Source organism: Artibeus jamaicensis, unplaced genomic scaffold (genome assembly GCF_021234435.1).
Source record: "Artibeus jamaicensis isolate MK-2021 breed Jamaican fruit bat unplaced genomic scaffold, CSHL_Jam_final scaffold_916, whole genome shotgun sequence".
Lineage (NCBI taxonomy): Eukaryota > Metazoa > Chordata > Mammalia > Chiroptera > Phyllostomidae > Artibeus > Artibeus jamaicensis.
This window is the reverse complement of record NW_026522059.1, coordinates 39,506,645-39,578,733: the sequence shown is the minus strand read 5'-3', so window position 1 is coordinate 39,578,733 and position 72,089 is coordinate 39,506,645. Positions and strand designations below refer to the sequence as shown.

At 38.5% G+C, this 72,089-nt stretch overlaps 1 pseudogene; it reads left to right on the top strand.

The window, feature by feature from the left end:
• The first annotated feature begins 44,106 nt into the window (after positions 1-44,106).
• Positions 44,107-44,542, top strand: LOC119051936 (NADH dehydrogenase [ubiquinone] 1 alpha subcomplex subunit 12-like; annotated as a pseudogene).
• Positions 44,543-72,089: the final 27,547 nt, after the last annotated feature.

Genomic DNA, 72,089 nt, shown 5'->3' with positions numbered 1-72,089 from the left:
GAGCTCCTAGTACATTGTACAACCAGCCCCATAAAAGTTCTGGGAGCATCTGAGTCCTCCCAGCCTCATGACCAAGTCCACAACTTAAATTTATCTGTTTTCTTACCCAGCATCCATCTGTACACTTGAACAATGTAAAAGCTATAGAGCAAAGAGGGGAGAGGAACTCCCATCTTTAATTACGCCTTTGTCACAAGAGAGGCTATCAGAATTCCCCAAGTCTAAAGGAAATGTGAAATGCCCCATATGAGTTTTTCCTTTTATGAAGAAGTAGAGGATATCAGAGAAAAGCCACCAGTAGTCACTTACTAGTTGTGGCCCCAGGCAAATTCTGAAGTGCTCCCAGTCTCAAGTTCCTCATCTTAAACCCGTGATGATGACAGCATGCACATCATAGAGTTTTTGTGAGCATAAAACGAGGTCTATATTTTAAAACACTTAGAACGAGGCCTTCAATAAGCCCTATTAAGTACATGTTTTATGGAAATGTTGGAGAACGGGGACACAGAGAACAGACTGATGGTTGCCAGAGAGGAGCAGGGTGGGAGAGGGGGCTGGTTGAAAGAGGTGAAGGGGTTAAGAAGCACAAAATGGTAGTGATGAAACAGTCACAGGATGTAAAGTACAGCATAGGGGATGGAGTCAATAATATTGTAATGACTATTCATGGTGCCAGGTGGGCACTGAAAATAACAGGAGGAACATTTTGTAAAGTATATGATTGTCTAGCCACTGCACCATACACCTGAAACTAATCTAAAATAATATTGAATGTGAACGGTAATTGAAAAATAAAAAATGTTAAAGTATTAGAGAAGACTTATAATTAACGAGAAAGTGTTTTTTAAATAAATACATAAATAAATAAATAGGCCTTGCATTTGCCTCTTAAGCCACAAAGTCTGCAACTTCACATGAACAATGCTCACAAAAATAAACAAATATCAGACAAAGTCACTCTGTAGATGCAAGGGAACAAAGTAGAGACAAGGTCTGTTCAAGGCCGTGTGTGAGATGAGATAGTAAGCACCCCTCCCCTGCCACCCAGTGAGTAATTTCTGCTACTTTACTAATGACAGCTCTGTCTCACTTTAATCTTCCTGCCTGCTAAATAAACCACTATCAAGATATCCAGTCATTAACCTGACCCTACCTCCTGACAGCACCCCATCCAAAACCGGCCCTTTCTTCTTTAAACACTCCTTGGAATTATCCAGCAATAGCCCTAATCCTGCAATAAGGCCCTGTGAGCCCCTCATAGCAAGTTGCCTTAGAGTTCCCTGGTGTGCCTCCCAACAGCTTCAGCAGGCAAGTACACCTGACTTCGGTTTGACTCCAGGTGTGATCCTGGTGTTCCTTGCCTGGCGGGCCACAGCACAAGGCCTCTGACAACAACACCAACGGCTATCACGTAGAGTGTTCACTCTGTGCAAGGGACCTTCTAAAGTGCTGTACATGTATTAACTTAATCCCCACCACAGTCCATGTCCTGGACTTAGAGAAGAAAAGTAACTTCAGTAAGCAGAGAAGTGTGACTTCAAACCGGGTCTGTCTGACACAGAGCCGATGTTCTCAATCCCCGCCTTACGCTGCTTCCCTGAATAGAGGCAGTTGTCCCGCAGGCTTAATATCCTGTCTCTTAAATTGGAATTGAGTACAGTTCATCCCAAGTCTGGTTGATTATTTCCCAGCTCATGTTTATTGCCAAAGGGACAAGAACAAAAAAGGAGAGGTACAGACTGTCCCCCAAATGGAGTACAGTTTTGTTTTGTGTTCTTGTCCACCAAAACTTGAAACTGGTTCTATTAGTCTTAAATATGGGCTTTAGAACAGCTTCTCAGTGAGGAGGCAGGATAGCACCGAAGAAGGAGAAAAGAGACCGTTGTGAGCTGTGAAATTCAGGAGACCTGGGTTCAGTCCTGGCTGCAACCCTTCTAACAATGTGGACTTTAGGCAACCTAACCTCTCTGAAGCTTGCCTTTCTGTCCGTGAAATGGGTGCAACAATGCCTACCGCAACAGCACGCAATGGAGTGCCTCATACAGAAAAGCACTCGATATCCGAAAGCGGTAACTGGCCCCATCATGGACAGCAGCGAGTCTCAGTGCCTGCAAAGAGGGCTGGCAATGGCTCACTCATCCTGAGAAATCATAACAGGCCCAGGTGGGTCCTTTGCATGGTCACAGAGAGTCACAGAGGCCATCAGAACCAGGAATGAGGACGGGGAAGGGAGGGCCAGGGAAAGGAGCCACTGAAAAGGAGGGAAGCTCTTGTTTGAGATCCAGTGCCTGCTCATCCTATAAGCCAACAACACAAAGAAATGGATTAATAATGTTCTAGTTTCAGGATATTCTAATTTTTAGAAACCGTAGAATTCAAATCCACTGGGAATTCAATTTATACTTACAATACAACCAATTTTCATCTTTGTGGTAATCTTGGAGCTTTCATAGACAGGCCTTTGAAAGAGAATGGAAATATATATAGATATGTATGTATATGAATATCAGAAAGCTATAATTACTACCCATAAATGAACAATTCCATGCATTTGCCACAAATCTCTCTTTAATCAGCTGCCACCTATTCATTAAATGGGAGGAAAAAAATATGAGGACAGGAAATGGGAAGGGGCGGAGTATGGGGGCAGGAGAGAGGGGAGAAGAAATCACTCTATTTCCAACATGATGCAGTAAGATACAAATACAATCAAAAGGGTTAATCTAATCCCTTTGTGAAGCATTGAGTCAGAGAACAAGACAAAAACAAACCTGTGATCTGGAACTTCCTGAGCCCCCACTCTGGGGGGATTAATGAGGAGTACACGGCTGTGAAATTACGTGCCCTCTGAGTCAGGAAAATTGTCCTACTGGTGCATGACCTTGAAATGAGGGGACGCAAACTTCACCTGATCCACAATTATGAAGCCCTGAAAGGAGGGGCTGAGGAGAAGAGGCAGAGTGCTTAAAAGGGGCCGTGTGAGTGCTCAGAATATGAAAACTCCCACATCTCCACCAACCTGAGGCTTGAAGGGGGGATCGAAACACAACATAAAATATTCAGGGGACCTGAAAAGGACGCTGGCATTTATGCAGAAGCATTAGGAGGCAAGCCTGTCCTCTTTATTTACATGAAGTAGATATTTTGTGGCTGTTGTTATGGACTTAGTGATGTTTGTCTCTGTTCAATTTTCCCTTTGCGATGAAAAATTGTTGGGAGATGATTTCTAGTCTTAGCTGCTTTACATGACAGTATTATCAAGGATTCATCAAGAGGCCATCTGTCGAATTTATGAAAAAAATATGCAAAAACAAAACAGATGAAAAGGAAAGAGCAAGACAGACTGGTCCAGGGGAAGATAGATGTGGCAGCATGTGCCTCCGTGTGAAAATTACAACATTTAAATACTGCGGAATAAATTACTGTGCCGAAAATTTAGTGATGCTCTCCCACTTTAGACGCTACCCTTACCATAAGAACATAATGAAATATATCACATATCAAATCACCCTTCCCTCGGACTATTATTATAGTCTAATGAAAAATTAGGAGAGGAGAGACACATAAACCTCCAATGGGAGGGATGAAAATGAGCCAGAGTGGATTTGCTCTAGTACTGAACCATGAGAAGCTTCTCTAAAATACCCAGTCCATATGGAAATAAGAGGTTCCCCCCCCCATTTATTAGGAAGTCAATAAAATATATTACAGATTGTGTGAACAACTGAAATAATATATATTAAAATGACAATGAGGCTGGCCAAGCTTACACCCAAATTAGATGGGCTGTAAAAACAATGTATTTCAGAAAGGGAATGGAAAGGAGAAAAGCATGAGGATACAAATGACCAGAGTGGTGGTGTTGCCCCCTGTAGGCGAGACTCAGAACTACATGCACATACTGTCTGCTTGCTCCTGGAGAAGGAAAAATCCAGTGAGCAGTTTTGCCACAGCTGAGCACCCTGAGGACAGACTTGTGATAAAGGGTTGCATGGGGATACCTTCCATTGGGGATAACTCCTTATAAAGTCTATTTCCTGTTCCCAGCTCTCAATGCAGCTTCCTCCTCCCTTTGGGGGCCTTCTTTCTCCCCTGTTCCCTCCATTTCTGCCTCCCCTCCTAGAGTCCAATTTGTAGAACTTTTATTCCAGTGCCTGAAGTATATCTTTCACAATGCAGCAGAATAATGTATTAAAGTATCATACTCCATAAGCACAATAAAGATAGTAGTTGGTACCAGTTCCTAGATTTTAAAGCACAGGAGGAAAAGAGTGACGTCCTATCCCACCGAGAGCCAATGAGATAATAAGACCACAATAGAAAATTGTAAACAACCATAGTATTAGCTAACACTATTCTAAACACTGTGCATTGATTAACGACTTTAACCTGTGCACTGTCCCTGTGAGATCATTACTATTCATCATTGTTCCCCATTTTACAGATAGAGAAACTGAAGCACACAGAACGGTAAGTAGCCCATCCAAAAACCACGTAGCCGTGGTGCAGGGGGTCCAACCCAGGCTGTCGGGTTCAGAGCACATCCTCCAATCCACCAAGCTTCAGTGTCTCCCAGGAGGAAGGCAGCTGAGGTACCTCACATACTTTAATTGTTAGAAATTCTTCAATCAGAAAATATAAGAAGGAAAACTAACCCTGTGAAAAACAAGGTGGGACCGTATCATCTCAGACTGTTGCAAACCGTTGCAAACCACAATCCTAAACAGCCCTGGTGCTCTCTCCAAGTTTGCCTTCTTTCTGATAAGTGGAGGACACATATTTAGAAATAAATATGAGAAAATGGGGTGGTGGCCTGGCTGGTGTATCTCAGCCTCATCCCATTCACGGAAGGGTCATGGGTTCAACCCCTAGTCTGGTCGCACGCCTGTGGGTTCAGTCCGTGGTCGGGGCGAGTGCCAGGGGAAAATGAACAACGTTTCTCTCACATTAGTTTCTGTCTCTCTCTCTCTCAAATCAATAAATATATAGTTTTAAAATGTGGTTATAACTAAGGGGGGTGGAAATGGGAAGGAGGTAGGGAGCATTGGGATGGGAGTAAAAGACAGACAACTGTACTTGAACAATTAAATAAATAAATTTTTTTAAGATTTTTAAAATGTGGTTATAATAATACCAAGACTAGTATGTCAACACAAGGTGGAAGGTGAGAATTGAAACCCAAAGGTCTGGCGTGAGAGAAGTACTTGAAACTGAATTAGGCCTTCCCCAAATGCTCTCCACTTTCACTTTCTATTCTAGAAAATCCTGAAACATACAGGGTCAGGCACAAATAATGCCCTTTTCTATTACAAAATGTTTTATCACAAAATCATGAGCATGTAATTCTGTAACAGAACAATATCACACTCAAGCACACCATATGACATTTTAGGTGAAATCTTCAAATTATAATTATAAATTATTACACCCATATTATTATTACCTGACCAACCACACTCAAGCAGGCATTACTCCTGCCAAAACCTGTGGATCTATGATATATAAGAGTTTGCAGAAATTTAATCAACCAACCAAAAAGTCTCTGACCTCCATTAAAGATTTCATATCAGAACTAAGCACTGTGTGTGTTTACTAAACCAAAGGTTTACAAGAGAATAGATAACATTATTTCAGAAATAAAAAATAATTCCAGTATTCAAAATATGCAGGTAACATTATAAACCCTACATAAGGGTATATTATCTGTGCTGGTCCTTGTAAGACATTGAAGTTGAAATTTCTTCTACTTATATGTTTAATATAAACAGTCCACCAACTTTAATTCAGTACTTTACTTTATTCCTTATTTTCTTTTCAACTTTACTTTCACTTTTTATGGAGTTATGGTTATCTGTGAATAAACCTGAATATATCAATTCAGGAAGCGTGCTGGTCTCAACACACCTGGTACAGATGATAATGAAAGACCCAGTACTGCCCTTCGCCATGGAAGCATCTCAGCCCTAGCGAGACTGAGGTGACAATGTCAGCCACCTGTTCCTCTCTGCTTTCATTCTCTTTTACATGTAAACACAGGAAACATTGACAACACTTCCTAAACATACTAAAATTGCATTTTATGTATTATTTTTCAAGTTAAAAATACAGTAAAATCATAATTATTGGACATTTCATGTAAGCCCAGCCCTTAATCCTACAATGGGAAGATTCGAAATGTGTTTTTATCTTATTTCTATCTAAAATGATGCTAACACTGAGAGCGAGATTCTAAATCAACCCTGTCACACTTGATGCTAGCAAAGTCCTCTGGCTCAGTAACTCAAAATATCTTTATGAATATGAGTAGTTTAGACTGAGTCCCATGTTCCCAGTATGTGAATTAGCTCAGGACATAGCAAAACTACTTCCGGTTACCACAGTGGCCTCAGACAAACTTAAAATTGAATGGGCACAGAATAGTTTATTGATAAGCAGTGTTTATTCCAATACTTTTACTCTCAGTTCTCCTGTTCCTCCTGTGCTACCAGGCAAGAAGGCACCTGGTGGCCCTACAGAGATCTTGCACAGACACATTCACACGCAGGCATGGGAGTTGGGCCTTGGCTCTCCGAGACCCCAGTACCTGGTGTTACTATCCATCCCATAATCCTTCGCTCACTCACTTGTATTAGTTTGTATATGTGTGTAGGAGTGTGTTAGCTCATTGAGTTGCAACCTCACTTAACTTGATTCACAGTCCTTGACAGACCTTGAAAAAGTACCTTGTGCACATGAATTCATGCAGGCATGACACTATATGTACATAGCTACACACAGCTCTTTTTGCTCTTCTAGTATCTCAACTTTGCTTTACTTCTGTCTCTACTTACCATGTAATTACACTCATTAAATATGAAATTCATAGTTGAATAGGCCTTCACTCAGACACACATTTGAAGCAGTTACTAATGGTGATTTTCCCTCAGGAATGCCCTTCTTTTTCCCATCCATTAACCCATTTACTATGGTCTCTTTCTAAATTAACCTCCTCCGGGAAGCATTCTTTGATTACCCTAATCCACAGTGATCACTACTCTCTACCATTATATATTATATTTTTCTCACATGCAGGACCCAGTGAGATATTTATATCTTCTTTATACATGGTGCCTTATACATTTACTTTTTTATTTTTTTAATTTATTTATTTTAATTGTTGTTCAGGTACAGGTTTCTGTCTTTTACTTCCATCCCAACTCACCTCCCCCCAGGGCTCCCCACCTCCCTCCCATTTCCACCCCCCTTAGTTTTTGTCCATGTGTCCTTTATACTAGTTCCTGTAAATCCTTCCCCTTTTCCCCTGAAATTTGCCTTATACATTTAAGTGTTCATTATGATTGGTGAATTTAAGCAAATTCTCGGTTCATTCTTTGTAATTTATCTGTTTAACTAAAATTCATTGATAACATCTCTAAGCTAGTTAATATATAACATTTCTTCTGCATGAATATAAAAGTAAGTCATTCAAGAACACTATCCTTAAACTTGTGGCAGGGAAAATACAGTACAATCAGCATTTTAAGCTTAATATGTCCTAAACAGAACTCTTAATTTTTATACTCAGAAACTGTCCCTCCCATGAGAGAGGAACAGTGAAATGTCACCATCATTCACCAAGTTTCTTAAGTTAAAAATCCTGGATCATCCTTGCCTCCACTCTTTCATTGCTCACTCACTATTGGCTTTTAGGGATGTCCTTGTTACCCAGCCATCTGCAACAGAAAATGAGAAGAGTGATATTCACTCCCTTCAGTTCTGAAGAAGGCTGCAACGCCTCTCTGCTCATAGAGCTTTTACCAAAACAAATTTATAGAAGGAAAAAAAGGTGATTACTGTAACAGTGAGAACTAAACAGAGACTAAAGATAACTTTCTAAAATGTTTAAAGGTGCCATGTTTCATTTGAGGTATTTTTATAAAACATACTTCAAATATTGAAGAATCTTAGCATAGGCTCCTCTAAGAATATCCAATAAATGTAGATAAAATTAGACCTTACATTTGCATGGGCTAAAACATTTGCCAGTCCTATTCTTATCATTAATGACAGTATTTTATGTTCACACTATAGTCTATAATGCCTCTCATGCCCCTTAGATCACCCCCCCTACAAAGCACCGTGACAACTATTGTTTTACAAATGGAGACACTGGTTAACTTGCCCAAGGTCACTTAGTGTGTCATTGCTGAAATCCATCCCAGAACCTGTTTCCAAATGCCTGGGACAATGCACATCACACTAGAAGTTTCTCTGGGCAATTCTTACCTTATGAAATCAGTAGCAGATTCCCAAATATGTGTGTATATGCACACATACACATATTTTCACTGCACGCATATGCACACACACAAAACACCGAGTTTCTGTATGTTCACCAAAAAATCAGGCTGTTCGAGGAATCCACAACCACCCCCAAACTCAGAGATTTGTCTGCTTTATTCCCTTAGAGGAGGGTATTTCATGAAAAGCCTGAATGGAATCACCTGAGACCCTATTAATGCACATTAAATTAGTCATTCGGTGCATGACACTGCCCCACAATGGAGTTGCTGACACCAGTAATAGAGGCCACCCCTCCTTGCCCCCTTGCTGGTCTCAGGGAGGAAAGCACTTGGGCCCAGGTGCAGCAGGGCATGAAGCCAGAGCTACCAGGCGCACATCCTGAGTGCTAGTCCAGGGCACATCCTGAGTGCTAGTCCAGGCCTCGGGTTGTATGTGGGTCCATTTCGTTCACTTTAAAGCCACTGCCTGTAACAGAACAAATCTCTTTTGATCGGTGCCTGTTCAGCACTTGGAGAGAAGGCCGAGAGAGTTTGTGTTATCTTAAATAACTGTTATGCCAGATATACACTATGCACACCTCTCAGCCTTTTAGAAACAGAAAATAAATTATCACCAAAAAGCTTATTTTACAAACCCACAAATCATCAGAAATATAAATGCTTTCCTTTCCACTTCTATGTTTTAATAGAGACTGCCCCCTCCTTTTTTTTTTCAGACTCACTCAATTACAATATCACTATCAGTTCACATTACAGGTCAGAGATATGGTGCTTAATGTATGTAGAGCCAGTTCTGCTCTCCTAATAACCTGTCATTCTGGGGATTTGAATGTCAGAATACAGCCTGCCGCGGTAATGCTTGTCGGCAGCCCGATGATGAAAACTTTGGACAGATCATGAAGAACACTCCAGATCCACATCCTCAGAAGGTTACCGGGAAGAGCCTTTCATTCTGCTTTGACCCCTTGATCTGACAAGTGACACCTACAAAATGAACAGCTCTCCAACTTAAATTGTTTAACTGTAGCCTGATCAGTTTTATTATCTTGCTAATCCGGATATCAGCCATTTCATCAGAATGGAAGATATGCATATCATGAATTATTTTGACACGAGGACCTTTTAATTTTTGCCAGCAATATTTCACTGCCCCAATCAGGGCTTGCAGTCACTGATGCCGTTTGCCTCCTGGGATGTCAGAGGACAGCGCACTCCTGACAGCCCCAAATCATCCGGGAGCTGTAACGAGCCATTGCTGCAATTATTATTATCTCCTGTAGTCATGCATTTCATTACAGCACAGGCAGCCAGGGCCTTCGGGTTCAGGGCAGTCTTCTTCGGGAATCTCTGCCATTTTATGGGCTCTCAGAGATCTGAGCGATAATGTCCCTTTTCTTTCCCCTCAGTAGACAAGGCGAGGTGAATTTCTAATCAAAACAAAACACTAGGTAGGCACTGCAGGAACAGCCAGCTCAGTACAGGACATTAAGCAGCTTGAATGGCCCACTTGAAGTTAAGGAGGGCAGTGGTTAATCAGGAATGTGGTTTGCTACAGAGAGAAATAAAGAACAGTTTATCCGGGGGAAAAATGCTCCCAAATAGCAAAGCACTAAGAACGCTTTCTGAAGGAAAGCTCCCTTCTGTCCGAGATGTGTTTCTTAATTTCTCTTGCCCCTGCTAACCGTTTTTTTCTTCTCTTGAATCCATCCCCTCTGCGAGTCTGGACAATGCGGCCTGGGCTTTGGTTGCGCCTTCAGCCACACTGAAGAGCCCCAGAAACCCACCACTGTCTTCACTCTAAGGCTGCTGTCGATCAAGTCACTCTTCACATTTCAGAAAACCTTTCCTATGAGCACCAGTGGGAGAAAGTTTTTCAGTCTCACAAACAGCTGATCTGTGTTTACATTGGGGGCACTGGGAATCATATGATTTATCATGTTTCCTTTCTTGAAATGGTTCCTAGAAACCTCAAAATTAAAATCTGCTATTTCTCAAAATATTAAACATGGAACTACCATATGTTCCAGCAATTCCACTTCTCGGTATATGTCCAAAAGAATTGAAAGCAGGGACTTAAACAGGGTATTTGTTCATTCATGGTTATAACATATCATTTATAATAGCATATCATTTATAATAGCTTGGTGGAAGCACCCCAAGTGTCCATCAATGAATAAATGGATAAACCAAGTGTGGTAATACATACAATGGAATATTATTTAGCTTTAAAAAGGAAAGAAATTCAGACACACATTACAACAGGGATAAACCCAGAAGACATTATGCTGAGGGAAATAAGTCTGTCACAAAAGGACACAAATATGCATGATCTCATTTCTACGAGGTATCTAATGTAGTCATATTCACAGAAACAAAGTAAAATGGTGGTTACCTAGGGCTGCGGGGAGGGAGAAACGAGGAATCACTGTGTAAGGGGTACAGAGCTTCACTCTGGGACAATGACGAAGTTCTGAACATGGATCGCGGGGAGGGCTGCATGACAGTATGAATGTCCATAGTGCCACCAAACCATACGTTTAAAAATAGTTAAAATGGTAAATTTGGGGCGATGTATATTTGACCACAATAAAAAAACTGAACTTGCAGCCAACCTCTAGAAAATATACAAGATCTAATAGCATTTATACTTGTCTCATTACTGCCTTCATCTATTTCTCCTACCCTTACATTGTCTTTGCTTTATTTCCCTCACTGACTCTTTTACAATATCACTTTATTGCGTGCGTTTCTGTCACACAATGACTTAAATCTTTTATCTTTTGGCAGAACAAGGAAGGATTTGGATATTAAAATAATATTCAGTCTGGCAAGACAAAGCTGTTGGTTCTTGTGTCCCAGGGAGAGAGTAAGTGAGAAACGCATTTTTCTAAAGTCTGTTAGTGACACTGAGATGAAACAGAAAAGCTCTGAGAGGAAAGGCTGCCTTCTCGCTCCTCCCTGAACTGGGGAAACGCTCTCTCCTCCGTGCCCCCGGGGACCGGTACGGCTCTGCTGGGCCCTTCCCCAGCCTTGAATTGATTTGTATGCACAGTCTCTCCTACACTCTCTGCCAGCCTCGCAGGCATTAGACCTGTGCCATCTCACAGAGCCCCGTGCTCAAAAGGACACGGGTTCGTGCTCCATTGCCAAGGGGTGAATTTCTTAATAACAACTTTTAAACAGGAGCCCTAAATTTTTATTTGCACCTCACAAATTGTGCAAATTCACAAATTATGTGATGAGTCTTACCTTCACCAGACAGGGAGCACCTCAAAAGAAAGGAATCTGTCTTATTTTTCTTGGCCAATCACAACCCATGCCTAATAGGCAATTTCAAAGGAGATATTCAACAGATATTGTTTGTTCAAATGATGACAACCATAAGATGCCCTTTATTTCTTTGTTCATTATTACTGTAACAACCCTACTTTAAAATACCGGAAGGGCAAACCTCATGGAGCCTTCGAGAAGGCTCATGAACATGACCAAGAATGAGGAAGACACTGTCCCCTGGTCTTTCCAGCTGGAATCCACATGTGGAGATCACTGTGGATGTATGGAATGTGATGTGTGTTGCACCCACAACACCCCCAGTCTCGACCACCTGAGAGAGCACCACACATGGATCCAGCCTAGGCAAATCATTATTGACACTATTTTTAAAACTCTCCAGAGATGTGATTTTTCACAGCTTTCCTAGATTACCCAGCCTGGCTACCTCCTTACTGTTTGCCATTTCTCTGGGAGTTAAGGCTTTAAGCTCTCCATTTATCGAGATAGAAATACCAAGGAAGAGAACAGAGCTGGAAAAACATTAGGAGAAGAGAAAGGAAAAAGCTAAAGAAGGAAGACGAATGCAGTCAGAAAGAAAAAAAATGACCATAATGGATCACAACCCACTTCAAATCCAAGGCCTTTAAACTTCCGAAGAAGGTTGTACAGAAACTGCAGGGATTCCAGAACTTATTTTTTTCCCCCATTTCCCTAAACCTAATGAAATTTAGAGAAATTTTAAGCAAAGAAAGGCCTTTGGGATCTTTGAAATGTATCACTTAATTTTTATTTACCTGACAATCAGGGGTCAGAGTAAATCAAAGACATTAATTTGAGGCAGAAAGGGGGGATTTTTTTAAAATTAGGTGTGGAGAGTGAGTAGGGGATTGAGAGGAAATGGCTCCCGGGACAGCATTTTCTAATTTGCAGACTTTCCCTAAGCCACCCCCACCCACATGCTCACTCTGTTCCTAACAGCATCTTCATCAATTAAGATTCTATGAGACTGGCAGGCTCCAAGATCAACAGTACCATCCACATATTCACTATTCCACTGGCAAGACAAACAATTCCGAATATTAAAAGTAAAGTGACACATTCTGCCATGTCTTTTGTATACAGACAGCTGAAGCTGTGTGAAAGTTTGGCACCAAAAGGCCAAGTACCATATTTTCAGCCACCCACGTGCCAAACCCTATAATAACTACAGACTCTAGATGTGAAATTTTCAGACATTCGCAGCAAAAGAAACCTAATAGTCATGCTTTTCATGAGTTTCCTTTCCTAACGGGGCACTTTCTCTACTCCAAAACCTCCTCGATGTAAGCTAAGAGAACAAAGGGTGCTGCAGAAATTATTTTCACCAGATGTCAAATGGCGCTTATTTATTTAAACAGAAAGCCCCACTTTGTACATTTGTATCATTGAGTGGTATGTGTTCTGCAACAAATATTTTTATGACTAAAAAGCTGCTACCAGTGCGCCTAAGTTACAATAGGGCTTTGGGAAAGTCTGTTGGCTGAAACTAAATATTGCTCTTTTTGCTTTTAGTTGAAATGTAAATTCTATACCCATTCTCCTCCTATGGTAGGTAGGAGAAACACTGTCGCTTTGGCCATATCAGGACTAATGCTTTGTTAGTCCTTCTGCGGTCAAATCTAGAATCATCGATATCGATGTTCAGTTCACTGCAAAGGTAGGTCTATAGCTACAGAGCATTGAGTTTCTCAAAAATAACAGAAAACGTATTCATTTCTTCCTGCATAAATATCTGCACTCACGTGGCCTTAATGGGCCATATGAACCTAAAGGTCGACAATTTATAATGCTCACTCAGTGAGGATAATAAAATGGTTAACCGGACACTCCTCTGTTTTTCCGTAATAGGAAAAGGTTAAGCTGTTCTGGGCAAGAAAGGCCTGGAATTCCCTCATTCTGCCCAACAGAAACGTAATTTGAGATCATCGCTTTGTCGAGGGGTATCTCCAGCTATTAAAGACAAGGCATTTGAGATACACACGCCTGGAGGTGACAGAGGCAGGACCCGAACCCTGCAGTCAGGATGGAGACATTTCGGTCATTCTAATAGGTATGTAGTGATATTTTATTGTTGTGTCGATTTGAATTTTCCTAATGACTCATTGTGTGGAGTACCTTTTTATATGCCGATTGGTATATTTTCTTTGGTAAAGTGTTTGTTAAGATCTTTGGCAAATTTTTTAATTGGGTTGTTTATTTTCTTATTGTTGAGGTCTAAGAGTTCTTTGCATAGTTTCATAACAGTCTCTATCAAATGTGTCTTTTGCAAATATTTTCTTTTGTCTGTGATTTGTCTTATCATTCTCTTAACATTGTCTTTTGCAGAGCAGAAAGTGTTCATTTTAATGAAGTCCAGATTATAATTCTTTCTTTCATGGATTATGCCTTTGGTATCTATTTAAAAAGTCCTCACCATACCACAGGTCACCTAGGTTTTTGCCTGTGTCATCTTCTTGTAGTTATAGCTTTGTGTTTTTACATTTAGGCCTGTGATTCATTTGGAGTTAATTTTTGTGAAGGGTCAAGTTATGTGTCTAGATTCATTGTTTTGTCATGTTGCTGTCCAGTTGTTCCACTACTATTTGTCGAAAAGACTCTGTCCTCCATGTTATTGCCTTTACTACTTTGTTAAAAACCAGTTATTATATTTATGTGGATCAACTTCTGGGCTCCCTATTTTGTTCCACTGATTTGTTTATTCTTTAATCAATACCACACCGTCTTAATTACTGCAGATTTAGAATAAGTCCTGATGTCTAGTAATGTTGGTCCTCCAATTTGGTTCATCTTCAATATTCCATATTGACTACTCTCAGTCTTTTGCATCTCCATATAAACTAGAGAATAAGCTTGTTGTTGTAGCCACAAAATAACTTGTTGGTATTTTGACTGGAATTACATTGAATCTATACATCAAGTTTAGAAGAACTGATATCTTGATAATATTGAGTGTTTCAGTTCAGGAACATGGAATATTTATTTCTTCTCTGACATTTTTTTATCACAGTTTTGTCATTTTTCTCATATAGGTCTAGTATATATTTCATTAGATTTATACCTATATATTTTGGGGGGTGCTAATGTAAATAGTATTTATTTTTTAGATTTTATTTATTTTAGAGAGAGGGGAAGGGAGGGGAAAAGAGAGGAAGAGAAAACACTGATGTGTGACAGAATTGTCTATCAATTGCCTCTCACATGTTTTCCAGCTAGAGACCAGCCTGCAACCCCAGCATGTGCCCTGATCTGGAATTGAACCAGTGACTTTTTGCTTTGCAGTACAACACGCAACCAACTGAGCCACATGGGTCAGGACTAAATGGTACTTTTTTACTTCAAATTCCACTCTTTCATTTCTGGTCTATGGGAAGGTAATTGGCTTTTGTATATTAACCTTGTATCCAACAGTCTTGTTATAATCACGTATAAGTTCCAGGTGGCTTTTGCTGATTCATTTAGATTTTTTACATAAACAGTCATATCATCTGCAAACAAAGACAGTTTCATTTCTTTCTTCCTAGTCTGTATACCTTTTATTTCCTGCCCTTGTCTTTTTTATGCATATTTTCTTTTTTTTAAAGATTTTATTTATTTATTTTTAGAGAGAGGGGAGGGGAGGGAGAGAGAGAGAAAAAAAAAACATCAATGTGTGATTTGCTTCTCAAGAGTCCCCTACTGGAGACCTGGACTGCAACCCAGGCATGTGCCCTGACTGGGATTTCAACCAGTGACCTTTTGGTTCACAGGCCAGCACTCAATCCACTGAGCCACACCAGTCAGGGATCCTATGCTTGTCTTGTAGTCTTACTTATTGGGATAATTAGAGCTTCTTATCATTATAAATGATGTTAGTTATAGGGTTTTATTTTTTTTATTTGTTTTTAGATATTCTTTATCAAGTAGAGAAAGTTTTCTTCTATTTCTAGTTTACTAAGAGTTTTGATGAAAAATAGGTGTTGAAATTTGTAAATGTTTTTATCTGTATTATCTCGTGATCTTCCTTCTTTAGCCTATTGATGTGATGATTATATTAATTGACTTTTTAAAAAATGTTTTAAGAAATACATGTGTGTATACACAGTACCAATAGAAGAATCCTGAACAGAATACTACCCTACTTAAAACTGCATTCCCTGAAGCTTCCAGTTCCCATTATTTTCTGTACTCATTTCCCCCCCTCCATAGGATTCTTAACATTAAAACATACCCTTCAATTTACTACTGTTTTTAGTTTATGATTTATTGACTGTCTTTCACCCACACTAGAAAGAAATTTCATAAAGGCAAAGAATTTTGTGAGTTTTATTCATGGATATGTCACAGTAAAGGAAACCAATCAGACAATGTTGGACACATGGTAGATACTGAATAAATATTTGTTGTGTATCAATGGACTATGTCCTCCAAATGTAATGCACAAGAAAAAAATTATAATAATTATTTATCATTTTAAAAACAACTTTACCACAATTATCTGAATGTTTAATAAGATTAATATTAACAACTCCTATGATTTATAGAGAAACTATACTATAGAAAATATACCACACATTATTTTTTATTTTTCTGTGGTTTTTTATTGAATTTATTGCAGCGACTTTGGATAATAAAATTATATAGGTTTCAGGTATATAATTCTACAATACATCACCTGTATATTATATATTATATTATGTCTTCATCAACCAAAGTTTATTTTCATATACATTTATTCCCCCCTTTACCTTCTTTTACCTTCCTCACCACCATTTCCCTCTGGTAATCACCATATTGTTGTCTCTGTCTATGAGTTATTTTCTTTTTAATTGATTTTTGAATGTTGAACCAGTCTTGCATGCCTGGAATAAATCTCACTTGGTAGATTTTATTTTTTTAATCAAGTCTAATTTATCTTTTTTTTTATGCCTACATGTGCTATGAGTTGAAACTCATAGCTAAGGAACTTATGTCTAATTCAAGGTCACAAAGATTTACACCTATATTTTCTCCTACAAATTTTATAGTTTTAGCTCTTACATTTAAATCTATGATCCATTTTGCATTTATAAAATTTATATGGTATGAAACGAGGGTCTGGTAACCTTTTTAATGTTCTCTTCCTACATGGAAAACATTCACTACCTTTCCAAAAGAGACAAAACATAGTCCTCTTTGATCACTGTATTCATTTCTGACTTTAAAATACACAATTTATTGTGTTGCTGCTGATGTGACTCCTCAAGGCTTGTTGACCTATGTACTAACAACACCAGTCATCTACACACCCAACATGCAAAATACAACAGTAGGTTTAGATCAGGATAACAATAGTACAAATGCCATTCAGAAAGGGGAAGAACAAGAGACATCTGAAATCACTAATCATGAAAGCCTGCTATAGAATCCCCAGAAAGTTTCTATGCCCTGACGTGGAGACAAGGTTAGTTATGGAGGAAAATGGAAACTCCTTGATTAGACTATTTTCTGTGCTCTCAAAGGCATTCCCTTGATCTCTGAGTTCCTCCTTCTAAAAGGTGCTTCCATGACCATTTTTTCATAGCCAGATCAAAAGTGGAAATTATCAAATATCCCCTACATAGAAGCTTATGGTTTTAGCAATGATGAATTCAACCTTTATGGAGAAAATCACGAACCTCTACTAAAAGATATTTTCAATGAGCTAACTAAATGAAGAAATAAGCCATATTCAAGACTGAAAACCTTAACATCATATACAAGATGTGTCCAGAAAAAGTCCGACCATTGTTCATATAATGAGAATAGTTTGTGTGACATTGATGTAACCTGGCAGCCAAGGACAGTGGACTAGAATGCACATGCATGAACAATGATGACTTCACTGTACTAGTCAGTAAGGGCAGTGGATGCCATTGGGTGAGCATGTGCATTGTGTGACCATTGTATTCAAAATGACTGAGCAGGTAGAGCAACAAATCTGCATCAAAACTTCATTAAGTTTGAACATTCCTCCACAGAAACTATTTGAATGATTCAGAAGGCTGCAGCTATGGGCACCTAGGGACTGGTCGCTTCATCATGACATTGCACCCACTCTCACATCATGCAGAGTCTTTTAGTGAAACATTGGATCACCCAGGTGACTCAGCACCCCCACAGCCCAGATTTGGTGGCCTGTGACTTCTGGCTTTTCCCAAAAGTAAAATCACCTCTGAAATGCAAGAGATTTCAGATACTCCATGAGATTCAGGAAAATACTACAGATCAGCTGATGGCAATTGGGAGAATTGTGTGAGATCCCAAGGTGCCTACTTTGAAGGAGGCTAAGGCATCATTGTCCTAAGGACAGTGTTTCTTATATATTGTATCTTCTTCAATAAATGTCTCTATTTTCATATTACATGGCTGGATACCTTCTGGACAGACCTCATACATGTCAAATTCTGTAACTGCCTAAACTGATGTATAGATTTGATACAATTCCAATCAAAATCTCAGCACATTTTTGCATGCATGAGTGTAACTAAGATTTGATTAGGCAACTGTAAATGTATATGAAAGATTAAGGAGGCAAAAAATTCCTGGAAAAAAAACACAATAAGGAAGGAGGATTTGCCTTAACAAATATCTAAACTTAAATATTAAGACCAGGTATTAATGAAGAGATAGATAAGAGATAAAAAATTGATTAATAGAACAGAAAGGCTGGAAGGAAATCTACACGGCTTAGAGGTGGCTGTTCAAATCAGTGGCTAATGGATTTTCAATAAATGGTGCTGGGATAAATGGTTATCCTCTTGGGAGGGGAGGGTAATCTCTACCTTCTACTTTACCAAAAAGAAGGAAAGAAGGTGTGGTGGGTTTTAGGTGAATTAAAGATCTGAATATAAGAAGCAAAATGATAAAACATTTTGCAAACAACATAGTAGACTATCTTTATACCTTTGAGATAGGGAATGATTTCTTAAGATAGATAAAGCACAATACTTAAATAAAAACAATTTATAAACTCAACTAGAGGGTAGTATGCTAAATGAAATAATACAGGGCAAGACAAATACCATATGATTTTACTCATACGTGGAATCTAAACAACAAAATAAGTAGAAAAAAACCAGAAGCTGACTCATAGATAGAGAAAACAAACTTAGGGTTGCCAGATGGAAGGAGGAAGGGGTGGTAGGTGAAAAGATGAAGTAATTAAGAAGTACAAATTGCTAGTTACAAAAAACACACTGTAATGTATAGCATAGGGAATATAGTCAATGATATATTGACTATATAGTCAATATAGTCAATGTAATAATTGTGTATGGTGCCAGGTGGATACTAGAATTATTAGGGAGACCATTTCATAAATTGTGTAATTGACCCCTATGCTGTATACCTGAAACCAGTACAAAATAACATTGAATAATATTTCAACTGTAATTAAAAACTAAATAATTTATCTTCACTAAATTAAAAAATTTCTATATTCTTTAAATAGGATTTAAAATCAGGATTTGTATGCAGATTATATTTTAAAACTCCTAAAAATCAATGACGAAGTTCAAACAGCCAAATAGAAAAAATAACCAAAAGACTTGAAGAGACACATCACCTAAAAAACGAATAAACATCTGAAATGATCCCAAACTCTTTAGATATGGGTTCATTACAAATTAAAACACAACAAAATACCATTTTACACTCACCTGACTAGCAAAATTTTAAAAGTCTGACAACCTCAGTGAATAAGGATATGGTGTTTAAATTAGTACCACTGCTATACAAAATCCTTTGACATTATCTAATAATATTGAAGATAAGCATGTTCTATGACATGTAAATTCTCTTCCTGGAAAGGAGAATTATTAGTGAAAATTAATGAATGTCAAGAGTATAGTGTTAAATGAAAAGAACAAATTGAAGAAGAATATGAAAATATGATTGTATTTCTGTAAAGCTCAAAATAATATAAAAAAAGTCATGTCTATTAAGGGATGCTAACACATATGAGAAGATATAAATAAAAGTAATGAAAAGCTAACTGGTAAAGTCAAAACAATGGAAACCTCTGACTGGAAAGAGGCATGGAGGGATTTTAGACAATAGTGAAATTCTTTTGGGGAATCTGTTGCTTGGATATAAACACCTTGTATACCAAATCCCCCCAAAAAACTTTATTTGTGTATATAACATACTCATATGCCTCTTTATCTACTGAACATTAGATAAAATCTGCCCCATTAAAATAAAGAAATGATATAACAACTACCAGCCACCAATTTACCCGCCATTAGTTGTAAAATAAAGCATGAGTAATCCATCAGCTTCACTCTTTATATTTAAAATGTTATGTGATTGTTATCAGTATATATTTTTATGTGACTATCTCAAAACTGAGTTTGCCAAAACACTGTGAATCTTCTGGCTTCTCAGTTTTAGATGATTTTAAAAATTGGAAGGCAGCAGGGAATAGTAGCAGACTCATCCAGAATGAGCTACCACAAACTGTGCTTATGATGATATTCCTTCTTTATACCCTTACCTCAAACATCTTATAGCTAAAAACATCTCACAGTTACATTTTTCAGCCTCCAGAAGAAGGTTAGTGACAGTTATGGAGATATTAGACCTAGAGAAAACATAACAGTAAGTTTGCCTGTGACAAAGTAATCATAAGCATTTTTTTTGCCAATCTTTGAGAAAGAATATTGTAAAGATGCTACCCATGATGACTTGCATCAAAACATCTCCTGCTCTAAGTTAGAGCCCCATTCATATGCCACAGTCTAATGGTGGTTCTGGTGTTACAGGTCAGACAAAATTCCTCTATGGACTATTCTCTTCTTTGCCCGAATTTCCCACGATGAAACCATCTTCTTGCCTGCTGGTGTCTCAAGTACTCAGGGGATAATGGCCAGCTTGCTCTGAGCTTTCTGGTGGGTAACATCAAAATGGGTAGCCCAGCATGGTGGGAGCACATGGGCTTTGTGACAGCCCGGTGTTGGACCCACTCCTCCACTTCCCATCCGTGTGTCCTTGGGAAATTGTGTAATCCATCCTAGTTTTCCAATTTCAAAATGAGAGAGATCATCATGGAGTTGTTCCGAGGGTTAAATGGGTCAACATACAAAACACCTGGCTTTGGTAACTACTCCAGAAAAGCCATTCCCCATTTGGTAGGTGCTCTTTCCCCAGCCATTCTTTTTGCAATGGTGAATAAATTCCTATATCCCAATGTTCTGAACACATGTTTAGAACTGGCCAAAAGCTAGAATCTAAGATTATTTAAGGATGCTCAAATTCCTATTCTTACCACCTGTGATTATAATGCCCCCAAAAATGCTTTATGGGCATTTACAGCAGTTCCCTGATGAATGAGCTTTATACTACAAGTAACTTCATGTTTATTTTAAAATTCTTGTGAGAAGCTAGCAATTAAGTCTGAGCATAATTGAGACTATAAATAAACTAAAGATAAAACAAAACTGCTGAAAACAAATATGAAATCCAAAACAAATATAAAATATGAGATGAAGGAACTTACTTGATTTTTTTACCAGTGAGGGAAGAGTTCTGGATTTATTTATTCAATTTTTTTGAAGATTTTATCTATTTATCTTTAGAGAGGAAGGGAAGGCGAGAAGGAGAGAAACATCGGTGTATGGTTGACTCTCGTGAGTCCCCCACTGGGAACTGGCCCGCAACCCAGGCATGTGCCCTGAGGAATCAAACAGTGATCGTGTGGTTCACAGGCCCACACTCAATCCACTGAGCTACACCAGCCAGGGCCTATTTATTCATTTTTTATTAAATTTATTGGGGTGACATTTGTTAATAGGGTCATATAGATTTCAAATAAACATTACTATGATACATGATCTGTATATTGCATTGTGTACCCACCACCCATAGTCAAATCATCTTCCGTCACCATATATGTGGCCCCTTAACCCTCTACCACCCCCTTCCCTTTGGTAATCACCATACTATTATCTATGAGTTTCAGTTTTATATCCCACATATTAATGAAATCATATGGTTCTTAGCTTTTTCTTACTGACTTACTTCAGCTAGCATAATATTATCAAGGTCCATCCATGTTATTGCAAATGGCAGTATTTCATCTTTTCCTAAAAAATTATTTACACAATAGAATACTGTGCAGCAGAAAGAAGGAACTCCTGCCCTTCACTACGGCATGGGTGGAACTGGAAAGCATTATGCTAAGTGAAATAAGCCAGGTGGTGAAAGACAAGTACCATACGATATCACCTGTAAGTGGAAGTTAATCAATAAAGCAAACAAATGAGCAATATAGTACCAGAGACCTGGAAATAAAGAACAAACTGACAGTGACCAGAGCAGGGGAAGAGGGAGATAACAGGGAAAACAAGGGGATGGTGCAAAAAAGGAACATGAATAGAGGACTCATGGGCATGGACCACGGGGGGATTGACTGTGGGAGTTGGAGTCAGGGTAGCGGTGAGCAATGAGGAAAAATGTGGGACAATTGTAACTGAACAACAACAAAAAATTTTCTAAAAGACACTCAGATTTTTTTTATTTTTCTGTTGTTAAATACAGGTAGCATATTATTCAACAATTGGAAAATGAAAACTGTCTGCTTTAAAAAATGTGTAATTAAATATAAATAATATTTTGACAAACTGCAAAATAAAACTATTTCAAGCCTATTTTAAGGGACTTTATCATAATCAACTGATGTTGATTAATGTCTCCTTAGTGCTTGGCTTTGTGTTTTCCTTTGTGGAATATTAAATAACATGAGAATATTGATTCTTGCCCTCTAAGGGTTTAAATTCTAGGATATCTCATTCATTTGGGAGAAAATAATTCTTTCATTTTGAAAAGAGTAGGCAGATGGTTTAATCCATTGGGTTTAGTTTTAAACAAACAAACAAAAATATTTTTGAGGTATAGAAAAGCTAAGATAGAAACATGTCAAACATATAATTTGGCTCTGTGGAAGCATTAGTATTAAGTGTTAAATATGCACAGTACTAACACACTTAACATTCTCCTCCAGTTTCCAAGAGGTTGTAATGAAATCAACAAGAATTTTTCCAATACCTTCAATGGGCCTCATTGCTACACAGAAATTCTACCACCACTGGTTTACTTCCTATTTGTTGGACATCTACCATGTTCCAGATACAGCTCTATGTCCTGGGGAAGAGACTTGGACAATACAAACTTTCTACTTGTTCATTCAGCATCAGTTGTATTGAACTGTTTTCTAAACCTAATACCAATAAAGATGCAAGGAATTTTGAAATGCGTTTTGTCTGACATTTCACTTTATAATGAAGAAGACTGAGGCAATGTCAGAATGTGCATTATACACATAGGAAAGCCTGTAATACATAGGTTGCAAGAGTCCAGAATTATCTGAACTCCACTCTGAACTAAAGATGGAGATCTACACCATCACAAAATGTCTATTATAACTTTGGTTTCCAAACACAAATAAATTTCACAGAAGTTAGAATTTGGGGCTAATTGATATTTAGTGTATATTGACTACACTTAGGAAAACTTCCAACTGTACAATAAAATAATAACCAAAAATTTCTTTGGGAAGATTGATTCTAAAGCAGGGGGAAAAAATAAAACCCCCTGGACAAGAACTTCTAAACAAGTCTCCTGTCTCTTCTCTTGCCCACCTGTGATCAAATTAACCTATGGCAGCCAGAGGAACCTTTGAACATGCAGATTTATATATGTCTCTTGCCTGCATAATGCTTCAAGATTTCTCAATGCATTGACATCTACTCTGTGTTATAAATTGTGATGGCTAATTTTATGTGTGAACTTCACTGGACCCTGGGGTACTTAGATATTTAGCTAAATACTTCTGGGTGTGTCAGTGGTGAGTAGTTTAATTAGTAGACTAGGTTAAGCAGTCTTCCCTTCCCAATGTGGGTGGGCATCACGCAATCCATTGAGGACCTGAACAGAACAAAATGGCAAAACCAGAATTCTCTCTCTCTCTCTTTCTTCCCTGTACCCCAACTGCTTGATATGGGACATGGGCCTTCTCCTGCCCTCAGACTAGGACTTATTCTCAGACCTTCACATTCTGACTGAACTATACCATCAGCTTTCTCAGATCTTCAGCTTATAAATGGTAGATCATGGAACTCCTCACTCTCCATAATTGTGTGAGCCATTCCTTATAATAAATAAATATAATATGATATCATATATGTATATATAAAGGTAAGACATTAAGATACATATACATTTGAAATACGCATATTATTGGTTCTGTTTCTGTGAAGAACCCTGACTAATACAACAGCCTAAAGGCATCTACATAATCAGGCCTGCGCCTGCCTCACAAGTCTCAATATACACACGTCTCCTCCTGCTCCTAGGGCTCAGCCACACTGACATCTTCCTAACTCTCACATACCTCAGGAGGCCCAGCACCTTCTCCACTCAGGACCTACTCATGTTCTGTCCCCTTCTCAGAGCATGCACATGTGCATTTCTTCCTCAGGACATATATGTACACTGTCACTTCCTTTCTCTGGAATATTTTTCCTCTCACTGTATGCTATACTCATTGCAAATGATCTAATAGATCTCAGTGTTAATGTTGATTTCTGAGAGAACCCTCCAATCCCCAAATTACATTAAGACCCCCTTTTATATGTTCCCATAGTCCTGGGCTTTGTCCTTCATAGCATTTTCACAATTGTGTATCAGTAATTACTTGTTAATGTCTGCTTCTTCTGTTAAATTATGAGGCCCATGAAAACTGGGACCAGGTTTGCAGTACAGGCTGGGTCTGTGTTTTGCCTTTTTACATCTATATCCCCATCACTGAGCACAGTGCCTGGTATATAACAACAATGCTTAATGGTCATCCTCAAACTGGGTCTACCATTTACTGGTACACCAGAGTCACCACTTTGGACAGTTTTGTAGTCAAAGTAGACTTTTCATCAGCAACTATGAATTGAGGACATCTTTATAATCCTATTACTTAGCATATTTCCTGGTAAATAATAAAGGTTTTGTAAATGTCTGATGATGGATAGATGGGTGAAGAAAACCAAATCCATTAATTAAGTTTGTCTGTACTTAGATTTGCCTTTTTGTATAAGCATAATCATCACCATCTTCAAATGAGGGAAACATATATGTGCAGATTTGAAAACGTGCAGAGTGGTGCATGGGAGTTAAAGGATAGAAATAATAAAAGGAAAAAATATTTATGCTCCCCCTGAGCTCTTAAAGTCTTGTTATCTGTAATAGGTATTCGGCACTTACATACTGAACTGTGCGTTAACTTTATATGTGTGTGTGTTTTATCACCACAACCATATGACAAGCTTCTCATGGTCTAAGAACATATCTTAAAATTCCTTATATCTTCCCCTCAACCTCAACACTTGGCACAGCACCTAGAGTACAGGAGGTACTCAGCAAATACTGAGCATAGCGCAATGCAGTGTTACTGTAGTCTCACTGGCCAAGTCCTTCCCATGTGCTGTAGGTAAATTCTAGTTTTGACTCTCTGAGTCTTACACAGCCTTTATCCAGCCTGAGGTTTCATCTCTGGTTGCTAGAATAACACTGTTTTGTTACCTCAGTTGCAAACACAGGACCTAGAGTTGGATAAAGAAAAGATGAAAGTTGTCAACTCAGAGCTCAATTTACTAAAAATCTAAGTTAGAGTGGCAGTTGTGACAATCATTAAAATAATGGTAAGTTAAAAATGGTCATTGTAAGTTTTGATTAGAATAATTGTAATTTAATAATGTGTTTTGTGCTAATAATTAACCCAGACAAAGATTAAAATACAGTTTCTGAAAGAAAAAACATCTGAGAGATTTGTGTATTTGTGATAAGTTGCTAAAATCCAAAAGAATAAAAGATCACACTTTCGAGTTTATAAATGATATTTTGCTAGTTGTTAAAAGTTCTCATAGAAGATAAAATAAAGAATTAAAGCACCAGATCCTGTCAAGACCAAGTACTTAGAAAAACAGAGAGGAAGGGATGAAGGGAGGGAAGCTGGGGGTGGGGAGATGGTGGGGGTGTGGGGGGAGGCTAAGTCAAGAAAACTCCAAGATTCTCAGAGGTTGCCATTCTTGGCTTACTTGCTCTGCTGTCCTCTCAGCACTAACTGAGCAACCTCTCGTCTGCAGGTTTGGTCCCACTGGGTTTTTCAGTCAACCGTGTCTCTGTACAAAGCTGGATCAGCCACAGGACTCCTCTCCTTGTCCTGGGCAGGTGGTGATAGCACTCCGACATCCACCTCTATGTACCTTTACCTACATGTAAATTTTACAAATTATATTATAGTACTATATCATATACATCAGAATACATACATAAGAGTATATTTTTTAAAGAATGAGATGAAAACAAATATAAAGGCCAGTGCCACTATTTCTCTTCTTCGCTCCAGTGAATCAGCGAGAACACTCCCTGGGATGAAAGTTCCCAGCTTGGAGACCCCTGGTGGAGGCATCTCTTGGGAGCCCCAGCTTTGTTTTTCCCATCTGGGTGACTGCACGTCTGCCCTCCTGATTTGCCCTCGGGTTCCCTCTTCCTACCTGCCCACCAAGGGCAGGCACACTCTTCTGAACAACAATTCATTTATGTGGACTCCTAAAACCCTGAGTTATTTGGTCCAATCCTTTCCTCTGGGGATCCTGGAGCCTGCTCTTAAACCTCCACTGAGGTTTGCAGAATTTGATCTGCAAACATACTGAACACCTGCAACCACAAAGGTGTCACTCGACCAGCTCAAGCTTTGGCTCTGCCCGAAAACTTGCTGTTACATCAGATCCTCAGGGCATGAGGCCACTGCAGTGCTGCACCTCAGGAAGCAAAACGGGGCTTGTTCAAATACAATTGTCAGGTGTTTTGCCTATCACAATAGGTAGTCTTTTATTTTGAGTCACCTGATACACAAGCAGGGCTCTGTCCATCTGACAGACTACAGCAGCACAAATCAGAGTGTTTATTATAATGTATGTCTCATATATCTTTGGTGTCAGTTGTATTCACTTTCCTATTAATCATTAGCATACTAATTAAATAAAAATTCATTTATTATCATATTTTAGATTAGATTGGCTTTCCCCCACAAAGCCATCTGGTGTGTCTTCTTCCATACAGTCTCTCGAAAATGCAATCTAAGGATTATAAAACACTCTGAAAATGTAATAACAAAGAGCACAGTGTTTTTGAAAAGTATCTTCAGAAAACAAGACAATTGTTTTGCTGAGCCCCCTGATATCAGTGATAGAAGTCAACTGTGAGTCTGATACCAACAACTAGGCTGTCTGGAATACACAGCGTCTCCAGTTACAAGATTCTCAAGTCAAGAGTAAGTGGCTTAGAGTTCTGGCCTCAGATCTCTTCTCACTCTAAAATCCTGTCATTCTTGAAATTCTCATAGTTGACTAATCAACTATCAAAAGAGAAAATATAAGGAGAAGAGTTAAGAAAATCTTGTTCTAAAAGTGCTATGCCTCAGGGTCATAAAGCATGTTTAAATTTGGTCACCTCACAGGAAATGTTGCAACAAATAAATAAAGAAAAGACAAAAACTAAAATCATGTTGTACACGATTAATATATAAAAAATATATTAAAAAGAGGCAACTACAAAATTTGCCAAAAACAAAAACAAAACACAAAGCTTCCCAAACAAGATAAGTGTCACTAAATTGTTATTACAAAGAAACACGGAGAATGAAAATATAATTATATTTACCCTTAACTTTATATTTCAACTTAAACTTGATAAACCAGAAAACTATCAGGAAAAATCAAGAGTTAGATCAAAGTACAACCAGAAAAACTGAAAGAAAAAAAAGGAACATTCACTAGGCTGCATTATTTCAACAAGAAATATTTTATCATTAGATATTAATAAATCCCTAAGTTATTAAATCTCTAAGAATAACTCTCAGGTTGATTATTATATTTTTCAATTCTTAGAATTTTCAGTTTACTCTCTTTCAAGTTTGCAAAATCATTTTTCATAGTTCCCAGTTTCTAAAGACAGGCTTTGATCTCCAGAAGCATAATGGTTTCTGTAGACTTGCCTGTAGGAATTCCACCACCCAGGTGTCCCACAGGCTGCTTCAGTGGCCTGCTGCTTGTGCTGGTTCTCATCCACGCTTTCTTGTCTCCCTGTGTGCCTGGTTATCTTTAATAGTATAATGGACATCATGTTGAAATAAAAACATCAGTGTACTAAATTGAGGCTGAGGATGATCTTTGCCAGCAGTTGAGAGACACTGGCAATCTAGGTTCCATTTGTTCAAACTTCGGAGTTTGAAGTTTTGGGGCCCCCAGGTAACCTGAAGCCTGGCTGGAATCCATGGAAGAGTGGGCTTATGCCTGGTTCACTCTCACTCCTAGGGTGCAGCCTTTTGGGGCCCCATCCACAATAAGGGCGTTCCCATGGACACCCAACTTTTGCTATCCCTGGACTCCAGTTTGATCCCCGCTGCCCTGTGAGGTGACTGCAAGCACCACTCAGCCTGTCAGCCACCTGTTCGCTGTTGGCAAATGCACCCTACAAAGTAAAAGTGATTCCAATGTCAGGCTCATATTTCTGGATTTCTGTCTTCTCCAAGGTCTTGGCAAAGTAATTCTTTACTCTCTTGTCATTCTTACATGCTCTTTGAAAGATTTCTAAGTATTTTTTCAATTTTTTCAGTCAGTGTTAAGAGGAGTGTTGATCCAAATCACCTAGTCCCTCATTAAAAGGGGCAGAAGTCAAACCAGAGTTCAAGTTCAAACACCTGCTGAAAATAGAGTTACAGCAGGAGGTAAGCATATATCATTGCTCTCTTAAAGTTTCCTGTTGAACAACTAATATATGCCATTGTTTACTTATTCCACAAGAAAGTATTTAATAAGTTTCATGCAAATTTTAAGATGGGTTTCATTCAAATATGTATTAAACATAAATAATTAACCTCCAAGTAATAAATATATTATTATACAAATATTTATTGAGATTCTATGGGCCAGTTTTATTTTAGATGCTTGGGTCTCATCAGTGACAAAAAAAAATTTCCTTGCCTTTATGGTGCTTATGTTCTAGTGACAAGAGGCAGATAACAACAATTAAGTATATAAAAGGGTAAATTATATACTGTATTATATACTAGTATATAATATTGGAAGGTGGTAGGTGTTATGAAAAAAACAGTAAAGTGGGAAAGAAATTTGGAGGTCAGGACAGAAACAAGAGTTACAATTTTCTACCAGGTGGCCAGCATGCAGTTCATTGAAAACATGAAATTTCAGCGAAGACTTGAAGGTGGTGAGGAAGTTACCTGTGTATATATCCTGTACATAGGGAATAGACTGTGGGAAGACCCTAAGCTAAGAAGGTGTCCAACCTAATCAGGAAACATCAAGGAAACCATATGACTAGGGCATGAGGAGCAAAAGACAAGCTGAGAGAGATAATGGGCTGGGGTAGGGTAGGGAAGGTCCTAAAGAGCCCAGGAGCCATTTTGTAAGAGGCTCCTCATTGCACTCTTTCACTCTGAGTGCAACGAGGAGCCTTATACTAAGCAGATAAGAAACCTACTTGCCCATTCTGAGTGGGATGTTGAGACCAGGTGAAGAAAAGATCGGAGACGAGATAGGCGCTCACCTCAGTAACACAGAAAACAGATTATGCTGTCTTTATATACTTTGAAAGTATTTTCAAACAAAAATCAGTGAGATTTTGACAAATTTGATGTGGAGTATGAGGGAAAAAGATGAGGCAAGTGTGTGTATTCAAGGTTTGGGAGGTTTGGGCCTGAGCAACCATAGAGATGGGGAAGGCGGAGGACAGAGGAGCTTTGGGGAAGATTAGGAATGCAGTTTGGGTTGAGTTTGACATGTCTAAGCAGAGGTGGATTCAACCTGTTGCTTTAGGTTTCTTTCTTAGTTCAAATTATAACATAAACCTTATACCGTACAATGTCATTTTGCTCCTTGACTAGAAAAACATTTGCTTTCTGGGTCCTTGCAGCCTGTTTTCCTGGAAGAGTGGGCTCCATCTGAGTTAGCATCTCAGCCCTGGCCCTTAAGAGCTACATGACCTTGGTGAAATCTCTGGTGACAAAGCCTAGCTCCATGACTTAACACACCTATTTCCCCTTCTTCCGGGAACCACAGAAGTATCAGGCTCACTTAAAATTAGGTGTGGCCATGCTACAAAGTCCCTGCCCAAGAAATGTGAGTGAAATTGATGTGTGTCACCCCTGGACAGACCAGTTCAGAACAAGCACTCCACATTCTCACTGGATTTGGCTCCCAGCCAGGGGCAGAGGACACAGGGATGGGCCCTGGGACTCTCAGGATGGCAAAGTCACTAGGTGAAAAGAACCTGTGCTCAAATGGCTGCATGGAACAGAGTAGTACTCTCCCAGACCCTCATGTCATAGAAAAAGAAAAAAAGCTAGATTATACTAGACAACACAGATGTTGAGGTATTAAGAGCAGTAACTTACCCTGCCTAATAAACTGCCTCACTTTTTATTTCTTCATCTATAAACACAAAAATAATAGAAACTACCTCACAGAGTTGATGTTAGGTTTGAATGAGATGACAAATGTGAAGTGCTTTGCACAGTGTTTGGCACAGAGTAAGGCTGTATAAATGGTGGCTGTTTTACAGTCACCATTGTCATTGCCATCCTCACGATCTCTCTCTCTCTCCCACAGTTTAGCTGAAACATGTTCTATATCCCTTAAAGCAACCTTGCGTTCCAAAAATAATTTTTTGGCAGTGCTCACTGGGCAGCATACTTCCAAGACCCAATATCTGACCATTGCAGTCTGATAGCAGAGCTCATGGAATATTGTTAAACCTTTTCTGGCTCAGAACAGTTTTTGTTGGATAAGGTTAGGCTTTTTAATGCCTATCATTTACTGAATAATTAAAGTCATTATTTCCAATTGCTGTTGGGCATGCAAATGTAGAAAATCCTCTTAGAGAAACCATCTGATATAACTTATTTGCTATAAAACACATGTAGCAAGAAACTCCTTACATACCATCTCTGTAAGTGCTTGTTGATTGACTAGTGGTATTTCTTTTTTCAATCTTAAGTTTCCTAATCATTTCTTAAAATGTTTGCTCACCAGCTCCTTTTTTCAATAAAACATTATTTGTTACTTGGATTAATATCAACAGAACACACCTACTCTTCCAACCACAGTTTCATCGACATCATGAGACAGCAGGCTTGAATTCACGACAGGTTAGATAATGCACACATATAAGTGAGCCTCAAAAGCAAATCTGGTTATTGAACATGAGATACAAGTTTATGTAATACAACTAGTTCTTCCCAAGGAAAAGTATCATTTAAAGCACATTTTAAAAGAAAAAAATAGAAATAAATCTAAGCTGCAAATAGAAACCCAAATTCCAAATAGAAGCAAGCAGCCTTCTAACATACTCTCCAAATATTCTCTAAAATTTTCTCAAATAAATAATATTACTTTGTACCCTAACTGGTATAGCTCAGTTGGTTGGGTGTCGTTACACAAAGCAAAAGGTCACTGGTTTGATTCCCAATCAGGGCACATGCCTGGGTAGTGGGTTCGGTTCCCAGTAGGCAGGGCACTCAAGAGGCAACCAATGTTCCTCACATTGATGTTTCCCTTTCTCTTTTTCTCCCTTCTTTCCCCTCTCTCTAAAAAATACATACATACATACATTTTTAAAAGATTAAAATAATATTACTTTGCATTCATAATGCCTTCTCTTTATCTCTTTGCTCAATGTAGCTAAGTGAACACTGAGCTACCATGCTGTGTTGAAGCCACACAGAATGTCAAGAATCACAAGCTCACCTTACATTTAGCTAATTATAAATTTAAATCTATAGCTCAGAAAGCAATCTTACTTTGTTTTGACTACACTTTTTTCCAAAAGTGAATTAAGGTGGTTTATAAACATATGCACAAAAAATTATTTGTAATATAGTGAGAATAAGCAGAAATCAGAAAAAACTAGGTAAAGGGAAAATGGGTGGGAAATAAAATAAAGCCATTAGGTAAGCATAAAAACAGTAGTAAATGCTACTGAATATTAGCCACAAATTTTGCTCCAAGATTCCTGAAAATGAGTGAAAAGAGAAACATGATCACTCATCTAATTCATAAAGTTTATGACTATAATATTGTGAACAATGACCAGATCAATAGCCTTACACTAAATAAAATAAATTTCACAGAGCTATTTATTTTAACCTCCATTAATATAAAAAGAAAAACTTCAAAAATCTCAGCAGCACAAATGTCAAAAACGAAAGGACATATTACCACCTAATGTGTCTGCAGAAACTCTTGTATAGGGCCAAGATTACAATGCTATTATTTGTGGAGGTGGCTAGACCTGGATTAATAAAAACTTCCGACAGGATTCATTTTGGCTATTTATATAAAGGTCAGAAGGGATCCAGGGTACTCACAGACAAAGCATGATGGGAAATATAAGAGAATGAGTGATCCAAGAGGTGAGAATGACAGAATAATTTCCCTGGTAAGAAGAAAGGGGCTGTACCAGCCTGCCTTCCCACCAACAGTACAGAGGGGTCCACCTTTTCCATGTCCTCACCAGCACTTGTTTGTTGGTTTATTGATAATAGCCATTCAGATAGGTGTGAGGTGATGTTTCACTGTGGTTTTCATTTGCATTTCTCTGATGATTAATGATGTTGAACATCTTATATGCCTACGGGCAACCTGTATGTCCTCTTTGGGGAATTGTCTATTCAGGTCCTTTGCCCATTTTTTAACTGGCAAAGATTATTAGTTTTTCAGTGTTGAGTTATATAAGTTCTTTATAAATTTTGGATATTAACCCCTTATCAGATGTATTGGCAAATACGTTTTCCCATTTAGTGGGTTGTTTTTTCATTTTGTTCATGATTTCCTTTGTTGTGCAAGAACTTTTTAGTTTGATGTAGTGTAAATTGGTGCAGCAACTGTGGAAAGCAGTGTGGAATCACCTCAAAGACTTAAAAATGGATCTGCCTTATAACCCAGCGATTCCACCTCTGAGAATTTATCCAAAGAGACCTAAAATACCAATTTGAAAGAATGTAAACACTGTTCATTGCAGCATTAACTACAGTAGCCAAGATTTGGAAGCAGCCCAAGTATCCATCAGTAGGTGAATGGATAAAACAACTATGGGACATTTACACAATGAAATACTACTCAGCTGTAAAAAAAAAAAGATAATTTTACCTTTTGCAACAGTATGGATGCACCTGAAGAACATTACTCTAAGTAAAATAAGCCAGTAAGGGAAAGACAAGTGCCATATAATTTCACTCATATGTGGAATCTAATAAACAAACTGAGCTAACAAGCAAAAGAGAGACAGGCTCATAGATGGAGAGCAGGCTGACAGCCCTGGGCAGGGGGCAGTGGTGGAAAAAGAACTGATGGGTACGGATAACACTGTGGTGAATTAAGGGGGGTAGGGGTGTGGAAGTAAAAGAGAGTATAAGTGGGACAACTGGTAATGGAAAAAATACAATAAAAATTAACTATTAAAAAAAGACACTAAAAAAAGAAAAAAGTGAGACTTGCCAGTGGAATCTGATCAGTTTACAAAGGGAAGGACAGAAGGAGCAGGGGTAGAACACATGGTCCCACTGGGATGGGGGAAGCATAATAGGGGGTCTTTAGCACTCGCAACAGTACTTGTTTTTGATTCACTGGAAAACAAGAAAGTGTGAAAGGGACTGACAAAGTATATGATGTCAGAGCATGATTGGTGAAGTGTTCTAACCAAAACAAACCTGCCAATAATTGAATGAGTAAAATAAGGAAAAAGACTTGCAGTGAGCAAGATGCCATGGTTCAACAAGTTCGGCCCTTCTTTGGGACCTCACCTTCCCACCAGTCTGCGAATTCATCAGAAGGAGAGATGTGGTAAAGAGGTAAGAAAGGGGGAAAGGAGGCTGCCTGGAGCTTACCTCTTATTTATCTGTATTCTCAGTGCAAATGCAAGAATGGCATGTAGCTGACATTCAGATTTTAGTTTATTAGAAATAAACACAATACCCAATGTGTTCAATGGAAATAATTTATGGTAAGTTAGATTTTGTAAATAAGTGGATGGTAAGGTAAGAAAAAAAGATATTAAATATCACCCCAAACACTAGTAGCAGAGAACAAAATGAGAGCAGTGTTGTGAACTGAAAAGGCAAGTTGGATATTGGGCAGCCAGAACTGCAAAGCTCTTTGCCACATTGTTTCAAGTGGCAATGATTCGACCTAGTATTAGACTTCTTGTGACAAAAAAATTAGATATGTACTTCAACAAAGAGATACAGACAAGAACAGTAGATAAAAACCATGGTGTTGTCCACATGCAGATAATAATTAAATTTCATAGAATTATGATCTTTTAAAAAGGAGAATAAAAATGGAGAATAATAATAAAACTTAATTTAATGAAAGGAATACTTGATTGGGAGTCAAAAAACAAAACATTGGGTCTCAGCTTCAAGGCAAGTTCTCTGTCAGATTTCCATAAGTCACTTCACCTCGGGGTTCTGGTTTTCTCAACTGTAAAATGGGAGTGAAGTAGATGAGCTCAGTGGTTATCAAGCTGTGCTTGCTCTACAGGCTTCAGGGCATCCTGAAGCAAAGAAGAGGCCTGCACTCCAGGCCTCAGGCCCCAGACCAGAGAGTGTTATTAGCAGAATAGATCTACTTCAGTCTTTTACCTATAACTTGTATAAAAGGCTCCTATATATGGATTCTTTATATATAGAAAGACCTACTGCTTTCAGATAGCTGGAAAACCATTAGGTTGGATGATCTTGATGTTCCTACATCTATAATAAATCCTATTTAACTTAGAAACATACTTGAGCAAACAATGTGAGCTGGTGCTATTTCTTCCATCTTACAGATTAGAAAACAAGCAAGAAAAATCAAAGCAAATTCTCATTGATGGAAATGCCAAGACCAGCATCTAAGTCAGCTGGCTATCAAGCCAGAGGTCATATTGCCAAGTTTTAAAGCCCTTTGTGTTACGGAAAGAATTCTGTCCCATGATTTGGTGATGTTGCAATAAGCGTATAGGCACATGATGTGGTCTCAATTTGTAAAATCATTTCACATAAAAAGCATGCATAAACATTTGCAGCAATATGTTTGGAGTCTGTGGACATCTGTAATTTAAATGATTCCAAAAGGATTCTGTTTTTGTTTCCTAAATATAGAGTTTATTTTCCCCATTTTGGCCTTTGCTGAACTGCCCCACCCTGAGTCTCAGATTGGGTTCCTGCATTTTATAATTATAAGTTGATGAATCAAGAAAAATGTTATTTGACACAGAAAACTCACAGTCCACAGTTTTGTCAGGGTAAATTATGTAAAACGTAGCCATTGTGCAAAATTACATTTGATGGACATGTTTGTCTTTTATTCTTAAGGTATTAATTTAAGTGGCGTTAGCATTACTGAGCCATAATTTATGTAAAGCAATATTAGTAAAACTGTAAGAACAATTTCAGTCTTCACAGTAATTACACTTGTGTCTGAATTTGTTTAAGTACCTAGAGTTATCAAGACCGTGGCAGCTATAGGTGGTTGTTACAAGATCGTTTTTGAAGCCAAACTGCCTATAATCCTATGTCATTTACTAGCTGCGTGACCTTGAACTAGTTACTTAACCTCTCTGTGCCTCTGTTTCCTTTTCTTTACTACAGGGATATTAAGGATTCAATGAATATATACAGTTTTTAAATAAATGAATTATAAACTATATATTTATATTTATATAGAAATACATTTTAAAAAATAAATAAGTTGGCAAAAAATTTTCTGTTATCTAAGCCACTGTTATTTGAGGGTCTCTGTTACAAGTAGACAAGCCTAACTAGAGTGGCCGATTTACACTAACATAAACATGCTAAGGAAGGAAAATGGAGTGGGCAAAAGTAGGTTTACAGTTGTGAGTAAACAAAACACAGAGTTTATTCCTCTATTATTATTCATTAATTATTGTAGTATTTTCCACACAAACAAATGTAACCTCATTTTGCCCCACCCTGTACAATTTGTTTCTCATCCATGGAAGGGACACGACTTTTCAAAGGAAGAATAATGAGTAGCAAGGTCAAGCAGCATCTGTTTTAAATAAAAAATTAGCATTTTTCCTTTCTTTTCTCCCTCTCTTCCTTTATGAATAGTTCATTCTAAAAAACATTAGACTGAAAAAAGTAGGAATCTGGGAGCAGGGTGAGGGGGGCATGGTGCCCAGCAGCCCTGCAGAGTTTTGGAGCCTCCCCTACCAAAAGAATGAAGGGTACCGCAGCCCAGCACAAGAGCCCAAGAGGAGCAGGCATGCTGGGAGATTTGTTACACAGCAAGGGGAGGGTGGTGATGGCCCTGACAGTATTGCAGTCAAGGGATCAAGGTTAACATCACTGGCAATGAAACAAATGAAACTGTGTCCCATCTGATAGAATTTGATGAGAACACAGCATCAATTCTGTGATATTCTTTCCTCAAAAAAGTATAACCTGAATCTAATCATGAGCAATAATCAGACAAACACAAAATAATGGACTTTATATAAAATAACTGGCCTATAATCTTTACAAATGTCAAGATCATAAAACTCAAAAAAAAAAAATAGAATAAGGAACTGTTCCAGACTGAACGAATTGAAAGGTATGGCCATTCAACGCAACGTATGGTCCTGGGTTGAATCCCTTCCCTGTAAAGGATGGAGGACTTGGATGGGCCTGTGAGTTCACAGCTGTAATATACCATCTATGGTAACGGAGGTCAGGTAATACACGTGGTGTTCAGGGTGATGGAGCATCATGTCAGCAACTTTCAAATGTGCAGAAAAAAATCTCTGTACTAGTCTTGTAACTTTTCTGTAAATATGAGATTATTTTACTTTTTAAAAATAATCATTATTGTCATAAGAGTAAACACTATTTTTAAACTCTATTCATAAAGCTTGTGTGACAATAAATGAGTTAATACCTACAAAGCATTTAGTGCGATGGCCGGTACCGGGTGAGACCTGAACAATACAGCTATCTATGGCACAACATATTACAATGTTAAAGCACAAACGCACACATTTCTCATCTCACTGGCAAGTGAGTATGATCAGGAGAGTCAAATAAATGCAAAGAGTCGATCAGACGGTTGGAATCCTTCCTGCCATGAAGCAAATGTTAGGACCAGATGACCTTGAGGCACCATTTGTACTTAATTATGTCTGGTCCCATAGTACTAATTACCATATTTCCTCAGCCCTTTCATAAGCATCATCCTGATTAAAAATCATTTATTAGGCACAGTACCATGTACACCACCCCACCAAAGTATGATAAAGGCTAGAGTCAACATTGCATTTTTCAGGCTCCTCTTCTACCCTTACCCACTCTCGCTTTGTAACTGAAAAAGCTGATGTAAAGGGTCTCACCCAAGGACACCGAGCGGGTTGACAGCAGAGACAAGAATACCTAGAGAGTCACTGACCTTGCTTCTTGTGTTGGTTCCAAATGACCAGCTAAACTTACTAAATTCGAAGACAGGGCTCCAACTCAGCCAAGTTATAATCATAATAATAGCCCTAGTTCGATTTGTCCCTAGTGGTGTCCCTAGTTCAATGTCAACTTTGCACTTTGTTTCATATCCAAAAATATTGTCTCGAGGGCCTCATTCAGCATTTCAAAATAATGTTATGAGATTGTTTTCTCTGCAGATAGTGAAGTCCGTTTATTTTGAAAACTGTCATCTTAAGAGAGAGAGAGAGAAAAGAAAAAGAAAGAAGAATGCAAACCACTCAGACCCGGTATCTAATTCTCCTCACACTTGCCTCGTTCCTGGCGCGCACAGCTCACTTTGACATCAAGGGGAGCTCAGCCAGGAAAGAGCCACATGGACTGCCGAAGGGGGTCAGAGCCTGACCTTCTCTCCTCCCTCTCCCCCCCCTTCTCCAGGGCCCCAGTGCCAGCTTCACAAACAGTTAATTGCCTCTTTATACAAAGAGTTTGACAGCCACTCTCCCACAAATGACACTAAAATCTTACCCCCTGTATGGTTTGTGAAAAAACTGTTTCCATTTTTAGGAGCGCATAAGACCTGGCCTATTTTATTTAGAAATTAATAATAATTCTGAGTGCTCTCTTTTCTCCGTTCTGGAAGAGCAGTGAAGCAGCTCTGAAATGAAGAATTTATCACTGTGCGTGCCAGGACAAAAACAGATGGACCAAAAAAGTTTAGATGGATGAATCTGAAAAATTGGATGACCTTTATTATACCCCAAAAGTTATAAAAAAATTAGAATAGCAAAACTTCCATTTGCCAGCAAGATTCTCTCCAATTTATAAATTTCGTATTGTGGATTCAGGCACCGGAGTAAAAGCACACATCATTCTCTGGATGGCCAGATATCATCATCTCCTAGCCATTAGACCACCTCGGCCTCCTTACATGAAAAGTCTAGAAAACTATTCCATTCATACACTACTACCTTCTCACTCCAATAAAAAGAAAGAATGCAAAGGAACTTAACTCATGGTCACATGGCATCCTGAGATACCTGAGGCCAGGCAAGGGCAAAGGATGGGTGCAACTCAGAAAACACAATCCAAATGAAACCAAGAACTGGCTCATTTCTCAGGCAGGCCAGCTAACTTCAGGCTGTTACCTGGTCCTCATTGAAGCTACTCACCTCATATATTCATCCTTGATTGGAACTGATATAAGAAATTGCCAATTTATAAAATGTTATTGGATCAGTACAAATCCAGCACCTATTACAAAATCCATTTAAAGTATCTGCTATATCACTAATGGGTCACAAGCATGGGAACTGTGTACATGTTTTGGGCATAGATATGGTATGGGAAATGTTTACTTTACAGACATTCTGAATAATTCCCAGGCAAGGTATAAAATGCACTGCTGTGAATTATAATATTATTTATAAGTTAAGAATGCTGAGGTAGAGATATCCAAGGATCACCCAAACCCAGCTCTGCTCTGCTTTTGGAATATGGAAGAATTACACTTCCCTACCACCCTTGTTCTTACATGGGGCAATCCAAGTATTCCTAGCCAATGAGCTACGGGAATGTGTTGAAGTGACACATTCTATCTCTATACTTCCTCAGTCATAGTAAATATTGAGTATCATGCTGACTAGTGAAACCATAATATAAATGGAATAAAACTGAGAATAGAGACCCACCAACCCCCAATCCCCACCCCATGAGCAATAATTTTTTGTTTTAATTTTAATCTACTGGGGTTTGGGGGATCTTTGTTACTGCTACCAATGCCTACATTACACACTTTGCCTTTAACATACAGTCTCTAAAGATCTAACTCAAGTCTTATTTCCTAGTTTGACAGGACTTAGAAAAATGAACAGGGCATGTCAGACTCCTAAACAAAATAAGAGGTATATGTGAGGCTTCATACGAAACATAGTAACCACATCATAGGGACCAGAGTCCTCCATGTGCACCAAGATGGGAAGTCTCTGAAGGCATGGGGCACAGTAGAGTTAAAGGTAAGCTACACAGCCAGACATCAAACAGAGGGGGCAATTCCATCCTACGAGAAAATCTGAGCCTTACACCAAGGAACACCCATATGATTGGGCAGTAGAGGGATCTGTGAAATTTGCCCGTGTTTGCTACTGTTTGAAATGGACTCTATCTCCTCTCACTCTGTGCTAGCCTCAAAAGAACCACAGGATATGTGACCAGTAAAGAGCTCTTTTAACCCAAATAATCCTACAGGCCTATTGTTTTTATTTATTTAATTTTATTTATAGTTTTCAAAGTAACTTCCAAACAGCATCTTTAATAACCCCTTTAAACTTTGTGCTGTCACCCTTCCAAAATAATTGTCCCAAACACCAATCACCAACACCACACCATTTCATTCATCCTGTCTTCTACAATAAACAGATACTTGTGCATAAGCAGTAGCATCACAGAATCATGATATATTTAAATTTTAAATGAGCTTTAGAGACTAACATCCCCCCCAAAAAATTGGACAAGAAACAACAGCCAAATTTTTAAAAATATTTTCCCAATCTATGGCTTTAGTCTGTTTTCACCCAACCCCTATTATATCATAAAATGAAATAACGAAGCATCAGAGGTGCCACTGTATATTAACACAAACATCAGAAAAATATCCTACTAATAATTAAATCAGAACATAAGCTGCTGGTATCCCTTAGGTTTTTTACAATAATAGCAAGATGTTATCATTTGCTCCCATTCTTCAGCTTATTAGGAAATTTGGACTATAATTTTGGATCCTGACTTGAAAAAACTAATTAAATGAAAAATGTCATTTTTTCTCCCAACTCACACAACCAGAATTTTGAATAACACACTTTCCTATTGTGCCAAATCAAGAGAGAAAATATTACATTTTTGGTCTTTATTACACTAAAAGGGACTAACAAAAAGTGATTAATGTGTAAATAAATGAGACTTTTTATATTTACTAAGGTTTTACATTTTTACTTTTTCATAAAAAGCAAAGGCACTTAGGATCCTCTTAGTACATCACAAACATAAATTCACTATTTTGATAAAACCCTAAAAGGCTTTAGACTTACCATCACCCCCATTTACAAATAAAGTTCATAAAGGCAATTTTATGTGTAACAAGCTTGTTTCACTCTAGTAAGACAGTGGTAAAACCTGGTCTTGACTCTAAATCACTTTTTTTTCATTCTAATGTGGTACTTTAGCTATTCAGTTAAACATTCCAGTTCCATCCTGCCTTTTTCCTACTTCCAACAAAAAGTGGGGGAAGAAGACAATACACTAGCAAATCCAGACATCAAAAGAAACTGGCAGTAGAGTGATTGAGCAGAAAATTTCTTTTAAAAAGAGAAAAAGAAAACAAAAAAGACAGAGACTGGCAGTGTTCAATTAAATATCAAGTTAAAACATAAACTAAATAATACTTGTCTCGCTCACCCTCATATCATCTATATATCCTTGTATCATTCTTCAAATTCTCAGTGCCCCTTGAAAGAAAAGATGAGGTTGCAGGTTCCATCCCATCTGGGCATGTGCTGGAGGCAACCAATCAATGTTTCTCTCTCACATCAATGTGTCTCTCTGTCTCTCTGTCTTCCTCCCTCCCTCTCTTTCTCTTTAAATATCAATAAACATATCCTCAGGTGATTAAAAAATATCCCAGGCATTAACAAACTGCATTAACTTCCTGTTAGTGGTATTTTTCAGGTAATGAAATATTAATAATAATAACTAATATTTATTGAGTTGACCATGTGCAGGCTCTATTCTCAGTGCAGTAGACATATTAGTTTATTTTATCATCAGAACACCTCTGTGAAGTAGAGATGGTGCACAGCACCCTCAACAAATGAGGAACTGCAAAACACAGAGGTTACTTACGTTGCCCTGTGGCAGTCTGGAATCAGACCATGGCCATTGGCCCAGGAGTCCCACCACACTCCATACCTCCTCTCTTGTTAATCCAGGATTATGCCTAACAAATAACTATTCCATGCAATTCTTCAACTATTTTTTCAAATTACAACACGAAAACCACATGGCAGTAGAACTATACCTAGTTTCACTTTTCCTTAGTGATTCAGAAAATATATCAACACTTTAACAACAAAGTGAAAGTAATAAAATCAGAGGATTGAGAAATCTTAGATGAAATACCTCCACAGAGCCTGGCCAATAGTATGCATTTAATAAATTTATCATTATCTTAATTAGATATTTGCAAGAATAATTTGTAACAGCAGAAAAAGAATCAAGAAGAAAGAAGATGATTCTTCTAATATTGCTTCACAACACATTTATGCCTCCCTTCATATGATAGATTTCTAAAAATTTGGTGTTAATTGTAATTTTTTAAAAGATTTATTTACTTATTTTTAGACAAAGGTGAGGGAGGGAGAATAAGAAGAAGAGAAACATCAATGTGTGGTTGCCTCTTGAGTGCCCCCCACTGGGGACCTGGCCTACAACCTAGGCATGTTTCCCAACTGGGAATCAAACCGGTGACTCTGGTTTGAAGGCTGGAGCTCAATCCACTGAGCCACACCAGCCAGGGTTAATTGCAATTTTTATAAAAGAAGTCATACTTTTCCATTTAAGAATATTTTAATTCAGAGATATGTTATAATCGTCATGTCTAACTAGATTTAAATTAAGCAACTATTAAATCTTTAGCTTTACAGTTTTTCAATGATCAGTCTGTCAAAAGATTTATAATCAGTCAAAAATGCGATTACTCTGGAAATCCAAATATTTATAGAATCTTAAAGTAAATTATTTCATAAAGTGTACAATCATGACAATATTGTAATTTCAATTTCTTATGTCTGATTTTTATAGTAGGAAAAAAAGAAATGCTAATTAATACTCCACTTAACTCTTCAAGCCCCTTTCTATGAAAAGGAAGTCCTTGAGTTTATTTAGACTGTGCCCAGATTACTTCATCAGGATGCAGATACTATAAGAGAAATACACACTTTTAATTTTGTTCTTAGAAGAAACAATATCTTGTTTCTTGAGAAAGGGCATTGTCCAGATATAGAGTGAAGCCTAACTCTAACAAACTACATAGGTCGATATGAGTCTCAACCTATTTCCTAGAAGAGGTAAAAGAACAGCAAAGAAGGGACATAATGAAGTCTAGTCTAAATACAGCAAGAGCGCACCAAGTCTACAAGCTTCTGATTTTTAATTCCCCCACCCCAGGTCTTATAGTGGACAATCTTATCCCTTAGGTGGTTGTACTTTGAGGAATTCCTCTCTAGACTGCAGCCAGCTGAACACAGGGTAGACATTTAATCTATGTTAGATAAGTGACATAGTAAATATATCAAATTAGTAGTGTTTTATTTTTTATTTTTATTAAGGTATAACTTACATACGATAAAATACACAAGCCTGAATTGTGAAGCTTAATGCAATTTTACACAATTTTATACCCATGAAACCACACCCAGATCAAGATACAGGACATTTAGTGATCAGGGACCAAGATGGAGACGTAGGAGGCTCCTGAACTTCCCTCATCCCACAACGCACCAAATGTACAAATACACACAGAGCAATTCCCTCTGAGACCAAAAACAAAACAAAACTAGCTGAGTGACTTGGGCAAATGAAAAAATATCCACATGAAAACAAGTAGGAAAGTCTGAGACACACTCTTACCATAAACCCCACTCTCAGCATAGTGCCAGCAATCAGGAGAGAACCTCCAACTTCCAGCCTCTCTCCTTCAGGAGCTAAGGAATAGACCCCCCAATACCTAAATCTGTAAACCAACTGAGATTTCCAGTCCCAATGGCCCATAGCAAACAAAGACGCAGTTCTTAACAACGGGCAAGTGAGCATTCCCCTCAGATGTGCCCCCAGGGTCCAGTGCAGAGGGAGTACACAAAACACCCATCTTCCAGTCTTTTCACTGGAAGGGATTAACTACTACTTTATAAACTGTTGCCTGAGGGTCTGGCTTCTAATTAGCTTGAAAATAGCGGTTGACTGATGTCATCTTTGGAGCCTGAAAGAACTGGTGGGCAATGTCCTCTGCCTTCCTCTTATAGCTCTCTATAGCAATCACACCAAGTCATCATTGTCTCCCTGGAAGGACCTAGTCCACACATCTAGTGCCTCAACTCTTATGGCTGTCACCTGAAGAATGGGCTTCCACATCATTTTGTTCTAATAGCCAATGGGACAGGCATTCATGAGTCTTGTAGGACTATAGCAAACAAAGAAGCCATTTTTAAACTGGTACAGGAGCACCTATCCATCCCATATCTGTGTACTCAGCTCAGCGCAGAGGGACAGGAAAATATACCCAATTCCAACTTTTCCCTAGAAAGCACTTACCTACAAACTTTTCTTCATACTGCCTGAGCATCCAGTTTCTAATCAGCCTGCAAGAAGGTGCTGACTGTGACCCTCCCCTTTAGAACACTGATGGGTCTTTGTACAACCTAAGCTACTGGAAGCCACTAAAAATAAAGATGGCAATTGGGACATCTCAAAGGTTGAAAGATAACCAGGAGCTCACGCCATGCTGATTAATGAGGTTTATCTCTGACACAAGATCAGCCCATCAAAGACTGGGAGAAGAGGCTATTTTATCCAATGTGTATAAACTAACACAGAGGGGGAAAAAGAAGAAGAAACAAAGGAACATGTTCCAAATAAAACAACAGAATAAATTTCCAGAAACTGATCTTAATGGAACAGAGATAAATGAGTTACACAATAGAATTGAAAATACAGCCTTAGAGATATACATCAAGGACAGGAGACAATGCATGAACAAAGTGAGAATTTCAACAAAGAGGCAACAAGTGTTTAAAAGTACAAAACAAAAATATCTGAACTGAAAAATTCAGTAGAGATGTTCAACAGCAGACTAAATCAAGCAGATGAAAAAATCAGTGAATTTAAGAACAAGGCAATGAAATTCAGTCAGAGGAGCAAAATTAAAAAGAATGAAAAAGGGGCAAGATGGAGTACCTTCAGGTCTCGAAGTGCAGGCTGCAGCAGGTCAGTGGCCACGGTGGCCTCCCAGGCTATCTACGAACGTTCTTCAGGGTAAATGATGTGAAGATTGGTACATTAGTGGGTGAAGACAAATATGGAAACAGATACTATGAAGACAACAAGCAGTTTTTTGGCCATCACCAATGGGTTGTATATACTACCGAAATGAATGACAAATACACGTTCTTGGATGTGGGTGGAAGCATGGGGCCCGTGAATGGCATTGCTGGCTTCACTGCATGACTGATGATCTCCAACAACAAAGACACCTACTGCTTGGAAATTCATTTGGGCAAACCAAAAATTCAACGTGAGTGGCACTCCAGAACAGTCTGTATCTCATTCCACCACTAGGAAGAAGATTCGAGAGTGGGTTCCACCTTCGACATCTTACAAGTAAAGACAATGGAAAACAGTTTAAACATGTATAATATGGAGGTTGTCATGTAATTGTACTTTTACTGCTTACTATTAATTTGATTAAAATTATTAGATTAAAAAAAGAATGAAAAAGACTAAAGATAGCAGTCTTAAGGGATTTATAGGATGTCATCAAATAGACCAATATACATATTATAGAAGTCCCAGAAAGAGAAGAGAAAGAGGAAGAGAGCTTATTCACATAAATAATAACTGAAAACTATTCTAATTAGGAGAAAGCAATTGCAATCCAGATCCAGGAACCCCAGAGAGTACCAAAAAAGATAAATCCAGAGACCCACAACAAGATTTTTTTTTAAAGAATTTTTTTGAATATTTAAAAAATTTATTTATCTTTAGAGAGGAAGGGACAGAGAGAAGGAGAGAAATATCAATGTATGATTGCCCCTCCTGAGTCCCCTGCTGGGAACTGGCCTGCAACCCAGGCATGTGCCCTGACTGGGAATCAAACCGTTATCGTGTGGTTTGCAGGCCCGTGCTCAATCCACCAAGCTACACCAGCCAGGGCCCCACGATATTTTAAAATTAAAATGATCAAAAGAGATCATCTTAAAAGCAACAAGAGAAAAGCAACTTCTTCCTTACAAGGGAACACCCGTAAGATTATCGGTGGGTTTTTCAGCAGAAACCTTACAGGTGAGAAAGGAATGACATATTAAGTGTGAGAAGAAACAACTGCCAACCAAGGTGCTCTCCTGTACACTAGGGAAAGGACACTCTCTTCAATAAATGGTATTCGGAAAACTAGATAGCCACATGCAAAAGAATAAAACTGGACCCATTAGATTTTTTTGGATTTCACATCAAAAGCCAAGGCAACAAGGCCCTGGCTGGTGTAGCTCAGTGGATCGAGCACAGGCTTGAGAACCAAAGTATTTCCAGTTTTGACTCCCAGTCAGGGCACGTGCCTAGGTTGCAGGCCATATCCCCAATATGGGGTGTGCTACAGGCAACCATACATTGATGTTTCACTTTGTATCTTTCTCCCTCCCTTCCCCATCTCTCTAAAACAAATATATAAATAATATCTTTTTTTTTAAAAAAGCCAAGGCAACAAATGCAAAAATAAACTACATCAAGTTAAAAAGCTTCCTCACAGCAAAGGAAACCATCAACAAAATGAAGAGACAACCTATGGAGTGGGAGGAAATATTTGCAAATTATATCCAATAAATGGTTAATGTCCAAAATGCACCAGAAACTCATACTGCTCAAAAAAGGAAGAGAAATGAATTAAACAATGAGCAAAGGACCTGAATAGACATTTTGACAAAGATGACATACAAATGGCCAAAAGATACCTGAAAAGCTCAATATAATTAATCATCGGAGAAATGCAAATTAAAACCACAATAAGATATCCCCTCAAATCTCAGAATGTCTATTATCAAAAACAAAAGAGACAACAAATGCCAGCAAGAAAGTGAAGTAAAAGGGACACTTGTACATTTTTGGCAGGAATGTAGGTTGATATAGCCACTATGGAAAACAATATTAAGTTTCAAAAAAATTAAAAACAGAACTCCCATATGATCTAGCAATTTCATATCTGAGTATATATCCAGAGGAAACAAAGTTACTTTCTTGAATAAATATTCACACTCCCATTTTCATTGCAGCATAATTTACCACATATAATGGATTATTCAGTCCTTAAAATTGAGGCAATCTCGCCACTTGCAACAGCATGGATGAACCTAGAGGGTGTCATGCTAAGTAAAATAAACCAGATAGAGAAAGACAAATACTGTGTGGCATCACTTACATGAGAAATCCAAAATAAAGTTTTTAAAAAGTCAAACTCACAGAAATAGAGAGGTGAACGGTGGCTGCCAGGAACTGGGGGAGGGGGGTGGACAGAATAGAGAGAGGGTGGTAAAAAGGTCACCTCCTGTTATAAGATGAATAAGGTCTGAGGATCTAATGTATAACATGGTGACTCTAGTTGATAATATTGTACTGTATAATTGAAATTTGCTAAGAGAGTAAAATATAAGTGTTCTCACCACACACAGAGGAAAATGTGAGATGATAGATATGTTCATTAACTTGATAGTGAAAATTCTTTCACAATGTAAATTATCATGTTGTATACTTGAAATATATAACAATTTTATTTCTCAGTTATACCTCAGTAAAGCTGGAAAAATAAAGTGCATTCCAATAATACTTTGAAAAGTATTTTAAAATTTATCTAAAGAAACGGCAGAAATGGTATTATCACATTCCACAGTGAGTTAGAGTGACTAGTGGGGAGGTAAAGTGATTAAAGATCAGGAAACCGAGGGGTTGAAGGCACAGGTTTGGGAATCAGAAAGATCTGCCACTTGCTGTATTTGACATTTAGCAACACATACTTGCCTGGCCTGTAGTCCCTTCACCTATCAATGAAAATATTATCATATCTGTAGGTCACCTTCCTGGGATTAGATAAGTTAATGAATGTAAAGACTCACATAATAGGTAAAATCTCAGCAAGTGGCAGGTATCGATACAGAATTAATCATTTTAATGTTCAGCTAATGTGCAGTCAGTTGGGGCCAAAATATCTTTCTTCCTCCTGACTGCTGTATCTTCATGTGATAATGCTTTTGAGGGTAGAATGACAGCATTTTCATTTCTGCCATTTTGACTTAGCTGTTGAAACAAAATGTATTTCACTTGAACTAGTATCGATACCAAATTCCATTTTAAAACCAATCATTAAAAATTCTGGGAACAAACTTATTGTCTTTGATCAAATAAGCTGTGTAATCAGAATGAATGTTCAGCAATGATCAAGCTATTTATTTTTCAGAGCTTCCAGTTTTTTGAAGCCTAAAATGGTTTAGGTCTGTCCACAACCAATTAATATGTTCTTCTAAACAAATCAGAGCTGGAGAACCAAATTAATAGCTTTCAAGAGTGATGTATCAGTGCTGCTTCTACAGAATGCTTTGCAGCCCTTTTCACCCAATTTAATGGATAAGTTCTAAATATCAGAATGCCTCAATATGGCTTGAGTTCTTTCAGAGGCTAAAAAATATCCATGTACATGAAGTGTAACTTAGTAGAAAAATTAAACTACTATATATGAAATTCTACATTCAAACTTTTTATCTTAACCCCAAAACTACAATCAACTTCCACTCATTAAAATACCCAGACTTAATTCAGTTAGAAAAGATGTTTTGTGTATATGGGTAAGAGCTGAGACAAATGCACACCAGATCCCTCTACAGCATCACATATCTGATAGATAGTGTTCCAGGACTGCAGACCACTCAGATGTAATTATTTCACCCGGGTCTTCAGTTTGAGGCCACTGATCAGCCTCTCTGCACACTCAGTTGAACAGCACCCTACAGCCCAAAGCCTTAGACACACTCTAACCAAAGTAAATCATATGGACTTACTAGTACTTTCTCCAATTCCCCTCTGTGAGGTAATATCAAACATATGTAATGGCCTTTGCCCTGGGATCCTGTCAGAGAGCTTCTGAAACCGTAATAATCTCCTGAGTCATAAAGGCACTGGGAGCATTCCTGGCTCTAGTATTTGATCTTTTACACCGTCCCTGACAGATGGCTCCTAAAACCCTTGTAAATCCCTAAGGGCACTAGGAGTTTCTTTTGTTCCAATGCGGCAACTCTGGATGACTCTGGGATGGGGGCTGGACACCAGAAAGATCAAGTCAGGATTAGAAGCTTGGACTTTTCAGTCCCACCCCACTTCTCTGGAGAGGAGAGAGGGGCTGGAAATGGAGTTAATGGATTCTGGCTCCATGAGGAAGCCTCCATAAAAATCCCCTGAAGTAGGGGCTTTGGAGAGCTCCCAGGCTGGGACACATCCTTTTGCCAGAAGAGGGAGACACCCCAACTTCATGGGGACAGAAGCCCCTGGGTTTGGCCCCTCCCAAACCTTGCCCTGTGTATCTCTTCATCTGTAAACCATCACATCCTTTAATAAACTGGAAAATATAGTACTTCCCTGAGTTATATGAGCTGTTCTAGCAAATAACTGAATCCATGGAGGTAGAAGGGTACAGGAAACTTACATTTGTAGCCAAGTCAGACTGAAAGCAGGGGTAACCTGGGGACCTACTACTTACGACTGGCATCTGGAGTGGGGTCAGTGTCATGGGACTGAACCCTTGACCTACAGGATCTGACACTCTCTCTAGGTAGATAGTATAAGAATTGAGTTAGATTAAAGGACAGCCACCTAGTGACACAGAGTTGCTTGGTGTAACAGAATAAGTAAGCCACACATTTGGTGACCAGAAGTGTCAGAATTGAAGTGTTCTGTGCAAAAGTAAAGCAAAAAGACACAGGAGAAATGTAAGTTTTTCCAACTTACCCATACTCACTACATCATGAACTTAAAGTAGTTTGGTGGGAATGGGCAAGGAAAATTGCCTTTTTGTCCCCCAAAACTATCTCCAATATTTATTTTAACCTGATTTTATGGATTAAAGTCCAAACAAGAAGCCTACCCAGAAATGCCTTAGGTTTATATGCAAAACTGCTGGAAGTGAAAATAGATACTACTGCCAGTCAATGAAAAAATCCTAAACAGGCCCATGGATAGTGACATCATTCAAGGGTGCTTCTTGCTCTTGAATTAGGGAGATTCCAAGTGGTGCCTTTCTCTGGTATATTCACCTGGGTGAAAAGACTAGAAGGAAACTTCTATAGTTTTACTTCAGTAGAACTTAAGGGTGTCTTTGTCTTAAAAAGAGAGAAAGAAGAGAGAAATGGGATATTGTTATTACTATCACTATTATTATTACACCAGAACCAAGACTTTGGCAACAGAGGCCAAGTTCAGCTGCTAATTGTTATTGATATAAAGAGAGAAGTAAGGACTTAATGTCGATAAATGGAAAACCAACAGAGTGGAAAGATGCCAATAGATTGACAAGAAGAAAAGAGGTGAAGAGGAGAATCTTTCGTGGCTGAGGACTTGAACCAAGACTTAGGAAGGCTAAGAGAACATGACAAAGGAGAATGATGGGTCAGGTGATAAACATGAGATTGCCAGGCTAACTCCTGCCCAGTACTGGGGGCTGAGCTTGGCCAATGAAGTCAGAAAAGCTATGAGGGTGAGTAATATCTGAAGCATAGTCCTCACAAGGTGGTAACAGCAAGAGCAACATCCTAAATCAAAGTTCCCCTATAGCTCGATGACCTAGACACTTCACTTCTCTAGGGCAACATTCAAGGGATGAACGAGCTGAGCAAAAGAGTCTGAATTGATAGAGTATAAGCAGCATCAATTAAAGTAGCACACACACACCATAAAATATCTCATGATATCCAGAAAAACAGAGTAAGCTTAATCCAGGAAGTACCTTAGAGTTCTAGAAATCTAAGGCTATATTATAATGTTTTAAACACTCTTAGGAGGTATAAGGATGATATATATTTAAATATAGTAACAATGACAATAACCATTCAACAGTTTAGGAAGTAGGTATTGGAATGATACCAATCTCAGCGAGCATCCAGCACTGACCTTGGAAAAGTTTAGACTACCTGTTCCTCAATTTTATTGTCTGTAAAATGAAAATGATAATAACTACTTGTATCCTTGGATTGTTCCAAAGTTCATCTTGCATAAAATGTTTCCCTGAGCACTTCGCTTAGTACCCGAGAGTACTAACAACACCCAGCCAGTGGACACTTTTGTGGTGATGATGATAATACATTTTAATACAACTCTGTTGTTCAGAGAGTTCAAATCGCCTGCTTTGTTAGTGACCTCAACCTACCTAGAAATCAGGTACATAATCAGCAAAAACCGGAGCCTCACTCTCATAGAATCAGAATTTATTCACTTAAAATGCACTACATCACACTGGGCCTGAGGAAGTTCTGGTATATAATAAGTAATACAATAAAACAGTATTACTTAGTAATCTTACAGTATTAACATTGTCACAGAGAAATTGAGATAACAAGAAGTAAAGTAACAGATCTCCCCTTAAATAACTATAAAGACAATGGCAAAAGGAAAAAGTGTTCTAATAAGTTCTATTATTAATTGAATATATCCATGGTTCTTTTTTAAAAAATTTCATTTATTTATTTTTAGAGAGAGAGGAAGGTAAGAAAAAAGAGAGGAAAACAGCAATGTGTGGTTGCTACTCACCCACCCACTACTGAGAACCTGGCCCACAACCCAGGCATGTGCCCTGACTGGGAATAGAACCAGCAACCCCCTGATTCTCAGGCCAGCACTCAATCCATGAGCCACACCAGCAAGGGCTCCATGGTTCTTTATATTATTTTATTTAATCATCACAACAACACAATGAGGAATATGCCTTTTTTTTTTTTTTTACAAATGAGTAAACCAAGGTTTAGAAGAGTTATAAGTAGCTTGCTCATGATTACTCAGTGAGCAAGAGGAAGAGCTGGAACCCGAACACAGACTCATCTGCCTCAGAAGCCTGCTTTTCTTCCCCTGTGGCTTATGGTTGTCCCAGCAGGTACCAAGCCAGTTACTAAAACTGAGATTGGTATGCCAGTAAAACTATATTGATGCAAACTTGACTATCTCTTTTTATAAAAAGAAACAAACAATGCAAAACACAAGCATGAAATCATTTCACCTAGAACCAAATATAGATTCAAAAACCAAGTACTTTTAAGATATACCAGGCACCTATAAAAAAGGTACATAAAAACATTTATTTCTTTTGGAAACAAAATAGAAGCCATACAAATCAAGCAGATTAATATAAAATATGAGATTTTACCCACCACTGGGATACTTGTATAAACACTGCTCATCTTAAAATTTGGGGGGAAAAAATTGGGAACAATATGTGGGAAACAAGGGTAGTTTAATGATTCAATCATGATAATATGTTCAATCATGTCAAACCAGGTATGTATAAATATCAGGTTTTATATAAGCATATATATGAATAATCTTGTATTTGTTTGTAGGACTTATTGAATCTATAACTCTACAAGCATATTTATATATATTCTTTTTATTAAATTTTCCCCTTGCCACTACAGATAGAACATTAATTTTCTGAAAATTAAACTGCTTCGTTGACTTATCCTTTCCTCCTTCCTCTGCCTCTCCCCACGTATTTACTTTAGCTGTGTGGACAGTTTGGCCACAACCATAGAATGACAATGAGAAAACCACACAGTATTATGACCAAGCCTTCCCTTACAACAAACCCGTAAGAAAAATGCCAGTTCACTCCTAAAGATCCAGCCCATTAGTCTCTTCAAAGAAAACTTGGCCTCATAACCAAAGTCACCACAAGAACCGTGCATTCAGTGACCGTGTATTTATTGAGTGACCACTGTGTGCTTGGCACTAGACTAGATTCTGAGGACACAGTGCCCACCTATTAGAAGATCAGAGGCTTGTTAGTAAAAACATATGTAAACCAACAATTACAGAAACATTTGATAGGGACTGTAATTGTAGCATGCACACAATGCAGTGACTATGGAAGTATATTCATCCTGGAATACTAAGGACACACTTATTCTTTTGTTTTAGCATGTGTCTCATATAAATTATTTCCTGACAGAAAGTACAGATTATAAGGGGTCATTTGGAGATATAGCAAAAACTCTTTTCAATTTTACTTAATCCATAGGATACACTGAGACAATATTTTCCAGTATTGCATCCTCATGAACCTTTATTTATCAAGTCCTCATCAGCTACAAGCTGAAGACTGACATTCCTGAGCCTTATAACTTTTAATCTCTTCTTTTAAGCTTTGGTTTGCAAACAAACATGGACTCTGTCATCCACCTTCCAGTTTGGGGTGAAGGTCATCACCTGGTCATTTGTATTGCTGTGCTCTCAATATAATAGAGACATATGGCTAATGTGTCCTTAATTGTGTTATTTCGTTGTGCTCGGCTGCTATCATGTCTCCTGAATTTTCTTCAGCCAATTACTGTCGAGTGCATTTAATTTCTTCTATTTCATGTTACCCCATTGCCAATATTCTCATCCCCATAGAGCCAATATTCTGGTGGAGAAATACTGGGTTTTCATTTCACACTGATACAGAAAGTCACTGTGTGACGCTTTCCTGAAAGTGAAGCGATTCTTTTCTGGAAGGCCTAGACAGCCGTGGTGAGAGCTGGTTTCTTTCAGCCTTGCAGTGTATGTCCACATTCTTCATGCGGTATGTCATCATTCCCATGTTCCATCTGACTGTGTGTAACATGGAGAGTGTCACAGTAGTCTGGGAGAATAGGTTGAATTACTCTAGATTCAACAACACATGGCAGAGCCCACAGACTGCCATTGACTCACCCTCCAGTCAATAAAAAAACACAGCTGAGATCCTAGTAGAAACATCTGACTGAAGGCATAAATGAAAGATCTAACAATGCTATAGTCCTGTGAAAAGAAATGTTTTCCCCCAAATACACCAACTTACCATAGTTTTAATGCAATTGAAATACTTTATATAGAAATTTTTAAATATTGTGACTATACTTAGAGTTCAGGATGCTTTTCTGATTGCTTACATTATAGTTTCTTGGTTTTATTGATTTTTTTTTACCATAGAAACTGAGTAGGCTACTCCCTCAAATTTCTTTTTATCCCTTTAACTTTTTAAGTGCATTGTTTCCCCAATTTTCAAGAGTTGGTGTTTCAAGATGGAATTTAAAATTTACATCACTTAAGTTAGATTACATCTCCATTTTTAGTGCATATCCTAAATCCACTAAGAGTGAAACATTTTTTAAAACTCAGTGTAACAGCTAAGTCCAGAGCATGATTTTTATAATTTTAGTTATTTAGGGAAAACATTAAGTTTTTTTTAAAGCAGCACAGCATTTCATCATGAAATTTGCAGTGCATGGATACCAAATTTCTCCACAAAGATTTTTCAAAGGTATGTAGGCATCAAATTTCTCCACAAAGATTTTAAAGAGGAAACTAGAAGTGGACTTAGAATGCTGGGTGGCAGCTGGTCTGACATGACAGGCATGAATAAATGTGCCAAAAAAGCCCTTATGGTTTATTGGGTAATTATGGGAAGTGGCATTGGTGCCAACCAATCAGATTCCTAGGCAGCTACTTCGAAACCCACTTACTCTTAAAGTAGATCATTAAAAATGCACTTCGGTGGAGAAGCTTTGCTCCTACTCGACATAAACAGTCTATTTGCAAAGTTAGTCATTTGGTCAAAATGCAGCACATCAGTGATGGTACAGTGAACAACCACCTCTATATTACATAAACATCTTCCATTAAAGGCATTTTGGAGTGAAGCTTTAAAACGTGAGAGGAGTGAATGAGCTTGCAACGGGCCTGTGCCCATCCATTTCCATCCATAAAACCACATATTGACACACAAAAGTGAGTTCATTCCATTTGTTTGCAGGTTTCCGAAATGTAACTCTAGAGCTTAGTGTACAGTGCAAATTGAATCACATTTATTTATATGTCAAACAGAGGATAATTTTTTTTTACTTGAAAAGACAAATCTTAATTCCTGGAAGCTGGTTAAGTCCATATCTCCTCCTGCCAAACCACTAAACAAAAAGATGATAACTCAAAAACTTTCCAAAAATTGCTTGGAAAGATTTGAACTTTTTCTTAATGACATGGAGATGACTTTTCTTAAACGTGCAATTGCTCATTGCCCAAAACTTCACAAGGCAAGTTGATTCCAAGCACTGTCTTAGGGAGAGGGATTTTAGAATGATATCAAGAAACCCGTGAAGACTTTAGTCTAGGTCTGAGAAACTATTTTAAACTACTATTGGATTGACATGAATATGATGTTTATTTTCTAATGTAACACTCACCTTCATGCCCAGGAGGATATTGATATCTAATCCTGGAAGTCAAACTTCTAAACAAAAAATTTTAGTCCCCAGAAGAGGAACATGTATTAAGGCCTAGAAAGCTTTGCCAATTAATTATATTCACTCATAACCAGGGGCAATGCTGAAAATATTTATAACTGGTTGGCATGGGAACCAATAGATCAGGATGGATTCCTGGTTGCCATTGCACCAGAGTAGGGTGTGAAAGACTTCTAGTGGGTGAGTTCCAAGGGATGAGTTTCAGAGAAGGAGCCAAGGAAGTGAAAGCAAAGGAGGAGTACCAAAGACCTCAAGGAAGGCCCATTTACTGACCAGTTCAGACACATTTCACTATTTTAACTAGAGTAGGAATACCTGTATGCATTGACTCACATCAGCTTTGCTCCAACCTATAAAAAACATCTGTCACACTGGATTAGATCTAAAGAAGAAGCATATTAATCAGGGGCTAATATATTAAAAATAAAATAAAAATTTTAAAGAGACTGGAAATTTGCATTGAAAATGTAGATACGGATCAAGTGCACCTGAGGTGCTCCCATCAGAACACAGCGGGGCAGGTGGAGGGGAAGAAAGGAAAGAAAGGGGGAATCCAGGGAAAATATAACCTATCACAGCAACTAAAGGATTTAGCACTGGGGACCTTAAGGAAATGGAAGAAATACTGACCAGAAAAGAAACCGTTGCCCCGATTGTGGGCCCCAGATGTGGGCGTGTGAGAGCCTATCTTTCTCTTACATATTGATGTTTTTCTCCCTTTATCCTCCCTCCTTTTCTCTGTAAAAATAAATAAATAAAATATTTTTTAAAGAAAAGAAACCTTAAACAAAAAGAGGCTTATGGAGGTTAAAATATAGCCTTTTCTCTAACTGACAAGAATGACAAGTGTGAGGGCCACCAGGAGCAATGAGGTAGGCACTGGTCCCCATCGGCATCCTGAATTCAATTTGAAACCATCATTCCATCTTCAAAGTAAAAGATGAAAAAGTTTATACTGAAGACAAAGCACCTGAAGTTGAATCACATCATCAACCCGTGGCTGATGAGACACGTAGTGGGTTTTCTATTACATTTCTACAGACTGAACATTTGTCTTAGAGTGTGAGCTTATTCAGCCTCAGCCAAAAGCGTTCACATCTAGGCATACTCATCATCATCTGAGGGCACTGAACAAAAAGACACTTTGAGGAGATAAGACAGGCCATTGGGAAATCATTGTAACTCATGAAAGCTTATCCTAAACAAGAAAAAGCACCCCAGATGAAGCAGCATGAGAAAGAACCTACAGCCTAGCAACCAGGTTCTTCCATAAAAAATGAGCCCTCACGCTATTGCTGTGAGCAAAGTGACCTTCCACTTTCTGAAGAGGTGCCAGATACCAATGGGTGACAGATTTATTAAAAGCATAAAACACTCTATCACTACAGCAGAGAAAAACTTATATATATCTATTCTCATATGACAGGCATCTAAATGTTGATTATAAGGATAAGAGGATGAATACACCCAGCTCAATTCATTGTATTATTCTGAAGATAGGGGATTATGACTTTAAAATCCCTTCCCCAAAAACATTGATGAGGATAAGACCTGGTGACAGTAGAGCAGGCAGAGATTAAATATTAGCCATGGCCAACCTTCCTTCAAAGACCCTATGGAGGCCTCATTGGATCCTGGAACTCAAAAGACTGAATTTTAAAAACTGTGACCACACACCACAGTATAGGGTTGGGAAAAAGTAGGTTTACAGTTGTGAGTATGTGAAACACAGAGTTTATTCTTGTATTATTATTTATTAATTACTATATTATTTTCCATATGAATAACTATAAACCTACTTTTGTCCCACCTTGTATATTGGTCTCTTCCATTTCAATGTGTTGGCCTTTCTTTAGACTCTTCTACAAAGAAGAACCAATTAGAGATTATTAATATCTCCAAAAATAGTTTTCTCTCAACCCCACAACAAGTAAGCAAATTAAATCCTGTGTCTTATTTCTCCCCAAGAAGATCTAAAGAAGACCTATATATAACACTTTGGCACAAGTGTATGTTAAAGCTGCACCTCCTTCCTCTGGGAAAGACTGATAGACACAGTCCCAGAGCTTAAGTTCTGAAATGTTTTTGCAAATAATGTGAATGTGAAAGAAAATCTATTGGGCTTTCTCACCTGCTCCTAAAGCTCTGCTTACAGCCACTTGATCACAGTCGGTCTCCTTGAGATGCTGATAGACAACTCTCAAAGCAGAGACATGGTAGATTTCACAGAAAGCCTCTTCCTGGAAGGCAGAGCTCCTTGGAATGGTACCACATTGGCCAGAAACCCTTATTTCCTGCAGTGCAGCATCCATCCAAGAAAAGTCTCTCCAGGACCAATATTGCCAAGAATAATACAGACAAACACGTTGGCATTCACAAATTTTGAAGGTATCCCAGAAACTGCAATGCTCAACCTATTCACAGCAGAGAAAGACATGCACCCTCACTTCTTTGTCTGGATTACCTAGCACATACCTGAAAGATTTAGCTTACCCACTAGTAGAGAGAAAAGACTAGCTCAAGGAATAACAGATCTTTGGGAAAAAACAGCTTATGCTCAAAAATTGGAGACTTGGACAAAATCTGATTCTCTAGAACAGCACATTCTACCAATGCTGAACTAGTTCCAGCTACTGTCTCTATTCAACTTTATGTTTGAAGTTAGACACTGAGGACAAAGGTCTTCAATAAGTCAACTAAAACTAGTTAACTGACATTAGTGTCGATCCAGTAGAATGCACACATTTGGCAAAGCTAACTCAAAAGTTTGTCTCACCACCTTCCTTAGGCTACATGGCCCCTTCCTGGACCTCTGTCCCTTGGCCTTTTTAACAAGGTGGTAAGTGTACAGAAGCTACAAGAGACTGAAATTTTGAAAGGCACTATTATAATATATTCCCTCCAATTTAATGTCACAAAATTACGGTCAAAACTTTCTAAACTCCTTTCCATACTTCTCAGTAGCTACCAACCCACCTAACATCTTCACAGACTCTTTCGTGCCCACCAACTTTGCTGGCTCAAATAACTCCTTACTGTAAAAAGAGGGACTGATTTCTTAAAAGGATCATTTTATTTCCCAACAACTATATATGTCAATCCATAAATATTCTCTAAATAATAAATGATTTAGAACACTCTACTAATAATAATTTAGCTTATGAAATTACTAGTGGCTGAGTTAACACAATTATACAAGTGACCAACTTGTATTTTAAAATCTGTTTCCTGTTCTGGACTAAAATCTAGACAACCATATGCCCCCCTATATGCATGCTTCTGCATTTCATAAAACAAATTTGCAGATAATTTATAGCAAGGTTTTACTTGAAGAAGATTAGCAAATACCTTGGAAAAAATGTTAGACATTGGAATCACAAGACCATGGAGAGAGGCAGAGGGAAATTAAGAAAGATGGGCAAGGTAAAAATATCTAAATACCTTTTAAATGAGATTTGAAAAGGAGATGGAGGAGCAATGAGGTGTAAAGATAAGACAAAGGCAAACTTTCAGATTTCCAGATAAACAAGCAGACATCATTCATACCCAGTGAGCTACATGAGGCAGAGAGGCCATCAAGCCTCACCAGGAGCAATGCTCCCACCTTGCACGTTAATTATAAGAGAAAGTCTAGTCCTTGTCGGCCATACAGCTAGTTAGATTTCTAGTTTTCCATCTCACTGCTCTAAGGAATCATTTATGTTGGCTCAAGCCACCAGAGACTAATGGATATTCCCCACTCCATAAACCAGCTGCCACATTCATGTGTTTCTATGGAGAATCTGGGAAGAGGAACACATTTGTAAGATTTTGTCTATAACCAAAACTATCATTCACAATAACACTGATGGTAATATATGCCCATGTGTAAATCTAATTTATATATTTCTACAGTGCTGATCACCTTACTAATTAGGTGAATATTTATCAAGTCTGGTTGTAAGTGAATAAAAAGATGCACCAAGTACAAGAAAGAAACTCCAAGCTGCACTGGGACTAATTCAGATCTGCTAAGGTACATAGGACAAATAAGTATGACTGGGCACTTAGGACCCAGATATAAGAAAGCCAAAAAAGATTGCTTGTGGCCCCTTGTTTCTACCAAAAATACCAACTTCTGGCCATTTTTTTTATCAGAACTCCCATCAAGGAAATTTTTATCAACATTCAGACTATCTTATAAAGATTTAAAGTAGCACCCCCAAAAATGTAGGGAAAAAAGAAGCAAAGCAACTAGTTTATTTTTAATGTCTAAGAAAGGCAGAAACAATACTGAAATTATGAATAATTCATTTGACTAAAAAGTTTAAACACTGATGAAAGCTGAGCATATCAGATTTAACCCAGAATGCAAGACACTCAATGACACCATTTTCTACTCAACTGAGTGAATTAATCATACTTGAATAAAAAGATGGAAAACCAGCCCTGGTTGGTGTGTCAAAGAATCACTGGTTCAATTCCCAGTCAGGGCATGTGCCTGGGTTGCAGGCCAGGTCCCCAATAGGGGTCATGTGAGAGGCAACCACACATTGATCTTTCTCTCCCTCTCTTTCTTCCTCCTTTCCCCTATGTCTAAAAATAAATAAATGAAATCTTTTAAAGTTTTAAAAAATATGGAAAACCGAATCATACAATTTTAAATTAAATCCCAAGTCCTATTAAATGAGCACCAGAATAAAAAGAATTGTTGGTTATTTTAGCTTCAGCCTAATAAAGTTCAGCTTTTTATGCTTGTGGCCATTTTACTCATAATGCTTGTCTTTGTGTTTTTGTTGTCCACAGAGTTTATCAAACTCAAGAATGATGCTGGCTAGAAATTTTGCTCTGTGGCCTAGAACTTAGAGGTCAGTCTAATCAAATTTATTTGGGAATAAAGCCAGATGTCCAATTCCTGTGACCCCTCCTGCATACTAAGGCTACTCCTATGGTAATTTGTAACATAGGAGAAGAAAATTAATTTCAGGTGAAAGCATTTAACTCAGCTACAGTGGAACAAATCCAAGTATTGCTATGAAATTGTATGAATCTAAACTATTTTATGCCTGAATCAATGTGGAGGGAGCCGAATCTTTCTTAACAAAGATTCTCTGCAATGTATGGGAACTAATTTATCCAGAAATGTGGAGAAATCAGTATTGTTTTTGGTGATGGGTGGAAGCAATGAGTGGCACTTAACTTTCCTATAATAAAATCTTTTGTAAACCAGGGTAGTCATGTTTTAAAAGGCAGAATACTTTCTTTATTGTTTTTCTTCCTTAGTATAGTAAATGAAAACACTTTTTATCCCCTCTCTACTTCTTAAAGAAAGCTCAAGATGGAAACCACAAGAATAAAAGCTGTACAGTAGTTGTGAACAGCAGCAGTCTAGCAGCCTCTGTAGGAAACAAATGAGTTCGGGGCTTCCCTAAAAGCTCTGTCCCAAAAGGATTTTCACTGTTTTATCTGTCTGAAAAGTCACTGAAAAGTTCCATTCTCAGGGCTTGTCGTTATTTGACATGACTTAGAACTTACTCTGTGCAAACAAACCTATCGTACAGGGCATTTGTCAAAAACAATCAATGGCAATTGTTCAACACTGCTGCTGCCTCAGGCAACAATATCCATTGGAGCTAACAAGAGGCTGACCAAAACTCTTAAAAGGAAAAACTTTTAAGGAATGGTATGTCTATACAGTCTTTGAAAAGTTATGAAATATGCCTGGCAGGCAATAAATTCATGTGTGTGAGCAGGGCTGTGTGCATGCCCAGAAAAGACCTAAGAAGGTCATAGGTCATAATCTCATACCCCTACCTGACCTTGAGGCTCTGTTCATGCATTAAGTGAAGGCTAAGGCAGATTTGTAAGTAACCTGCCACATTGAAACTGAAAGTGTGCTCACACACACATACACACACACACACACACACACACACACTCACTCCCTCCCTCTCTCTCTCTCTCTCTCTCAGAAAAGGCTGGGATCCTTATTGGTTTCAAGGCATTTGAGGAAATTTCTTCAATTTTTAGCTGATCTCTGAGGTCATTGAACAGAGACTTCAGTGACTACATACAAGTTTACAAACTTTATACATCAGAATTAGTTCAGGAACATCACTAAATAAACAACTAAAAGGCAATGGCAAAGTCTCGGTGGGTAGGGAAGGAGTAGAGAGAAATGTAATTCCCAGAGTTTCTACATTATGTTATATTAGGTGTTCAGATTAAAAAAACAAAACTACAAGATATGCAAAAAAAAGAAAAGTGTAACTTGTATGCCAAAAAACATTAGTAATGGAAACTGTACCTAAGGAAGCCTAGATATTGAACTCAATAGGCAAAAACTGTAAAGTGGCTATCATAAATACATCCAGAGAGATAAAAGAAACTGTGTATAAGAAATTAAAAGAACTTATGACAATAATGTCTCACAAAATGGAAATCATCAATAAAACAAATTATGAGGAAAAAGGAGGGGGAGAAAATAGAGAGAGGGGAGGATAATGAAGAAAAAGAAAGTGAAGGAGGAGCAGGGAAACTAAATGTTCTGGTGTAAAAGTACAAAAATAGAAGTGAGAAATTTACTAGAAGGACTCAGCAACAGGTTTAACTGGCAGGAAAAAAGAATTAGCTAACTTGAAGACAGATTGATTGAGATTATCCAGCCTGTCAAATGGAAAGACAAAGAAAGAAAAAATAATAAACAAAGCCTCAGAGACCTATGGGATTCCATTCCAGCATACCAGCATACCCAAAACGAGAGTGTCAGAAGGAGAGTAGAGAGAGAAAGGTGCAAAAAAAATGTTTGAAGATATAATGGCCAAAACTTTCCCCAAATGATGACAAATGTTAACCTGCATATCTAAGGAGCTCAAGAAACTCTAAGTAGGATAAACTTAAAGAGATACACACCTCAACAAATCACAGTCAAACTGTGAAAAGACAAAGACTAAAAAGAAATCTTGAAAATAGCAGGAACAAAGCAACTCACCATTGATGCATGCTCAAACCCTACCTTATCAGTATTTACACTAAGTGTAATGAACTAATGGATGGCTACAATTAAAAGACAGAGATTGACAGAATGAATTGTTTTAATGATTCAATTATATGCTTTCTACAAGAGACTCGCTTGAGATTTAAAGACACAAATAAGTAAAAAGTAAAAGGAAAAAACATGATATACCATGCAAATAGGAACTAAAAAAAATGGCTGGAGTGACTATGCTAGCATTAGACACAATAGACTTAAGACAAAAACTGTTACAAAAGAAATATAAGGACATTTTACAATGATAAAAAGGTCACTGCCTACTTGGTGTTGCCACTGGATGCTTATCTCAAAGTCAATATGTCCAAAGGAGCTCTTGATGGTTTCCCCAAAATGACTCCTCCTAAAGTCTTCTACATCTCCTTTAAATTAACTCTATCCTCCCTGTCACTCTTGACAAAAAACTTAACTCCTCTTTTCTTTCACTTCCTACATCTGGTCCCTCAGCAAACTCTACCAGCATTACCTTAAATAGGTATCAGGAATCTGAGCACTTATCTTCACCAGCACCACCTTGATCCAAAGACCATCTCCTTTCTGGGTTACTTCAGTAACCTCCTAATTAAGTTGTCCTTCTCTCATTTTTTTTCCAGCTACCCCAGGACTTTAAGGGGTATAATGACTGAAAAGGATGCTGTAATTAGCATTGGTAACATAGGTAAATGTAGGAAAAAACTATTCAGAGCAAATTTGGCAAATAACTTTTAAAGCTATTACAAATATAGCTCCAAATAACTTCTAATAATTTTACATTTCCAAGAAAGCTTCAGTGTAATAAAGATTGTTTCCATTACCCAAAGGTTACTTTATAACTGTGTTTGGCAAGTACTTCACAACAAATCATTTTGGGCAAAAGTTGTTCCCCCCTCATCCTTGCCCATTTAACAGTTGCCCTCCATAAGAAGTTGCCTCATTGTATCTTCCTAGTATTTGCATGCCCAGTAAATGCAATGAGGTTGCTGAACCATTGTAACCAAACTCTTTATGTCTCTAATGGTCCACTGACAAACAGCATTTCCCTGTGCTCATTCTCCCATTCCTGTCCCTGTAGCAGGCATTTTTTAAAAACTCATAAATCATCTATTAAATATATACACGTACATTCAGAAAAAGGCATTGGGAGAGGTGTTGCAGACTACCCTACCTGGTTTTAGGAATTGTATCTCAACCCCTTGTGGCTAAGGGCGAGGGACGACCTTTAGAGTGTCAGCCACAGGAGACAAAGCTTGTCTCTGGTAGCAAATGCTGCCTCAGTTTCCTCTCCCTGCCCCCAAAGCGTGGTTGGAAGTCAATGATGGGTAAGATCCCTCACAATGGGGGGCACCCTAAGCCAGACTCAATCACTTGGGAGGCCTTCATGGAAGGACTGGGGAGGCTGCAACAAAGAGGGAGCAATGGACTCTCACCCCCCAGCTTTGACATAGCCTGAGTCCCCATGTCCTCTGGGAGAAGCGCTTCCTGGCTCTAATCTCCTTAAGCCTGAATACCTGTTGGGGGAGGTGCAGCCCCTTGCCTTGCTAGACAAAGCATGTCCTGGGAAGAAATCTGGCTTCACAAAGACTTCCTGATAAACCTGTGAAATCTGCTCTGCTGAGAGTGCTTTCATTCACATGTTAAGGGTTCGAGCAGGAAACCCTAAAACTCTGTTCCTGACAGACTCTGACTCATCGTAAGCCCTCAGATTTCTTTGAAATGTTATCTACTGTTTGATCCTTACCGCCCTGTATTCCTGTGTATTACAACCCCCCCCCAAAAAAAGCCCTAGAGGTGGGGGCTTGAGGCCTTTCTCTCCTCAGAGAAACTGGCCACAGCTGGCCATTTTCCCCCTGAGAAACTGGCCACTGCCCACTTCTCCTCCCCAAGCAGATCATCATGTATCGGCCATATTTACTCGTGTCCGTGGCACTCGGGGTGACTTGCAAGAAAGTCCCCACAGAGAGGGTGCTGTCTGAATGGTACTAACATGCAGTGCAGTGCACCCTGCTCAGCAGGTCATATAATACAGCACATCAAAGCAAAGACCTGAAGTCATGCAAGCTTAGGGCCCCTGCTGGTTCCTGCATTCGTGAGCTATACAGTCTAAGTTAGATGCCAAACCTCTGAGCTTCAGCAATCATCCTCTGGAAAATGAGAGGTAATGGTATCATCTACTTCACTTGACATTTGCAAAAATTAAATGCAATAAATGACTTCATAATACTAAGTTCTGTACCTGGCACAAAGTAAAATAAGTAATACTTATTAGTATTATTTTCATGTAACAGAAAGAAAAACAAAGACAAACAAAAATTAATCATCACTCATGAAGTGAGGGAAATAAATTTTAAATGATACCCCTTTACTAAGAAGCTCTGAATGGGGAAAAATCTCCACCTAAAAATTTTATTTTTCCTCCCCAAAGTCAAAGTTTCTACTAGCTTTTTGTATCACGTGTCCTAAAGGCCAGGAATTTCCCTTTTTGTATTGGACAACCCAATTATGAACTTCAAGGAGTGGAAAAGAGAGGCGATGAGCTCACCAGCTATGAAGAAAAGCCAGCAATATTTAAGGAGTTTAGGACTCTTAAGTGGACTATGGCGAGTGAAAGTTGACCCAATAGCGTGAAATGGTTAATAAGGTATTTCTGAAAAATCGTGTCTGATGTTGAATTTGAGTTGTTTCTTATTCTGAGCTATCACTCTATTATCTCTAAAACCTCCTAACAGTCTGTGCTCACAGTACATTGTAAGTGGTGATTTTGGCAATGAAGCGCTGAGGGCTGGATCATAAGTAGAGTGTGGTGGGATGAAGGGAGGGCAGGAACCAAAGAGGATGTGGGTAAGAAGAAAAATGGAACTGACGAGTGAGTGTGGATTAAGAGCCAAAGAGTCAGGAGACAATGTAACTGCAATCAGGAGTCCTTGGAAGTATTGGGAAGAGCACTGGATCTCCAACATTTAATTGGATGAAACCTTCAGTTGCTGTGTTTATAGTAAGTGTTAAACAAAATATAAAAGCTGGAGAATGTGAGGCTATTATGGTTTCAATTATTAATTCATATATCTATTATTAAGAATTTATGTTATTATTAAATAACATTATTAAAGGCTTTATTTCCTGCCCCTGGGGCCCTGGCTTGGGAGGTCTGTCTCGCTGCCCATTTTCGTCTGGTTTATCTGTGCACAAATGTGTAACTGCGGTCAACTAGCCTCCTTGAGTGCCTCACCGGGTCTGCTTGTTGCCACCCAACCCCTGGGGTCCGCCAGCCACCACTTTTTCCTGCCGAGAACACTCTCCACAAGCTGACAACTTTGCCCCTCTTACCAGTCTGGATGAATGGTTATCAGACTTCTGTACAGTTCAATTTTCTGTCAGTTCTGATTGTTTTCTTGTTTCTAAATTTTTGTTGTCCTTAACTTTGGTTGTGCAAGGAGGCACAGTGTGTCTACCTATGCCTCCACCTTGGCTGGAAGTTCCAGCTTGAATTTTTTAAATCAATATGCTAATCTATCTCCGATGCTTTTAATAGCTATTTCTCTTGTGAAGAGATTGAGATTCACCCCAAATGAGCAGGCAAAAACATTTTTATTTATACACTATCTGCCTGTAGAAGCAAATAGATGCAAATGTAAGAAAAGCACACTTCAAAATACTAGCACCAGTATCGAGTACTACAGATGTTTAGAAATGAAAAACAAAAAATGGAGGTAAGGCTTCATTTAACTGACCCGCACAGTTGAGGATAAGCTCCCAAAGGGCGTCTACAAGTTACTCTCAAATTCCCTACATACTACACAGCAATATGTAGACATGGCCCCATGCAGCTTCTGCAGAAGCCCTTGAGAACCCCCTGCCTGGAGTCCCATTGGCCCTCCTTACACAGGCTGTAGTCTGCTCCTAAGGGGAAGGCAGGCCAACTCAGTGGCCCAGACAGAGGCCCTTTGCCTTGACTAACTTTATCTTCCCAAAGTTGCACTGACCTACGAAATATTCATTTCCCTCCCCTTTCTTTTTCTAACCTCCACTTCACCTTTTTAATAACTCTTCTCAACAGGAACCTCTTTAACTAAGCCATTATTAGCAACTTAGCCCAGGCCATAAGTTTGAATAGATGGTTCCAGGTGTCAGCTAATTTGGTAGCTATAATGAACAAAGTTGACATACTGAGGCACTGTAAATAAGAAACAAAGTTCTAACAATCATTAAAAGTTAAAATTATTATTTTAGAACTGACAAGAAATTTAGTATTAAAATAATCCCTGGAATATAGAGGGAAATTGCAAGCACTGTGCTTACCTCTTTAAGTGCACTCTCTGGACTCGAGTTGGCCAGTTTCTTTAAAGCTGCCTTTCATATCCAAACACCGTCCTGTCCGTCACAGTCACGTACTGGCTCAGTCACAAAAGCTCCCTGTCACCTCCGAATAGGAGTCTGACAGCTTCCAGAACATCAATTCTGTCACTAACACTTATTTCTTTTCAACCCACATAAAATTATATTAATTTAACCAGGCTAGAGACATTCTTTTTCTGTTAAGATCAACCTTGAGGACAGACCTGTCCTCCTTTGCATTTTCCTGCAGGGTCCATTCTGGGGGGTCTCCCTCCAGGTCCCCCTCAGTTGCCTCAGTCGGTGACTCAGTTCGTGCTTGCCACAGTCAAGATCAAGAAAACATTTTCCTCGGTTGACACTCCATTAACTTCAGAGGTGAATCACTTTAGAGGTGTGCTTCTACTAAATTATAACTGGCACATTCAGGTCAATCATCCCCCCTCTCTCCATCCTGAGCATTTCTCTCTTGGGCAGCAAGAACAGCCACTTGTTTCTCAGAACCCCTACTTCTCAGAGACTACTACCTCCACCAGGTGGGTGCCTGGGCTGCCCAGGTAGAGTGTTCCAAGCCATCTCCTCAAAGGAACCCACACACTTTGCTTTTCTTTCATGCATATCTCATGGGCATTGGAAAAACTCAAACATCACTGAGAGCGTCTCACGGTTATTTTCCACACAGGAGACTATAGGACTTTTTGTTGATTTATGAAGAAATGACATTATACAGGGGTAGGCAAAAGTGGGTTTACAGTTGTTCATATGGAAAAATGATACAATAATTGATAAATAATACAAAAAGAACCTAAAGCAAAAACAAACTAAGCAGACAACTAAAACAGGAACAGAATCACAGAAATGGAGATCACATGGAGAGTTATCAGCAGGGAGGGGGAAGTAAGGGGGGAAATTGGGAATAAAGGTATAGGGAATAAGAAGCATAAATAGTAGGTACAAAATAGGGGAGGGTTAAGAACAGTACAGAAAATGGAGAAGCCAAAGAATTTATATGTATGACCTATGGACATGAACTAAGGGGAGTGAATGTGGGTGGGAGGAGGTGTGCAAGGCAGAGGGGAGTAAAGGGGAGAGAAAAATGGGACAACTGTAATAGCATATTCAATAAAATATATTTTTAAAATAAAATAAAATAATACTACTAAAATAAGCTGTGTGTTGTGTACTCACAACTGTAAACTTATTTTTGCCCACCCCTGTATGTGTGAATAGTTGTGGTCTGCTTTTGCTAACATGCCTACAAGAGGAAAAATAAAATGAAATACAAGTAGCCACTGTATCCATTGCTTTTCCACACTGTCCCAGAGCCCAACCTACTCACACTCTCAGATATTCTCACTAGGCTGGGGTATTAGTCATACTGTAGGTAAGCCACTTACCACAGAGACTCCCAAGCACAACAATAGAGAAGATGTTTTTCTGTCCCCCACAGAGACTCCTGAGGTTGGGAGCTCTGCTCCATACAGGGACCCACATTCTTTTCATAGTCTTGTCCCTGTGTTTCCAAGATATTACCCTCATCTCCATTTTCAGAGCTGGTTAACCACACCACAGTGTGCGAGAAAGAAAACGAGAATGAGAACATAGAACAGCACCTGTGACTTCTGCTCACACCTTGTCGGCCGGAGGCGGGGAAACACCAGTCTTCCAGCTGGGCAGTCTTTGCCACAGCAAGTTAGGTTTGGAGAATCCCCAGTTCACCCACTGGGGGCACAAAGACTATAGCATGTCTCACACCAGATCCCCAGGAAGCCTCTGCCATTGGTGCAGTACTGATACTTTCGAGTGAAATATTTTTAAGTCTCAAGCATTGTGCTAAGGACTTTACATACACTAACTCTTTTAATCCTCACAGCAAACATGTGAAGTAGACAGTATCATTTTTATTTTGGGGATAAGAACTGAATTTAGAGGAGGAAAGCAAATTTCCCAAGCCCAGACCCCTAAGTGGCAGTCAGGAGGACAGGGTAGAGAAAGGCAGTCACATGGCTTCCAGGTAGATTTGAAACAAACTAGATCCGTGGACAAAGCTCTGAGCTGACAGAGATGAGACTGAAAGCTAGGTTCCCATGCGGAGCTAGAGTGGAGTCAGGGAGTCAGGATGAGGGCAGAAGACTTCAGATTGGATGGTACAATGTGCTCAAGTTAAATAGATGAGCCATAGCCAATTGTCACCAAGGTCCCAAGTAAGGAATTTGTTCCCCCTGGCACCCACCAAAGCCTGAGTCTACAAGTCTAACTTGTCATGTTCTTCCCCAGTTCTTGGAAGGGGGCACTCCTGCATATTGCCATTATCAGTGTCCATGTTTCAGGGCTTGGAAGGGACTCTGTCCATATTTAGCCATTCAGCACATGTATTGTATATCATCCTTTAGACAGGATATGGAGAAAACCAAGAACAAAGTCATCCCTTCTCTCGCAGAATTCAAAGTATAGCAAGGGAAAGACATTAGATGCCGTGCCCATAATAATGTCTGACAAACACTATAGTAGGGAAAGTACTGGCTGGTGAGGGACATGGCCTGCCTTGTAAAGAGGAATGGACCCATTCCACCCAGAGGATTCAGGGAGCATGTGTGAGCAGATGAGCCCAGCACTGACCACGAGGAGTGACAACAGGGTGCAGGATGCGATAACAACCAGGAAAGTACTCTGCATCCACCACAGTGCTCAGGCATTGCTCTCTCCTGGTTGCAAAGAGAAGATGGTCCCAGATTTAAAATCATCATCATCATCATCGTCGTCACCATCTATTGTACTCTTGATTTTCTTCTCAGATTCTCATTTCCAAAATCCTGACTCTGATTTATTTTAATTTGATCTTTACCCAGGACTATCTTTTCCTGGTGACTCCTGCCTCCCTGGAAGTGATGATTTCATTTAATCCCTTCAACTCCACCTACTCAATTCTCCTGTTCTAAGATTCTCCTCCCCAAAGAATCCTCTCCCCTAAAGCTTTGTCCTGGGGCAACTAAGACTTATGACAGACGACGTCCTACAAATAACCAGATGCTACAAAATGTTAGTTACTACCACTACTAGTAGTGAAAATAAACTGCAAGAATATTTGTACGGTCAGCCCAACTGGAGCACCCCTTGAACCCTTTTAGTCTAAAATATCTTTGGCAAATCCTCATAGGATCAGAAATATACACCGTCATAAATGAGAATAATGAACAATTCTGATGTCATTATTCACACAAGACAAGAATGAAGGGTTTTAGGTAAAGAATGGGGAAGGCTACCCAGTGGATATCCCTGTAGTTTGGACCCTCGGGATTGACGAAATCTAGAATGAACTCAGCTTAAAGCAAGCACAAAGAGTAAATAGTCCCTTGGCAAGAATGAAAGAGTAAAGCAATTAAGAAGCAGCACTTGCATTTTCAGAGGGGTAAGCTCTCCTTTTCTTCTGGTACAACACATCCAGGCCTGTGTTGCTATATAAATACTTCAGTCATTCCCCCAAATACTTATTGAACACTTACTATGTGCCATACAGTGTGCTAGGTACTGAAAATGACACAGTAACAGATGCACACAGTCCGGGCCACATGGACCAATACACACACAAATAAATCCATGGTTATAAACTGTGAGAAAGACTATAGTGAAAAGTTACTTTAATAAACATTTTGAAATAGGATTAATTTGATTAAAATGCCAGAAAAGTTTTATAATATATATTCCCAAAATGAATAGGAGTGAGCCAGTAAAGTGACAGGAAATGAGAATGACATTAGGCACTGAATGCAGAAGAAGATGCGATTTGATAGCCAAGGCCATGGCAATCTTATGTAAGCAGGGCAGTGGGCTTACCTGTGTTCCATATACACCACCTCCCCTGGCTATGGCAAGTCAAGAGGGTCATGAAATCTCCACCTCTCAATTCAGGTTATCGGACTGAACTTTGTGTGTTAAGTTGTTCTCTGTCTTCACGGTCAAGATAGGAAGGCAGAAGTTACAAACAGTTTGAATTCTGATTTCTGAGGTTGTCACTGTGTCAATTTTTGAACCCTTCAGGTAAAATTAATTATTAGATATTCTGGGTTCACATAATACTTTTTAACCATACCTTACATTCTCACTACTGTTGTGTTATTATCACATCTCTGCAAATTTTTCTCTTCTAGCTTTTGAGGTCATAATATACAGAAATGTTATATTTTTATTAATATCTTTGTAGTCCAGCACACAGACTGGAAAAAATACCTACTATATACATGTATACTAAACAAATACATGAAAAAAATAAGTCAATTAACCAATTAGTCACTAGATTCTGAGGGATTTATTTGCATTTCAAGGAGATATGGGTTTATACATATTATGTGTTTTCACATGAAAGTGGCTAAAATAATAACTGATGAGAAATAGTTTCTTTGTTTTATTGGATGATTGTCAAAATCTTAGTGAATAAAAAAAGGAAGTGGGAAATATACTGACCCAGGCATGAAGTATGCAACTATTTGTTTTCTTATAAAAATGTCAGTGTATCATCAAAACAAAAAAAAAGTTAACAGTGAGTTATTTTAGACTCTCATTGAAAATGTAATGGTTTCTACTAAGAAAGACTTCTATTCCAAATTAACATTATATGAATGCAATTATTCTCAAGATGTCTTATTTAGATCATTACATTTTGCACAACAATGCCAGCCACACACAGTTACTGAGACTCTTTCACCACCGACAATGGCCAGGTATCAAGTGTAATAGGACCAGACGCAGCAAACAAATTAAAATGTGTGTCTTTGTCGAATAATACTGTTTCGAGGAGTGTAAGTGACATGGCAATTAATGTCTGTGAACAGCTGGGTTTAAAGATAAGTGATTATTTCACCCTGCCTATGGGCAGATCCACCTAAATATGCTGAGATGCTGGCATTTTAAGATACATTTCTGTGAACTACTACAGAGAAAAGCATGCTGTTTAGAAAATTTTGATCTAATCGTACCATAGGCTAAAACCATTTTTGAAGCATTTCAAGAGACAAATCAGAATTGCAGTATGTTAACCAGGAATTTTATATCACTCTTTATATGGTCAAAGCCAAGTCACACACTTATCAAATAGGAAATCATTCAATTACAAAGAATGATTCAGATTTCTTTCTGCATATGCTTATTCCTGGATATGCACCTTCTGTTTTCTCATAATCTTGGTCTTTAGAGAGAGAGAAAAAAAAGGACAGAGAGACAGAGACCAAGGTGGAGACAGAGAAACTGATTTTCCATGTATTAGGAGGTTTTCATCAGTTTTAACAGGCGTGGTCCTCAGAATGGCTGTATAAGCAGGAAGTTCCAAGGCCGTGAGTACAATGTCCAATACCCAAGTATCAATTTTCCTTTAAGTCACAGTGTCTCCATTACCAAATTGGCTTGGTGAGTTCTAATGACCAGACCCACTACAGTGGAGTCTTGACATCCCAAGGGGATAGATATATCCTGTGACCTTCCAGATCTTAAGAACATTCAGGAAGAGTCACACAGAACTGTCAGAGGACTGTGTTTTAAAGGATACTTTCACAAAGAAACACCACTAATCGTTCCAAGAGACTTACTCCTTGGGAAATGAGGCCAACTCATTTACTCTCAAATATTTATTGAGGTCTTGCTTTCCAAGCTCACTCACCTCCAGATTATAGTTTCTCAAGGTCCTTGACTCTTATTCACACTTCAGCAAATCTACAAGTTGGATTTGCCACATAATTCACCTAAAAATGTTAAGTCTGCCAATGTAAATATTATACTTTATTTAATATACACACATTTATAGAAGATTTTTTAAAAGAAGGATGACATACTCTAAACTTCCTGGATTTCATTGCTTATTTTGGAAAACATGACAAATACATTGCCCCAGGGTCAATCAAGACCTAGTTTCAGACAGTGCACCTGACCTTAAATGAACCCCTTTCTTACCAGGACAGCTCCTTTCTTTGGTTTTATTAAAATAAATAACCTTTGTTTCTCCCCTTCATAGAGATATACTTCTCCCAATATCTTGGGGGCCCAATAATAAATCTGTAAGTGCACAGAAACCTGATTTTCTTTTACCTGGCCTTTTATGTTTATTTTTTCCCCTTTGGCTAACCCTGGCCTCACCTAGCATCCTGACTCACCCACTCCCCTCTCCCTCGCTTAATTAATCATCGAGCCCTGAGGACAGTAGGGTTCTGTTCAGAGTCCAGTAGTCCTAGAAACAAGGTCTTGGGTCGACTGACTACTGAGACAGAGTTTTCAATCAAACTAAACGTAATACCTTGGCTTCAGTTGTATTTTAGCTCCAGACCCAG